Source organism: Eschscholzia californica, unplaced genomic scaffold, assembly GCF_041429995.1.
Source record: "Eschscholzia californica isolate CP2 unplaced genomic scaffold, dmEscCali1.0.p SCAF_3, whole genome shotgun sequence".
Taxonomy (NCBI): Eukaryota; Viridiplantae; Streptophyta; class Magnoliopsida; order Ranunculales; family Papaveraceae; genus Eschscholzia; species Eschscholzia californica.
Window position 1 is genome coordinate 29,771,068 of NW_028238420.1, and position 72,089 is coordinate 29,843,156.

The 72,089-nt window shown below is 39.9% G+C and overlaps 2 protein-coding genes and 1 pseudogene across 5 annotated transcripts; 2 read left to right on the forward strand and 1 right to left on the reverse strand.

Moving 5' to 3' along the window:
* Positions 1 to 14,119: 14,119 nt before the first annotated feature.
* On the reverse strand, positions 14,120 to 15,376 carry LOC147549426 (uncharacterized). Its single transcript, XM_086668297.1, has one exon. It carries the CDS (start codon positions 15,374 to 15,376, stop codon positions 14,120 to 14,122), a length of 1,257 nt encoding a protein of 418 aa, XP_086524423.1.
* A 6,051-nt stretch (positions 15,377 to 21,427) lies between these two features.
* On the forward strand, positions 21,428 to 26,100 carry LOC147549427 (scarecrow-like protein 21 pseudogene; annotated as a pseudogene). 3 transcript variants are annotated; one of them, XR_015238161.1, is made up of 4 exons: positions 21,546 to 21,723; positions 22,199 to 22,270; positions 23,338 to 23,540; positions 23,954 to 26,100. The product of XR_015238161.1 is annotated as a scarecrow-like protein 21 pseudogene, transcript variant X3 (transcript). The 3 variants fall into 3 exon arrangements; XR_015238159.1 differs by lacking the exon at positions 23,338 to 23,540 and having other exon boundaries at positions 21,428 to 21,723; XR_015238160.1 differs by lacking the exon at positions 23,338 to 23,540 and having other exon boundaries at positions 21,436 to 21,723; positions 23,908 to 26,100.
* Positions 26,101 to 29,128: 3,028 nt separating this feature from the next.
* Positions 29,129 to 30,261, forward strand: LOC147549428 (uncharacterized). The gene has a single exon (XM_086668298.1). The coding sequence runs from the start codon at positions 29,129 to 29,131 to the stop codon at positions 30,230 to 30,232; it is 1,104 nt and encodes a 367-aa protein (XP_086524424.1). The 3' UTR covers positions 30,233 to 30,261.
* The last annotated feature ends 41,828 nt before the right edge of the window (positions 30,262 to 72,089 follow it).

Consider the following 72,089-nt stretch of genomic DNA (forward strand, 5'->3'; position numbering starts at 1 on the left):
TAGTGTTAGACATTATATATTTAAGATTCCGCTTAGAACACTAGGAGACACCATTATCCAAAAGTGGCGTCATAGCCTCTTGCACGTAGCTAATTTTGGCTAAGTTTCGGACTAAGTCTATACTTATTTAGATAAATAGATAAGTCTTGAAAGAGTTTTAGACATCAATTTGTTTAGTTTTCAATTAGATTCAATAGTTATTCAAATTGATTTCAAGATTGAAGATTGAAAAAAGTTTTAAAAAAGTTCGATTTTGAAAAGAGTTTCAAAAGAGATGGTGATTTTCATGAATTTTAGATGTTTTTGAAAATTAAATTTGGATTTTTGGAAGGTTTCTAAACAGTAGGAACAACAACAAAAACAAAAGGAATTTTTTCTTTTATAAGTTTCCTAATCTGGCCAGGACACGTGCGTCTCAGACAGGGAGTCTGAGACGTGCAAAACTCGGATTTTTCGGACGCGTCAAGGAAATCCGAGTCCGTCTCGGACAAGTCCGAGACGGTTCCACGCACGGACTTCTCCAGACGTCTCTGGAACATCTGTAGCGTCTCGGTCTTGGTGACCAATACGACATAGAGCAGAGCCATTTTTGGCCCATGCCAAGGCACCTCGTTGTCCATGGGCCTTGATTGAGAGGGTTTTGGGCGTTGACCAAGGCTTATCCCGGACCATTTCGAGAACGGTCTAGGACCGTGGGACCAGATTTTCGGGCCTTGACATGAGTGAGAGTTTTTCGTCTAAAAGCTGATTTTTCTCTTGGTTCAACCCAAATTTTTCCGAAATTGTCGTGACACCCGAAGGCCCAAAACAGGTTTTTCTTAAAAGATAATTTTGGAAATCATAAAAGTCAAACCAAATTTTTCCGAAATTGACTCGAGCCATCAACTGAACCTAACAGAGTTTTTCTTAAATTGATTCTATAATTCATTAAAGATAAAACTGAAACGCACCATTAGTCAAATTCTTCGAATGTAGACTTCAGGTCCTTATTGACATAGAGATGTCAACAAAGTATCTCCCAGATTAATCATGCATATATAATTGATTATTTTGAATATTATATGAATGTATGTGATGTAAATGCAGAAACTAGTATGGCCATAGAAAGCTATTTCTTTCATTATTGTTTTAAGCACAAATGTTTGCACGCTGTAATAATTTTAGTGTCAAGTTTATACGATCTGCGTATCGTTCGAGTCATGTAATTAGAGTTTAGGGTTATGATCCTGATTCGAGTGAGAGAATTTAATGGAGGTTCGAGGATGGAGATCCAGACGAACTAAGGCGAAAACAAGAAGAATCTTAAGAAGATTAAATCTTTTAGGGTAGGGGTCATGCTAGGATTCATATGTGCTTGAATTATTTTCTCGCACGCACTTACTTATTTATTTACGTTTATGTCGTGGATGGTTAGTTTAAAGTTCACTATAATGCATGTTAGACAAAACGTAAATAGTCCATAAACGAAATTTTGAGAAAATTGTCAACCCAGACTAAGACACCCGTTGAGCCCTCGATCATCAATGGGGGGTCTGCCTACGCAGGGTGCCATCTTTTATCCTGGACAATGCGGGTGGACCTATGGCAGAGGTCTCCGCTTCTAAATGGTTCTACTCAACGAGATCAGCAAAAGAGTTTTGGATTCTCAAGGCAAAATGATGGATTTGGCATTTATAAATGCAATCCATCAACCAAGAGTCATAAGGGTATGATCAGTGAAGGAGTTCACTCTCCCAAAACAGTGGGGTTAAGAGCAGGACCCTAGTTCGTTTAACCTCGAAGAAATGGGGTGTTGGAATCACGTTATTCAATTAAGGGACAATTTTATATTGAATAATGTCGAAAAACAGAATTTTTCTATGTAATAACAAGTTTTAACTTTGCAATTCTTTCATGTAGTTTTAAAATGACAAAAGAAAGCACATTCAACATTCGTTCACTCATCGACAAGGAGAAGTAGAATGAGAATAACTTCCTTGGATAGGAAAGGAATCTGGGAATTATTCTCAGAGTTGAAAACAAGTTGAACGTCCTAGACACTCCAATTTCGATATTGGATGCTACTTCAACTGTTGAGCAAAAAGAGCATGAAAAGGTTGTTCGGAAGAGGGCAGAACCAGTAACATGCCTGATGTTGGCAACCATGAACCTACTCTTCAGGAGCACTTCATTGACATGGATGCCTACATCACGATTCGACAACTTAGGTATTGTTTTAAAAGAAGTCGAGGTAAGAGGTTTGAGACCTCAAGGGCAATACTGGACAGTCGCCTCGAGAAAAGAAAACTGGTAGGGTCTCATGCTCGCCAAATGATTAGACATTCCAAAATTGGCAAAGTTGAATTTTCCATATAGAGAGTCGACTACTAACATTATCTTTCACTCCCTTCATAGTGGTTTCAATCAGTTTAAGATGAACTACAATATGAATGGATGGGATAAAACCTTGGAGGAGTTGCATGCGATGCTTCAGACAACCGAACATAATGCAGCAATTGTGGAACCAAAAAAAAGAGGTTCTTATGGTTCAGAAGGACAAGGGGTTTAAGAAGGCTGGCAAACAGCAGAAGAAAAAACCAGTGTCCAAAGGAAAAGGCAAACGAGCTGCCAAGGCCAAGACTAAAGGTTCTCCTTTTGATGCTAAGTGTTTCTACTGCGATGGCACATGCCATTAGAAAAGAAACTGCCCTAAGTTCCTGGAGGACAAGAAGAACGAAATAGTAATTTTTGATTCAGGTTTACACATTGGCTGTTAATTTAACAATTACTGAAAATTCTCATTCCAGTATTAGATACATAATGCTCTTATCATTATGAATGTGTCATAGAGTCTGAGAAAGGTATGGCCATGTAAATGGTTTACAGGGTAAGAAATTAGCAAATCTGTCAAAATTTCCTTCATGGGTTATCCAGAAGGAACTGGGGCTCTTCCACAAACAATCAGAGAACAAAGTAGTTGTTGCTCGTGATGGTGTCTTCTTTATAATTGTCATTATTCAAGGAAGATAAAGGGAGAAATAGATTGAATAGTTCGATGAAGAGCAAGAAACTGTTAACATCAGTAAATTACGGTTCCTAGAAGGAGGAATAAATTCCAATAGCAAGGAATAAAAGGTATAGTTAGACGAACTCTAAATACCCACCTCACAAGAAAAATTAGATTCGCAAGAAGAGGAGAACTTTCAAGTAGTTGAAAGTGTCTCAAACGGAATTATCTCAAAGAGTTGACAGTATTCCACTTGTTATTCACAAACCCCTTTTAGGTCATAATAGCTTATCTATCTAGCTCCGAGATTGAGGTTTTGCTGACAAAAGACAATAAGTCGTAGACCTGGAGCTATGACGGAAGCTAACTCTGAAATTATCTTGGAGTCAATAGATCAGAAATGGGATTCATATCTCATCAAGTTTGGAACTTGAAAATTTAGTCAATAGAGTAAAACCTATTGAATGCAAATTAGTTTTCCAAAGGAGAAAACTGAGAAGGATGGAAACATTAATATTTCCCAAGATAGACAAGGAGATAAAGACCACAAATTCATAAATATGAGACTATGAACGAGATCTTTACATTTGTCGTTAAGATTAAGTCCATAACATCAAACTAACACATTGAGGTCAAAAACCATCTTCTTTAATGAACTTCTGGAATAAGATGTGTACTGGACACAGTCTAAGAGGTTATTGGCTCTTAAGGTTAGTAAAATATGCAAGCTTTCGAAATCCATCGATGGATTGAAGCAGGCAAGTAAGAGTTGGAATCTTTGATTCAACAAAGTAATCAAAGATTTTTTGATTCCTAAAGAATGAAAAATCATTGAACCTCGAGAATTTCAAGAAGGTTAGTGGGACCGACTCGCTTGGTCCGCTATGTAGAAAACATACTAAAATTGAGAAACAACATCATGATGTTGAAAAACAGTTTAGAACTGACTCGATAAAGGGCCACACACAAGGATGGAATGCTTTTGGGCATCTAAGATCTATAAGGATAGATCGAAAGGATAATAGGGTCAAATCAAGAAACTTACAGAGATAAGATTCTTAAAACATGTCCAATGTGAAAGACTCTATAAAAGAAATTCAACTCAAGTCTCATGACACGGAGCTCAGCAGGACTCAGAGTACGGTAGGCCCTGATGATCAAGCACGCATGAGAAAGATGCTTATGATTTGAGCAAAAGATCGGTCATGTTAGACATGATCAACATTCGCCAAATACGTCTCAAATACTTGGAGTATGATGAGTCGTCACCATTCAAATCCAGATAAGAGATTCTGGACCACAACTAAAGAACATCCTGAAGAACTTAGGAATTATTTAGATGAGTTCTTGGTACAAAGTGGGAAGTGAAAAGGTCATAAATGTCATATGTTGCAAACTTCCAGACATGGAAGAAAAGTAGGCTGGAAAGAGTTCCAAGCAGGATACTGTTGCAAACTCTACAAATGAAAGAATATAACTTAAGACTTCGGAAACATTAATTCTAGTACAGAGATACTAGAGATTATCAAAACAATTGAGGAAGCAACCTTCAATTAAATTGATAATCAACAAAGATTTACTCAGATTAGATCCGTTTTAACTAAAGTATCACCTAAAAGCAAGTATGAAAGGTCATACAAAGGGTCTAAGGCATAAGGTGTATTCTGAAAATGACCTTGACTAGTAAAATTGATTAAGTAAAGGAGTTTATGGAGGATACTCAAATTTACAAACTCTTGTTATCATAAATAACAGTTGTTTATTTCGTCGTCTAAATCTGGTTTAGTATTTAAACGACAATCCATTGATGATGAAATATTCCAAATAGGTTTGTCAGATGCGTGATCTGATGAATGAAACCATATTAAGTGAACTTGGAATTATTTCGTTATCATCTCCCTAGTCCAGGTCATTGCATGGACAACAATGACTTATGAAGAGTAGCACGTGAGATTGAAAAGATAGCGTTGTTTCATGGGTTACGGAAATAGGAGTATTCAAGTCATCTACGTGGTTGTATGATTGGGAATATACACTGGATAACCCACCGTTGGAGTACATCGAGAGTGATGAACGTCAAAAACCTCTCATTGACAAGATTCGATTCTTCAAAACATAGGTACTCCACTCATCTAATGTAAGGAACGTATGACTTCGGTTCCGTCAAACGTCGTGCCGTAAAAGGAGGTTTTAAAGGCGGACACTGGGAAAGACATAATAGACATGAAGCTAAGTGGGAGTGTAAGAATGATTGTGTCATCCTAATAAAATTAGGAAAAGTATCTCTGGGCCACTTTATGAGTAGAAACTGAAAATGCGTGGCTACACTCAAATGGATTAAGTGATTAATCATTTGAATTGACAATTGTACTCGTGATCAAGAAAGTCTAAAAGAGGTGACGTATCAGATGGGATACAAATTGATAAAGGAATCGAGCATTGCACTTGTTCTAAATACAAGTGGGAGACTGAAGGAGATGTTCTTCGACCAAAGTGGCAATGCGAGCAATTTCTTGGATAGGACAATTGGTGAAGAAGATCATCAAAGTCTGGGCGATTTAGGGATCGTAATGTTTACTTAGAAACCAACTATGATCGCCGAATCACAAGATAATTTGCGGCTAACTTCGTGTGGATCCTACATCAGGTTACACCAAAGAGTGTCGATTTGATCGAAAGATATGACTAGAGGGATGAGATATATAAGTACGGATTAGATCCAGAAATATGTCTAAAAGGCCAGACAAAAGCTAAGGCAAAGATAATAGGAAGGTCAGCACTAAAGGAGTGTAGGGTCAGGCACTTAAAGCCCTTTAGTGGGCCGGCCAAGGGATGGTCGACCCCACACTAATAGGGATGGCCAGACTTAGCCAATTAGGGCATAGGGTGGCCGACCATAACATAATAGGAGTTTCTATTATGAAACCTCAAGTCTGTTTCTATTATGGAAGTTAGGAATCCTAATTAGGGTTGGACTCTGACTTTGGGAATTCTATATAAGGGCCTTATTAGAACAACGATGGAGTTGAAAATTCTTAGAGGGATTTCTAGCTTTATTACATCAAGTAAAGAGAGAAAGAGATATAGTTTTCAATTATCTATCTAGTCTAAAGAAGAAGGTGTTCTTCGTCTAACAACCAGAATTTAGAGGAGCTCTTGGTCTTCGAGAAAGCAATCATATTAGTCTGTGGGATTTAGCGATTAAGATAATTCACTAAACTTCTTAGTTCATATTTGGCTTATGCATGAGATCCTGGGGATACTAGTGTTAGAGATTAGATGTCTAAGATTTTGCTTAGAACAAAAGGAGACACCATAACCCAAAACTGATATGTTGGAGGTACGGTGGTGGTGGTTGAGATATGGTGGTGGTTATTGAAGGGATGTGGTGGTGGTATGGAGGTGAAGGTATGGTAGTGGAGGATAAGGCGTGGATTTAGTAATCATGAAGGTATGGTGGTACAATGGTGGTGGTGGAAGTTCGAAGGTGGTGGTTAAGGTGTGTGGTGGTAGTTTAGTTGTGGTCAAGGGCGGAGCCAGGATTTGAAATCACACCTGGCTAGCCTAAATTTTTTATAAAGCAAACGATGGAAAAGAAAAAAAATTCATACAACTATTGTTAGGAAGACGCGATTTTTAATGTACTAACAAAGTTAGAATTAGTGAACTATGTTGACCAACTGGCATCTACCCTAATGTTTTTTCTGCAAATGCTAGTCGATAATGCATTTCTTGACAATAATGATTTAAATTTGCAGAGATTATCGCTAATGTAACTTTGTCATCTTTATAATTCCATGATGATTGTATTATAACTTTATTCATAAGATGCTTATTGTTTTAATTAAGTCGTAAAAGAATCAATATCGCGATAACAAATAAAGCCAAACTTTACGATAAAACTAAAATTAAAAGTGCACATAATTGATCTCCACACATCTTTGTACAGGATTTATTACGACTTTTTAGTAGTCTTAATAGATCTTAGTGAATCTTACAAATGTAAATATGTATGAGTAATTGATAATTATATTCGTTTATAATCAAACAAGAAAAAACCTAAGAAAATATAAAATTAGTTAGAAGTTTAAAGGAAAAACCTAAAAAAGTTAACTAAACGTAGAAAGTCACATGTCCTTGTGAGAAAGTTGACATTGAGACTCTATGAGCACATGTACATAGTCCAACAGAATTCAAGTGACTAATGAGTGCACTCAAGAGAAAGGAAAAAAAAATTAAATAAAGTGCTTGGAGGGGATTTGAAGCATGGATCTCATGTCTGTGGGGTAAATTCCTTCTCTATACCTTGTGTGTCAATACCTTGTGAGGTATTTAACAAAATCCATCTCTGTTGCAGTCAGGGATAGTCCCCACATACATCCGGTCTTGGTTGTGGTGGTAGAAAGTGGATAAAATAAAATTCATGCATATGTTGCACATTAGTTGCTTTATTTTAAAGTCAATAACTAAAAATCTAGACTTTAAAAGAAAGTCAAATTTTAACCTAAATGAAGGCGAAAATTTTCGAAGTATCAAATAAATTTTTTCACTTTTTTATTTTTTCATTTTTATTTTTTATTTTTTTTGGTTGGACCACTTTCCTACTTAAATAAGTAAAAAAATAATTTCTCTTAGGACACTCAGATAAAATAAGTTATGAATATGTGAAACAGTGAAAGGGTATATTCCAATATTCCAAGTAAAAAAATAACTTCTCTTAGGACACTCAGATAAAATAAGTTATGAATATGTGAAACAGTGAAAGGGTATATTCCAATATTCCAATGTATGAGGGCCACAACCATTCGTAGGACATTACCTAGTTCCCACAACTTGAGAAAGAACAAGGATTCGGTCCCACCCTAGTTTTAGTGTTTCAACTATTGGTTGGATGATGATTAACCTAATACGGTAACCCACTTAGATTCATTGGATTAGTTAAACAATTTGCCCACTAAAAGTGAGTTTGGAGTTAGGTTTCAACTGGATTTACCAGAATAAACTATAATCAAAATAAAACCCACATCCTTGAGTAAGTATAAAGATTTTGTTTTGAGTGATTTCAGACATGTACTTGTTTTTTTTTCAGTTGAAAGCAGACATGTACTTGTTAGAATGGTGGAGTTCAAGTTATAGATATTTAATAATACATATATGTACTAAACTATCGTGCTATCTGACAATATAGCATGGCCCCCATTATATATCTATATCAAATGTATCTATATCGAATGTATCTATATCGAATGGCACCTCACCAAATCAAGATAACTAGAAAAAAATTCAGTTACCGGTACTTCGGTAAAGAGAGATCAACATTGTTAAGTACAGAGAGATCATCATTGTTATATATGTATGTAAAAAGGAAGAAATCGAATATTACAGTAGAATGTACTTTAACACAGCAAAATCATGGTTTTTGTTTAATCTGAATAAAAAATTGATGATTTTTTTCCTTCTTTTTCTTTTTTATAATATTTCAACTTATTCATTTTATTTTCGGAATAAAATTTTCACTCGAGCAAATATACTTTTTTTTTATAAAACTAACATAGCACTAAACATTTTTTAAGGGTTAATTTCTAGTTGGCCCCCCATTTTGGGACAAATACTAGTTTCAGCCCCTTAACTAACCATTCGGTTAGATATACACATGCAACTGTTAGACATCCACCACAAAAGAAGTTTTTTAGCAACGACATTTGACCATCACTAATGTGGCAAAATTGTCTGCAACAATTTGTACCGACGGCGCGGAAAGCACCATAGGGATTGTTTTACCTTGCTTTGGAATGATGGTTTGAAGATCGTCAGTAATACTTAAATGTTAATTGCGGATTTTGTTAAAAATAATGTTATGAGGAAAAACGATTCAATTTTGATGTGTTATTTACCTATGATTTCGAAACCGGTGCTAAACCAAAACTGAAAGAACAAACATTTGAATGCCGAAATGTGAACATAGTTCACACCAAATTCACCTGATCTATGAGATGAATAAATATATTAGATTGCACTCATATATTAAATTAGCCGCTTAGAGTAGTCAGACGACGCTAATAAGTAGAAAATATAAACTTAAACTCAACTTCTATGTTTCAGAGTCATCTTTTGAACCTCCTCAGTCATATATTTAGCTTCTAAATATGTTCCCAGTAATGTGTTACCTAAGCTTGAACTCCATTCCCATACACGACAATAACCTCCGAAGGGTACAATCTACATAGGAAAAAAATCTTGAACATGGATCATTTAGCTATACCAACTGCTGAACCAAATATTGTTACCCTTGACTAGTCAATAAGTCAACTAATTGACTCAAGCGACACATGCTGCAACCCTGAATAAGCACGAACGCGACTTCGATAAAATCAATAGAAGGGTGGACCCAAAAGAGCTTTGCTACTTGAGCCTTGGAACGGGAGCCTGACACAAATTTTCTAGACACCTTTATCTCTTTCATGACTTAAAAATCAGTAGGAGGGTGGATCCAAGTCAGTTCAACACCTTGTGCTATTTTACTTGAGAGAATGCTATCTACGCGGAAGCCTAGATAACACCGAATATTCGCTTGCCATATCAAGAAGATACGATTATAAGACCATGATAAGAAACATTCTATTAACGACTCGACCATTAGGCCTCCATCAAGCCGATGTCTAACTAGTGTAAAATCATAGCCTGGGATTTACTAATGCCATGCAAACATATATAAATGACATGGGTTTGCTCTAAAAAGGGATCTGATCCCGAACTTATCTGCCGTTGACTCTTAACCGACATCATCGCGCTAAGGGATGGGGAGTCACTTCAGCAACCCTAAGATATTCGTTACGACAACTCTAAAAATATCAACATTTGAACATTCGAACCCGTCGTCACTATGTCTAGAAATTGAAACCTAGTGGAAGCGGCAACTTGCCTGAGGGAGGCAAAGGGGATAAATGCAATTATAATGGTTCAAATGTCAGTGCCAGCTGAATGCCTCTTAAGCTCAGGGTGATCGCTAAGGCTAATAGCAGAGCCCGACATGAAATTTTCTCTTGTGGAGATACCAGGACATAGATTCACATGATCGAGGCTGAGCAAAATCCTGCCATTGATGATGTGATGGCAGGGGGAAGCAAGCCCCATTATGAAAAATCAAGATATTGTAGGGCCTAACCATGTGTAATCGAACGTAGAAGTAGCAGAGACAGAAGAACGTTGTACCCCGAAAATCATAAACTTTTCTCTTTTTTCTTTTCTCTCTCTCTCTCTCTATCTATTCCCCTCTTTTTCTTCCCTTCTCTACGGCCCGGAGAAAGGGAGGGCGTCGTAGCCGAAACTTAAAGAGAGATAGAGAATAAAAAAAAGGGAGAGAGAGAAAAAGAGAGAAAAAAAGAGAAAGAAAATAGAGAGATAACAAGAGAAAGGTATGAGAGAGATGCCCTTCGGTCAAGATGACAATGCGCTCAATTTGTCGGATAGGTCAAATGATGAAGATGATCAAGTCTGGTCATTTTAGGGATTGTAATGTAATTTAACTAACCAACTATGATCAATGAGTGACTCAGATGATTCACGACTAACCACTATCGAATCCTACAACAGGTTATATCAAAGGTGTCGACTTAATCTAAAGATATGACAAGAGGAACTAGGGATAAAAAGGTAAGGATTAGATCCACCAAAAAATATCCAAATTGCCTGGGAAAGGGTCGGAAAAATATTATAAGAGATGGAGCAAAAGTGCCAAAAGCTGGTCCGCCATGGTATGGGCCATGTTAAGGTCGACCTTACAAAGGCCCCGACCAAAGCATGGCCCACCAAACTGAAGAGTACTAGATGAGACAAAATTCCATCTGAATTCTACTTAGATTGAGACTCTGAGTCTTTTTATTTTTGTGGCCCTTCTGGAATCCTGATTTGGTTAGGATTCTGACTCTAAAAATCTCTATGTAACGACCTGACTACAACAAAAATTAGTGTAGAATTGTCTCAAGAGACTTTCCTTCTCATACTACATAAAGCAGAAGCTAAAAATAAAGAAAAGTTCCCGACTATCTATCTAGTCTAAAGTAGAGGCAGTTCTTCGTCTTCACTACCAAGGAATAATCTAACTAACTTAAAAGGCAAAGATCGAGTCGGTTGCTCGTGTATCTCAAGTAAAAGAGTTGCACAAGTGGAGCTCTTGATATTCGGGAAAGGTTATCAATTGAGTCAGTAGAAAGCAATTGAAGTATAGTTTTATCCTAACTAGTTCATCTTTAGTTTTTTGCATGAGACCCGGACAACATAATGTTAGAGTGTAGACGTTTGAGATTCCTCTTAGAACATTAAGGGACACTATATTCCAACAAGGTAGAGAGGAAAAGAGAGAGAAAGCAAAAACAAGAGAGGAAAAGATGAAGATGAGAAGAGGTAGAGGAGAAAAAGAATTCCGGCAAGAGTAGCCGACAGAGAGCCGGACGACGACCTTCTGTTGACGACATGAGAAGAAGGATGTGTTCGGTGATTGTTTTTTTTTTTTCCACCTTATAAGATTTTTTACACCATAAACATATCTTCTTTCTTCAAAACATCAAACACGAGAAAACAATAGTTCAAGAGGGAGGTTATGTTGTTGGGCTTTAGGCCCCTTTAGTTATTAGTTTCGCTTAGGCGGTATCGTGCTTACCACATATTGAAGATTGTCAATGCCTTGTAACGACTAACGCCGATTGTAGTTGATTTTTCAAACAAAAAGAGGGGGTTGTTGGACCCATTTGTTTTATTATTCAAGAGGGGGCAGATTGACTCTTTTGATCAACCTACACACGAAGAGAAGGAAAAAAATTGAGGAGATTGATGAGAGACAGCAAGAGATAGGGAGATATTTACTAAGAGTAGATTAAAAGAATTTCTTATTATTCTTTGTCCTATCTTTTTCTCTTTCTTTGACTCTCTCTCTCTAAACTAAAAAAATGAACTATGGACAATTAATAAAGGTGGGTGTTTGGAGGAAATAAAGAAATTAGCAGGGGTACAAAGTTTTGGGTGGAAACAAAATATTTTTAGAATTTGTTATTTCTTCCAAACACTTCAACCTTTCAGCTTCTTTTTCCTCCACCAAATATTTGGTGAGAAATAAAACCTTCAACTGGCAGGCGATTTCTCTAGCACTGAAGAGCACTCGAGTAAAGGATTTGTGAGGTTTCCAGTTGGTATTGAGGCATTGACATTATGAGAAACTTTTGTCTCAGCTGCTTCCATTCCCACTGCTTTCAGTCTGTCTCTTCTTTGTGTTGATTCCTCCATTGAATCTATTAGTCATAAACAACTTAAACAAGACCTTATCAGGGAACCTGTGCCTAAACCAAAAAAGAGATAATTTCACCCAAACGTCATAGATTTGGGTTAAAGAAACCCTAAAAATGGTTAAAACCGAAGGAGAAGGAAAGTAGTGATAACAAAGATATTAGATTAAAAACGACAAGGAGCTTGAAATTTCAGAAATTTGAACAATCGGATTTTAGGTTAAGTCTCTAAAGGACAAATCTTTTTGATAATAAAGCTAGATTTTTCAACATCATAAACAAGTGAATCGTTATGTGAAACAAAACCTAGTCCTCATTCATTCAAATTCAAAACCCTATAATGTTTAGAACTAAGTAAAATGATTGATTCGAATTAGGGCAAATATTTGAAAAACTCACTTAGGTTAAACGGCAAGTACTTACTGCATGAGAGAGAAGGTGACGAATTCCTCTTGATTTGGTTGATCCAGATGAAGAGACAAAAAGTGGAGAGAGAGATTTTTCGCCGACCGGCGACTCTCTGCCTGCAACGTGGAAGCTGTGTTTGGCAAACTTTCTTTTCTTTTTCATCCTTCAAAATTTTGCACCCCGCATGCTTTTTTTGTTTCCCCAAATCCCCACCTTAATAAATCAACTTTAATAAATTTTTAACTGGTATGGTTAGTTAGGAGCCCAAATTTAGAGTAGGTTACACGACATTTTTATAGCACAGGTATAATGTCGGACCACTCTGAATCTCGGCCGAGTGACATTGCCTCTCTCTAAATCTCGTATGGCTAGAATTCAACCGCCAGAGTGGCGGGACGTAAGGTCATTTTTCACATTCTTATGCATCAATGTTTGATGTTACAAGAAGAGAGTCACTAAAAGAAAAGAAAACACATGTTGGGAGGCTTCTTTCTAGAAAAGGGGTTTTGAGATAAAGAAAAGGTGGGATTGTGGGACATTAAGATGCCCAAACATGCTTTCAACAAAAAAAAAAAAAAAAAAAAGATGCCCAAACATGAAGAAAAGAGATCTCTTCTTTTCTTCATTTTCCTCTTTTTCTTTCTTTCTTTCTTTTGTGTCATCTAGTTTTGTTTTCTTTTGTCATCTATATGGTAGTCTATGATGACTATAAACAAATATATAATGAGACTTCAAATTTAAAAGAAACTGAGTATTTCTTAGGTCAGTCTCTATCTCATTAATTAATTAATTACAACCCCATTAAATATTTGAATATTTAAAGCTTACCATAGTATGTCGAAATTTGATTATTTTAATAGAGTTTATTGTTATATGACTTTGCTAATCTAAATTGCAATTAGATTATGCTTATCTACCAGAAGCTCTAAACTAGAACCTTTTATATATAATTACTTTGTCTTTGTAGTAGCTCAGATGCCCTAGATATAATAGTGTCTAGGCTTCCTATTTCGGAAGATTTATCGTTCTTTTTAGATAGTCTTTTCTTCTTAACTTCCTATATGGAACGTCATGTTGGATTATTCCCACATGTTTTGATTATTTTTCTATATTTTGTACTCGATAACGTAAAAATAAAACAAAAGGCCATATAAGTTTTTATTTTAAAGGGTGAAATAAGTTAGAATATGTCAATTTTGTGATGTTTTTACTGTATTGCTTTCTCTTTCTAAATTTCTATTGAAGTGATACCTATCAGTATGATATGGATATTTTGGTATGATGTAGATTCGATCTACATGTGATTATTGATAGATTAATTCTGAATTTTAATAGACACAAATCCAGTTAGAAAGGAGCTATAAACTTCCATTTTCATACGAAATTTAGTGATTTTCTTTCTTTTTTTTTTTTTTTTTTGTTGAAAAGAAAAACCAAGACAAAGGAATTATAGCTCCAGATCGCATCTCATGCTGGCTAGGGATCTCCACGTTCTACTGACCTTGTGCTTTCTACCCCACTTCGCTATCGCGTCTGCCAGGACATTCGTTTTCCTCGGGCCAAATTGAAACTGGATATGCTCGAAATGGTTCAGGCGAGCCTTGATCTTTTCTAAATGGTGTATTGACTGCCAATTGATGTTGTTACTGCCGGTCTGGATCTTTGTGATCAAATTTTTGTTGTCGCTTTCTATAATGATGTGGTTAAGGTGAGACTCCTCCGCCCACATGACGGCGTACAGTATAGCTACACTTTCACATTCTTCCGCTGTCTGTCCCCTGATGCTGTCTGCTCTAGCCAACAAGAATTCGCCTGTAGCATCGCGGATAATAAATCCAATACCTGCTGGGACTGATAGGGATTTGAAAGAGGCGTCCACATTAATTTTGAGGAAGGGTGGTGGAGGTGGCAGCCATTTAGGCTTGACTGCGTTGCTTTTCGCTATCATTTGTACTGGTAGGTGTGTGACATAACCTTGAATCTGTTGAATAAGGTGCGCGGGATTGATAGCTTTCTTACCGAAACATGTCTCGCATCTAGCTTTCCAAATAAGCCACATGATTTTTGCGAGGTTTGTCGTCGTTTCGTCATCCAGCGTGGACCAACTCGTGATCCACTCAGTCACCGAAACAATTCCGTCAGTTCTTATGTTGAAATTGAACCAAATAACCCTTGCAAAATTGCACTGAAGAAGGACATGGGTTGCTGTTTCCCGTTCATTGCAGAAGGAGCAGCCGAAGTTGTTTCCAATGAAAGGCCCTATTTTGTCTTTCACCGGGAGGCTGTTGGTGCAGCATTTCCATAGGAAGAGTTTGATTCTAGGTATCGTTCTAATATTCCAAATGAAGGCCCATTCCATTGTGTCGGATATACGAGGACCCAATCTCAAATATCTGTACATAGAATTTATAGTGAATTGACCAGAGTCAGTGAGGGTCCATACCTGTTCATCTTCCGCTGTCGGATGAAGGTTTATGCTAAGAATAGCGTTGCGTGTATCGACATCAAAGTATCTTTGGAGAAGATCCGTTTGCCAAGAGTTATTGTCGATTAATTGGGCCACCATGATGAGCTGACAGTTATTGTGGTTTGGAAGGGGCGGCGCATGATTAGGAATCCAAAAATCCTGCCAAATATTGATTTTGGTACCTTTATTCACATCCCAGAATATGAGTGGCGAGAGCTTACCAATGGGTTCTGCCATGGATTTCCAGATCCAAGACTGGTTTTGTTTTGGGGGAAGAGGTGTTTCCGATTTAGGGAAGTATTTAGCTTTTAGGAGCTGTGCCCAGGGCGCTTGAGGAGTTTTGAGGAGGCGCCATCCCAGTTTACATAAGAAAGCTTCGTTGTCAAGAGCAGGCATTCTAAGACCTAGACCTCCGAATTTGCGAGGACTACAAATTGCATTCCAGTTAATTGTGTGAATGGTTTTTGATTTTCCCCACCAGAATGACCGTTGAATGGTCTCTATGCGTTTGCTGATGCCTTTTGGAATGGCAAAGCATTGCATCTGATATCGGGGAACCGCCGCGGTAATAGACGAGATGACTACTGTGCGGCCTGCTTGAGAGAGGAGGTTTGTTTGCCACTTCGACAGCTTATTCTGAATTTGAGCCAACAACGGCTCGAAAGTCTGATTCTTCTTGGCCCCTATGAACAGTTGGGTACCCAGATACTTGTCTAAGTTTGAGGCTTGATGGACTTTGAGAGATTTAGTAATGATACGTTTAAATTTGGGGTGGGTGTTTTTTGAGAAGAAGATAGTAGATTTGTTGTAGTTGATGATTTGACCTGATTCCGACCCAAAAACTGCAAGGATGTTGATAAGATTAGTGATGTTGTCTAGGGTATTCCTACCAAAGATGATGCAATCGTCGGCAAACAGCAGGTGATTGATTGTGAATGTGGACCTCGGCGTGGAGAAACCAATGAATTTTTGGGGACTGTCCGGGGAGTCCAGCAGGCGACTCAGGCCTTCCATAGCTAAGGCGAACAGGAAGGGCGAGAGAGGGTCTCCTTGACGTAAACCTCTGGTCACATTGAAAGACGGGCCCGGTCTACCATTAATCAGAACCGCCATCGAGGAAGAAGAGATACAGGCATGAATCATACGGATCCACATCATGTCATACCCCAAGTTAACCATAATGTCCTCCAGATAGTGCCATTCCACCCGATCGAAAGCTTTAGACATGTCCAATTTTAAGCCAAAGAAGCCTTTCGATCCCCGTTTATTTTTGAAAGAGTGGATTATTTCTTGGCTGATGATGATATTATCCGTTATTTGTCTCCCTGGGACATAAGCGGCTTGGAAGGGGGAGATGATGTTCGGGAGTGTGGATTTCAGACGGTTAGCTAGTATTTTGGTGATTATTTTGTATGTGGTGTTTAGAAGGCTGATGGGTCTGAAGTCAGCTGTGGTTTGGGGAGCTTTGGTTTTCGGAATGAGGCAAATATGAGTATGATTGGTGGAGGGGGGGAGACTGGCGGTGAGGAAAAAAGTTTTGATCATCTGGGTGACATCAGTCTTGACTGTATCCCAGTTGGATTGGTAGAAGAATGGGGGGAACCCGTCCGGCCCTGGTGCGGCCTCGGGCTTTAGAGAGAAAGTAGATGCTCGGATCTCCTCTTCTTTAGGGACCTGAATGAGGAAAGTGTTTTGCGAGCTGGATATTTGGTTGAAGAACAGAGATTTGATAATGCTGGTGGTGGTGGATGATGATGTGGTGGAGATATTTTTCAAGTTGGACGAGAAGAGATTGGAAATTTCCGGAATATCCGAGCACCACGAGTTGTCTTCTCTTTTGATGGAAGAAATGTGATTTTTCCGATTTCTAGTAATTGCTTTGGCATGAAAGAATTTTGTGTTTCTGTCACCCAGCTGGATGTGTGCCACTCTGGATTTTTCCTTCCAGATGCTCTCCTGAAGGTTATAGGCCTCCTCCAGCTGAGTATTGAGTTGAAGGAGATACTCCGGATTGGTCGAGGATTGGATAAGGGTGGTGAGTTGTTTGATGTTCTTTTCAATATGCCCAAAGACGTTTTTATTCCATTTGGCCAGTTTGATGGCTAGGAGGTTAAGCTTTTGTTGGATCAAGTAGTTGGTTGGGGACCAGTTTTCCATGATGAAATTTTGGCAATCTGGATGGGACATCCAAGTTCGAAGAAATTTGAAGGGTTTGGCACTCAGGTGAGAAGGGGGGTGTGTGGAAAGTAATAGAGGAAGGTGATCGGATCCCACCCCGGGAAGGTGAGTGATGCGTGAAGACGGATACATGGAAAGCCACTCCAAATTTGCAAGCGCTCTATCAAGACGCTCTTGGATCAGAGATCCATGGAATTGCCTATTGGACCAAGTGAATTGATTGCCGCTGAACCCCAAGTCGTGAAGGCCCATTGCGTGAATAATTGATACTATTTTTCTGGCCAAATGAGGGATTGGTTTCGGGGGGCCGCTTTTATCGGAGGGATATAAGATGGTATTCAGATCCCCAATCACTAGCCAAGGAGATCGTTGATCCGAGGAAATATTCTGAAGGGCTTCCCAAGGTTTGAGTTTGTCTTTATAATAGGGACACCCATAAAAACCCGTGAGCAATAAATGATCATTTTGATCTTCCAAGTTTAAAGACACATGGATCATGTTTTGAGAAACCTGAAGCACCGTGAGGTCAATATCTGACTTCCAGAAAAGGGCAAGCCCCCCCGCTTTGTTAATAGGTTCAACTGTGACCTTTTTGTAGGTTTTGTGGAGATTGAGCACTTTGTCGATATTCATGTTCAGGCACTTTGTTTCTGAAAGAAAAAGAACGTCTGGATTGTGCTCTTTTAGTAGCGTCCAAAGGTGTTTCCTGTTAAGGAAACTACCACACCCCCGGACGTTCCAGGCCATAATGGCCAACGGGCTCGGGTTCGGGGTGAGAGTCGAAGTTAAAGACTGGTCTCGTCCGAAGGTCAGGCTTGCAGAAGCCATCCCAACACGCACACAGGCCCAAAACAGAAAAACTAAAAAGCTAAAGACACCAGCGCTTAAAACCAAAAAGAAATAACTAAAGACGGCCCAGAAACAGCCAACAGCATAAAAGAGGGCCCGCTAATAACTAACAGCGCCCCCGCCGAACAAAACCCCGAAACAGGGGACTACCCACAACCTGGTACACTAGCAAGAGTAGCAAAAAGGTGGGGACCGAGCCACCACACTACCACCCAGGTGGACAAAACCAACTCTTGCGGGTGTACCAGGAGACTACAACAACTAAAAGACCAAAAAGCAAAGAGACTAACAAGCAAAAGCAAGAACAAGAACAGGACTAGACAGGTGGTATCGAGGCTCCGTCCGCCTCATGAGCAGTGGTTAGATCAAGGGATTGGTACAGCACATTGGATTCCGCAAGGAGACTACGGGATTCTGCATCATCCACCAACCTGGCCCGAAGCCTAGGGGATTGAGTGGATTCGTCGGATGAGCTGATAGACAGATGGGAAGAGCCAGGTCTGACTCTCTTGCCCCTGGCATTGATCCGCAGGCTAATAAGGTGGGTGCCTCTAACAGGAGATGGTGGGGGTGCTCTTAAAATTGGTTCTTCCTCCCTGAAATTGTTTGGTTCCACTTCATCATCCTCCATGGGCTCGTAACTTGAGTCGTCTCCATCGTCTGAACGAGGGATCGGAGCTAGTGCAGGACAAGGACCGATAGGGTGTTCAATGATTCTACAGGTTTGGCAGATTGCCCCTGGGAATTTTTGATAACTGATATTGATAGAACAATCCCTATCAGCAAACATGAAATTGATGACCGCCAGCAGAGGGGTTCTCACATCATAGAGGAAGTGAACTTTGATGACTTTATTGTTGATGAAACCTAAACTACGAGGTTTGATCTCAATAATTTTGCCCATCCTCTCAAAGATTACATCCAGATCTTCTTTATTTTGAATGGCCAACGGAAGTTTGTAGAGGGTACACCACATGGGTTCAAAGAACAAATCATCCACCTCCTCCTCAAGAGGAATTTCCACTTGTTTGAGCACAAGTAGTCTTCCCCTCAGGATCCAGGGACGACCTGCATTAAGGGTGTTGAGGACAAACAGGCTTTTAGGTTTAATGAGGAACGTATTAACCGGCCCCTCCACCAGAGAATAGTGACAGTCTCGGAAGAACACCGAGAGAGGAAAGAGCATCCTCCTAATTTGAGCAAGAGGAGTGCTTTCCGGATAACACCATCGAGCCACCCAACCCTCCTGTGTTTCTTGAAGTTCATGGTTAATAGAAGGTTTTTGGTACCTCAGAGAAAGGTGACCTCGAGGGGAGATAGCGAAGTGGGTGGCCATAAGGGTAAGGAGAGGTTGAGTAATGGAAGGTCTGTAGAGAGAAGAAGATGGATATGAACAGAAGATTTGTGGGATGGAGTTTGTGGGGGTGAAAGGGGTGAGGAGGGGTATAATAAGGGTCACGAAGCAGAGAGTCCAAAATAGGGGATGATCACCATGCATGCTCACGTATTGGCCGGAGCCTAACCACCCGTTTCACCTACTCGTCGGACAAGACGAGTGACATCTCGAAAGACAGAAAGACACAGAGAAGAAGAGAAGACAGAGCAGACTCAAAGACCACAATCGAAAACCGAAACGACAAAAGAAAGACGACCACAAGCAGAAAGAGAAAGAGAGAGCAGTTAAGACTGAGAATACGAAGAGTTTCCGGGTGACTTACCTTGGAATTCAAACTGTGGCGTGAATGATAATTCCTCGAGTGGATCCCTTCACCTGCATTGAATGAACTTCGAGTTGATGCTCCACCAACGAGCGTGATGCCTTATTTGGGGCCACACTCCTGCATGCAAGCAATAATGAGGTGGGTGGGAGTGACGCCGGCGATGATTGGGTAGAGATATAATCAATCCGACTGCGAACTTGATTATCCTTGCCTAATTAATTGTTATTTGAGTTCCTAGGGAGATATTGAGTGATTTTCAAGGAAGCTAGCTGCTCGGAGGTAGAGGGATTAGGGTTCTAGAGTTTGGGTGTGATCGGCAACGAGAGTGGAAAGGAGAAAAGGGCTGACGTCATCCGGGAGCCTCTCTCTCCTCAAAAAACTCTCTTTAGGTTGAGAAAAAATTACTTGTTAACATGTAATCCTCGAAAATGTCTTGGATATGGGTCGAAGTCTAATCCGATTTGTGCCGCAAAACCCATCTTATTCAGTTACTTTTGTCTAAGTTTTATTAAGTGGTGTTATCAATATAAATGGGTATCTTATTTTCGATTTTGGAGAGAGACATACTAGGAGCCAAGATTTCATATTAAGGAGGGACAGTCTATAGTTTACACTAATAAAAGTATCGAAAAAAGACCATTAAAAAAGAGACATACATTGTCCCATTTCTAGAGCTAATTGAGTGTTCCTAGTACCAACTACTTCGATTCAAAATACCCATAAGGAGAGAGTTAGAGGTGGCTGAATGGCTAGGTTTTAGTGAGCTACATATTGTAAAATTTTTGAGAACTCTCTGTAATTTTGTTCTTCATTCATAGTGAAAATCAGTGCTCCATTATTCGTCATGGAGTAGGTCTGACCAACCAAATCACTTAAATATTTATTTTGTGTTTATGTGATTGTTTACTTCCGTCGTTTGCTTGTTTTTTGTCCTAACAGTAATTGCTCATTCGGAAAATACTATTACTAATCCAAAAGTATGCATTTTAAATTAAGTAAAGTTGTAAGGATTCATCGTATCCGGAAGACATTGCTTCAGACATTTCACGCACTGATGGTTAAGATGACGACCTACTCTGAAGAGAAATCGACTTATTCTAGACCATTAGTTATATATTTATAGGACTCATGGTGTATTAATATAAGTGGCGAATCACCTTTTTTTTTTTTTTTTTAACGAATTAGCCTTTTTCTTTCACGTTTAGTAGAAAGCGAAAATGTTTGGACTTCCTCCGTATTTCAATAAAAAGAGAGCCAAACCATACGTTTCTCAGTTTCATATATCTGTGGAGTCTTTATTTTTCCATTGGACTATCAATCAACATAAATTCCCTATAACGTCTAGACTTTGTGCTTAATTGAGACCCCATTTATAATGATAGTTATTCTTTTAGTTGTTTGATGCTCATGATTTTCCCCTCAAATGAACTTCATAACTAGAGATCTTCTTGAAATCATTTAGATATAAAAATATGTCTATAGTTAAAAAAAAAAAAAGTTGAAGTAAATATGTCTTAAAAGATAATTTCTCTCCAACTCCAACACTATGATATCATAGAATATTACCCTAGCTAGGGGTCTAAGTGTAGTTCAAGCAAACATTAGGGATATTTTGTAGTTAGACTCTTTATTACTATTATTATTTAACATTCCTCTCTAGATCAATTATCATTCCTCTCTCTCCCTTTCTTGTCTCTCAAGACCCAAGACTCAAGTCCCAAAGTACAAAGACTCCAAAGTCCAAACTGATGATGCCGCTATTCCTCTGATAACTATTTCAGTTTCTCAACTGAAATTTTCTCTTCCAACCTAAAATACTCTAAAATCTAACAAAAGGTATGACATCTAATTCTGCATTTATTCTTCTCCAAATTCCTTTTTTTAGAAGTTTCTGTTTCTGTTTTGTTTAGATTCTCTCTGTTTTATTCCTCAATTTTGTGACCATCTGTCTTTTATTTGAGCTTGAATAAACAACAACAAGAAGAAGGTTTGAGGTGTAATTTTTGTTTTGATTCCTTCAATTTGGTTCAAGTTTGATGGGGTTTTCTATAGAGAATTTCATGATTTAGAAAGTGGGTAGGTGAGGGATTTGTGAAAAATGTTGTCTTTTGCATCTGAGAAGGAAATAAACTCTGAAATTTACTTATTTATGGACTTTGGTTGTGAATTATGAATATTTTAGGTTACCCATTTTAGTTTTGAACTCAGAATTTTGAGGTTCACTTTATGTTTTGTTTTTTTCCTTTTCACTTTTTTTTTATCTGTTAGTTTGGAGTTGTGTTGTTTAATGATATGGTTTATGTATTTTCAGGTAGTTGATTTGAATTTGGGACTTTAGCTTCATATATTGCTTCCTAATTTCATTTCCATCATTTGTTGACTGGTAAGAACTTATTTACATGGTTGATATTGGGGATTTGTTGGTTGCTTTGGTGTTATTTTGATGTCTCATGAACTACTATTTGAAGATTTTTGCTTTGCATTTAAGATTGGATTTTCTTCACAAATTGTTTATTTTGTCAAATCTGCATTTAGTTTTTGGTTGATGTGTTTTGGGAACCCAAGTAGTAGGGCTACGGGTTTGTTTCGTTGGACGGGGAGGGAGAGGAGGGTTGTTCGATCCCGGATGAGTCACTCACTCTGTGAGAATCCTTTGTAATTTTTATACATGTAAGCTTTTAATTCTTTGCTTCATCTTCTCAACTTTCTCTCCCTTCTACCTTAAGCTGAGGGAAACAAATAAAGTAGTTAACTTGAGCTAAGCTGACCGGACTCAGCTAAAGACGGTCTACGGGCAGGTTTGAGTTACTCGGAAGTCTAACTACTTAGGTAGTAATGTGGAGTTCTAATTGTGTTCCCTTGGAGAAGTCTTTCCGTTTGCCAGGTTTTCCTTTGTATAATGGTTTCACCCTTTAGCCTCAGTTCTTTAGGATTTTTCTGCTTCTCTTTCTGTAGCAATATCTTCGTCTTTTCTTCACCAAGATCTGTCATAGGTCAAAATAAGAAGCGGTAGTCGCCTAGTTGGATGGTGATCAGTCGCCTGACTGCCGTTTTACACCTGCCATTATAGATTTGAGAGGGGCGAAATGGTGTTGAATGCCATTCTTAATCTACTCAGTTTTGGAGAAGTTTTCTCTACTTTGCCTCTGAAATTCTTCTCGTCAATGTGGAAATGGTTCATAGTATTATCTATTTTACTGTTTTGTAAGGGACTTCTGTTTTGAACACAGTTAGTTACATTATGTTAAGAAGTACTTTATAAGACGGATACGTATAAGCATGTCAATTTTCGGTCCACAACCCTGTATTATACTGTGGTACCTCTTTTCAGGAGGTTTAAAAACTGTCTACTTTAATACCTAAAAATATATCAGGTTTTGATTTGGAAAAAGAAAAGATCTAGCACTGCTAAGTGCTAACTGAGCAATATGGCATTTTTTTTCCTTCTAGTCTACAAAAAAGAGCGAAAGATAGTGGATTTCAGGTTCGACGGTGTCCAGATGGTATCATCCATTCGGTGAACGTACTGATCAGATCGATGGCCTCCTCTCTGAGAAAAAAAATCATGTTTGGTTTGGGAGTTTGATCCATTTTGGTGACGTTCGTTAACAGACTTGCATTAAAGCTCTGTTCCTGTTAGTTTGGACTTCTTGGTTAATCATCTTAACTTTCTGATCTATTATTCATAGCTTGATCTTTTTCTAGATTACTAGGATTAGACTGATGTTTTCTATTTATTAGCTTATCAGGATCATCCGATTGCATTTAGGGGCTGAATAGTCTCTTTCATTGATTGCATTCAATGGCGTAGAAATGGATGATTCTCACTTTTCTAGCATTTTCATTCTCATAAAATTTCTACTTTTGTTTTCTATTTGCAGCTCCGTTTTCATGTTTGCTTGTTTCGTTATTCTTTTTCTCAACAACTACATTTATTTTTAAGAATTTTTCATTTTCATCTCTTGCATTTTTCACGATTGGAGTGTTTTCTCATCTTACTTACTTATCTTCGCATATCAGATTATAGAGCCTCGTCTAACTTTCATTAATTCTCCAAATTTTGAAGAAATGTGGAGCTTAGAGATTGCTATGGACTTACTCTCACTGGAGTCTCATGACTGTTAAATCAATTCGTCGGACAGTTGATAAAGCATACAGCAAGTACTTTTTATGATGCACCATAAATATACAAAAGAGTACAAACTTCTGTTATGCTTCAACAAATGAGTTCGAAGTTAGGATCTGAGAGTGGTTTCTCTACAAAAGATCATCAATATTACCGATTTCCGCTTACTGTTTCAAGTCAAGTAAAGGGTTATTCTTCAATGCATGCTTCTCAAAATCATGGAGATTCAGCTAAGTCCCAAAGTTTATACTATCAAACTGCTAAAGAGTTGGATTCTCGTTGCTCACCTCAGAACATACAGACCTCAGATGGACGCCATTTCAGTGATGGCAGCAGCCAAATTATAAACCGCTCATCTCATACTTCTAATGAACAATACTGCACATTAGAATCATCTTCGGCAACAGGTAGTTATCCTGTCTATAATACCCCATCTAGTATGAGCTTTTCTTCCAATTGTAGCCCTGTATCACAGCAAGAATCACATACCTACCCACCCGAACCACATTATTCTCAATCTCCTTCTGATACCAATGGATCTCCAATAAGTTTATCCTGCATAACCGATAATGAGAATATGTGGAGCAAAATAAGAGAATTAAAAACTGCTATGTTGGGGCCGGATTCAGATATTGCCGATATTTCTGATTGCACATTCCAGGATGGAATTGACCAATCTTCGTTGGAAATCGAGTACTGGAATGAGATTGTTGAAATGCTTCCGAAAAGGGATTTGAAAGATGTTCTCATTTTATGTGCAAAAGCTATGTCTGATAATGACTTATTAACAGCAAACCAATTGATAGGGGAGTTAAAGAATATGGTGTCTGTATCTGGAGAGCCGATCCAACGATTAGGAGCTTATATCTTAGAAGGGCTAATCGCAAGATTGGCCTCTACAGGAAGTTGCATTTACAAAGCTCTGAGATGCAAAGAACCGGCAAGTGCTGAACTTCTATCTTACATGCATATCTTATATGAAGTTTGCCCGTATTTCAAATTCGGATATATGTCGGCAAATGGAGCAATTGCGGAGGCTGTGAAAGATGAAAATCGTATTCACATTATCGATTTCCAAATTGCTCAGGGCAGCCAATGGATCACTCTTATGCAGGCTCTTGCAGCTCGACCCGGTGGGTCCCCATATATCCGTATTACAGGTATTGATGATACAAATTCTGCTTATGCTCGTGGAGGAGGACTTCAAATTGTGGGTCAGAGACTATCAAGACTTGCCGAGTCTTGTAAGATTCCTTTTGAGTTTCATGCGGCATCCGTTACTGGTATTGATATTCAACTTAGTGATCTTGGGGTTCGTCCTGGGGAAGCGATTGCTGTGAATTTTGCATATGTATTGCACCATATGCCAGATGAGAGTGTTAGCACTCAAAATCACAGAGATCGACTTTTGAGATTGATTAAAAGCCTTTCTCCAAAAGTGGTAACTTTAGTAGAACAAGAATCTAACACAAATACCGCACCATTTTATCAGAGGTTTCTTGAAACTTTGAGTTATTATACTGCTATGTTTGAATCGATTGATGTGACACTACCAAGAGATCACAAGGAACGAATCAATGTCGAACAACATTGCTTAGCACGGGATGTAGTTAATATTCTAGCATGCGAAGGGCCTGAAAGAGTAGAACGACACGAACTTCTTGGAAAGTGGAAACTACGGTTAGGAATGGCTGGATTTACTCCATACCCATTGAGCTCAGTGGTGAATTCTACTATCAAGACTTTATTAGAGAAGTACTGCGAGAACTATAAACTTGAAGAGAGAGATAATTGTCTTTATCTTGGTTGGAAAGAAAGGAACTTGGTTACTTCTTCTGCCTGGCGATAAACAGCATCGAAGAGGTATATACTTGATATTGTAACTTAGATTCCGGTTAAGCAGTAGCTTATAGCGCATGATCATTTAGTTACTGAAATCATGTATTTATAACCCACAGTAGATCTTTCTCCAAAGATGTTAATCTCAATCTCCTAGTTTGTGGATTTTAGTATAGTCTTCGATAATAGTAAAGGAAATGTACAATGAAAATAATTTTGAAGTATGAAAATTGCTTTTCCTTGAGAAAGAAGTTGGTTAATGTTTTTTCTCTGTAGACACCAGTTTTGAAGACTCGACGGTGAGACTGCAGGACTTAAACAGGAAAACTTAAAGGAGTTATGTGCTATTGAATTTGGAAAGACACAGATAATATGTATATATAATCATGTAAGTAATTAGGTAAATGTGCCACTGACCGTGCACACTGTGCATTAACTCAAACAAGGCCTCTATCCATGCCCTTGGGAGTTGTGCCTTTTGCACTTCGCATCACCCATGTCGTCCCATCGTTGGAAATTGTTGTGTTGTCTTGTCTTGGATATCCATTGGAACGAGCCTAGTAGACTCTTTCACTTGAGAACTAAATGGAACGCACCATCCACTCCCAGCAAATATATATTCTTGGGAACGACCACTAACTCATCAAGACACACGCTTAACCATGAATTTCATTCATATAACGATTCTCTTTAACCTGAGGTTGTATAGACTTGTGTCATTCGCGAACACATGTGAATGTCCCACTGCAAAAGTTTCAAGACATATCATACAACACCAAATAACTTACCACATCATATTTCTACAGACTCATCGTCTTCTCACATCTCTGTTGACGGGAACTTAGTCCCAACTATTTTAAGATATAAACACTGTATAATGCAACAAGACATGGAACACACCATGCACTACTACCATACTCTTAGGAATGACAACTGACTTCATCAAAGTACACACTTAACCTTTCAACAAAAAAAAAAAAAGGTACACACTTAACCATGAATTTCATGTAGTTGATTCTCTTTAACCCGAGCATATTTTTAGGCTCGTGTCTCTCGCGAACACATCCAAATGCCCCACTCCGTAAGTTCCAATTCATGTCATACAACACCAAATAATTTACCACCCATGTCTGCGAACTCGGCGTCTTCTCCTATCCCCGTTGATGGGAACTTAGTTCCAACTATTTCAAGATATAAACGATGCGTAATGTCACCACGACAACACCATTCTGAATCCCATAACGTGAGCCTCATTGTAAATTGTCGGCTTGAACTCTGTCCCGGCTACCATAAGTCTCAACTGGTATTGTGAATATGTTCTTAAACAAGAATTCACTCACAAACAATCCATAAGCTTCGGTGTTGGTCGTGGTCTAAGTCATGCAACATACCAAAAACCGTTGTGCCAGCCTATAGTGTCCCTATCATTTTTTGGGGTGCCTTTAGCACCAAGCCTTTTTATCCCTTTTTCCTAAACCCTATTTCCCCCACTTACTTTCCCCTCCTCACTAGGCAGCACGGGGTGAGTTAAAGTTGGTGGGAAAGTGATGGTGGGATAGTGAAGGTGCTAGAGAGAGAAAGAGCCAAAAAGAAGGAAGGAAGGATTGGAGCTTGGTGATTGTTTTCTTTGTTTTTCTTGGTGTGGAGCTTGGTTTGCTTTGGATCTAAGGTAGATTTCTACTCCTCTAGGGCTTGAATAGCCATTTTTATAGAAAACCTAGACAAATTATATAACACTACAAACCATAGATTTTAGTATTACTTCAACATAGATTAGGGTTCTTGACATAAATATATATGCTAGAAGTAGTAGATCTATATTTGTACAAACTCATTTTTGGTCACTTTGAATCTCATCTATGTGTTAGATTTTGAGGATATTTGCTATAATGACATACTTGATGAACCATACAACCTTCATTTACATTTTCATGCTAGATTCATGTATTACAATGATATTTTAGGCTAAACCTCTTTATTTGCCATGATTTTAGTATATAGCTCTTATAATTATATGTCTCTCACTATTGGACAATACTCTTTATATAGATACATGAACATGCCCTAGAACTCAACATGATATGAGAATTTTAGGCTATTATCATCATTGATTCATTACTTGCAAAATTACAAATATGAAACTTGCATGTCGTAACATACTAACGAATATGATTTTGATTTGTGTATGTGGTGGTGTGATGTTATTATATGTGTGTGATGTGATGGAGTTGGTGGAGAGTTGTGAGAGTTTTGTGGTTGGTTCGACCCTCTCTACCGGATGCGATATTGGTATGGAGCGTATGGGGTCGGCGCTAACACAATGGATGACCTTGTGGACCACACTCTCATACAACGTGGATACCAACTTGTCATATTACTTTTGGTTGTTTATTACAAATGGTGTGATATTATGTATGTGTGACGTGATGGAGTTGGTGAAGGGTTGTAAGAGTTTTGTGGTTGGTTCGACCCTCACTACCGGATGTGATATAGGTATGGAGCGTATGGGGTCGGCGCTAACACAATGGATGACCTTGTGGACCACACTCTTACATAAGGTGGACACCAACTCGTCATGTCGCTTTTTGTTGTTTGTTACTTATGTGGTACACTTTATTTCTAATGGTCACAACTCGGATACACTTGGACATCTTTACATGATATGTGGTTGTCTATTTGTTTTGGTAGATCTTGAAACTGTCTATTGAGGCTTTAGAGGTTTCGAAATCTACTTGTTGGGGTCTGACCCAACCTTTTATTTTTCAGGACAAGGAAATCGGGAAGTGCCACCTGCTTGAGTCATAGTTAGCCTTGGAGGAGTTTCTTTAGTGGTTTTCTTTCTTTCTTTAGGTAGTTATTTGGAGTTGTATCTCCTAAACACTTGGTGTTATTTATGTTTTATCTTGTCCGACATTTGTGTCGATGATTTAGAGACATCCTGTGAGTTTTGAGAAACTTGATAAAGTTTCATTAGTTTGATTTATTGTTACTTTTTGAGCTTCATGTTCGATACTATTTGTCTCCTTGATGAGTATATCGTATATGTTTACTGTTCTGCGGAGAAATGCTTTAAGTTTAGGTTTTCATGGCGGCCGACTTGGAAATCTGGATTTGGGGTGTTACAAAGTGGTATCAGAGCTCTAGGTTCATAAATCCTAGGGATTGTGTCTAGGGCTATTAGACAGTTAGAAGCAGTAGTGGCACTTTAATCTTTTCTTGGTTGTTGTGCGTGACATTAATTTAGTTTATCTCCTTATTCTTCTCTTCATTAGATTCATGGACGGAGATGGAGTTATTGGTAGGGGACGTCGTAGTGCTCGCATCCGAGGTCGAGGTACAGGCCAAGGTACAGGCCGAGGTGTAGGCACGGGGACAGGCCGAGGTGCAGGCAAGGCGATAGGTCGAGGAGTCCTTGCCGAGGAAAGAGGATCAACAGGAACTGTGGGTACAACGGCGCAGGCTGATAGCAGTGCAACTCCAGTTCAAAATCCGAATGGAGGGGAAACGGTGACCATTGACGCGACTGCATTGCAAGATTTGATTAACATTGCAGCGGAGGCTAAAATGCGGGAGCGAGATCGGGTTCAGGTTCCAACACGGGAAACAGGAGGTCTTGTGGTACCGGTGGTGAATCAGAGACCACCGACTGAGATGACTTGGGTGCAACATTATCACCATTTCACGAAGATGGGGCCACCTGTATTTGATGGAACCGCGGGACCTTTAGGAGCACATGCATGGTGCCAGAAGATGGATAAGATTTTGAAGAATCTCGAGTGCTCAGATGTGTATAAGCAGAGAATGGCAGTGTTTCAGTTGGAAGGAAATGCCGCTTCTTGGTGGGATACAGAGGCTCGGTTAGTAGATCCTATGGCTATGACATGGACACAGTTTAAGGATGTATTCAAGGCAAATTACTTTCCATATTCAACACAACAAAAATTATCAAGAGAATTTCAAAATTTGAAGCAGGGAGAGAATCAGACAGTCTTAGAGTATGAGCAGGAGTTTCATCGACTGTCATTGTTTGCAACTCACTTGATCCCTACTGAACAATATAAGATTGAGAGGTTTGTGAATGGGTTGCTCCCTAACATTGCGAGACAAATCATTGGGCAACCTAGTTTTGACACTTATCAGAAAGTGGTGACATGTGCTAAGGCACAAGATGATTACATTCAAGAGATGAGGAAGCAGAGGAGTGTCAAGGGAGAGATGGGACATACCCAGAAATGGAGTGGTAATAACAACAAGAGCGGTGGTAAGAATCGAAGTGACCGCTATCATGGACAGCGTGATGGCAAGAGGCCTCGTACAGATCGGGATGATAGAGCAGTGGTAGTAACTGGTGGACAACTAGAACCACTGAATGGCAACTAGGGAAGACAGAGAGCTTTCCAGGGAACTTGCTACACTTGTCATGGGCAGGGTCATAAAGCAGTTGATTGTCCTAAGAAGACTGAGACTTGAACTGGTAATCAAGGGCGACAACATGATCATAATCAACAAGGGAGGTTGCAGGGACGGGGTCAGCAGCTGCAGCTGAATGCCGTAGTTTCTAGGGATGTTGGAGCACCTGCTGAGGTGGTTGAAGGTACATTTCTTATTCATAGTAATCTGGGAAGAGTATTATTTGATCCTGGTGCTATGGGTACATTTATTTCTACTTCTTTTGTACGCACTTTGCCTATTGTGTTAGATCAATGTGTGAGCCCTTTTGTTGTATCGTCACCTTGGGGTGGGTCTTAACATCCCCAAACTTAGATTTTGCTAGTCCTCGAGCAAAACAGAAAAATAAAATAAGCCCAGTTCACCACTTTCGTAGGGAATCACGATTGCACCTAGCTCGTGCAACAAGCCGTTAAACCTCTAGGTTACCCTAGAGGACGAGTTTTGTCTCGTGAGGGTTTGCAGTGAATATACCCACAAAATTCAAAAATTTTAAAAATGCAGAAGGGTCTAAATATGACATGGACTAAAAATGTTAAGCCGATAGAAATTTTCGAAAGTTAATAGAAATGAAATCCAGGTCGGCCAAACCATACAAACGCTAAAAATCCCTTCACTAGTAATCAAGACCTAAAGTGCACGTGACCAGCCAATATGAGTATCATTTCGGTTCTGAAAAGACAAGACCTCGATTACTGTCTCAATACATTTCGCCTCGACTGTTGCCTCACGGTCATACACTCAAAAATTAAAGTCACTCCGAACTGGTTCACTCAATGTGTTAGTATGAATATAAAGGAAAACTCAACACATGAAAAAGACGGACTAAAATTTTGTGGACGACTAATCTCAAAGAAGGAAACAACCACTAATACAGGATGGGGAAGCTTACCAACTCTTCTCACCTGATCAACTGTCTAACAATGCTTCCTAGAGGTCGATAGACACTAATGAGGATATGACTAGAACTCCTGAGAACTTGACGTCTTCAAATCTTCAAGAACTAATTCAAGGGATAAACACTTAAACTAAACAAACACTTTTTTTTTTTCTATTTCTATTTTCTTTTCTTTTCTTTTCTCTTTTGTTTTTTTTTTTTTTTTTTTTTTCATACGACTCATAATACAAATACTACTTTCTTCACATTATTCTTTCCTTGGTAATATTCTCTTCATTTTGCTTCATGCCTTATTCTCAGGGTTCTAAATGATGGATGAGGTTCCTATCTTCCTCTAGTTGACACTGCTTTCAAGTTTCTCAGACTACAAGAGAAAGGTTCGCTTCCTGATGACATCCCTAGTGGTTGTAAAATGTGAACTCAAGAGATCAACTGAGCTCTAATGAATATTGCGAGGTTGAGTAGCTCTTCACTCTACTCAGAATTATCTCAGAAGAGATCACTCAAAACAACAAGAAAGTCTCAGAATCTCACATAGGTTAAGTCTCCACTAATGATCGATTAAGTTCTCTCAGAAAAGTCAACTCTTCACCTATCTAACACTCACATGGCTAGTGCACAGACAACTTCAAGACTCGAAATTCGTGGAAAAACCTTTAGCAAAAGCATGGTACAACCAACTAGACTCTATAACTATTAACAAGCAAAAATAACTTGACTCACATTTTCAATCCAAAAATTTAAAATTTTGAACCCTTTTGAATTTTTGAAATAAGGACTTCACAAAAAATTCATTCCCCTATCCCCAAACTTAAACTGAACATTGTCCTCAATTTTCTTAAGACTATGCAAAAATAATAGGGTGAAGGGAGAGATATTACCCGGTTCAGCGTCCTCTGCATGGGTTGCCTCCCAGAAAGCGCTAAGTTTAACGTCTTCAGCCAGACGAAACAGATGATTCAAAAAAAAAAAAAAAAAATAGAAAAGATTTAACCTACTGGATTACAGATATGTGATTAATTGTAAACCAATATTCGATACATCTGTGGGTCCACCCAGAACACAAATTTTTCAGTAAACGATAGTCTCACATTTTTGTGAATTGCAGAGAGTGCATGTGAGATTATCAAAGAAGAGGGGCAATCCCCAAACTTAGTGGATGCACAGTCCACTAAGTAACTATAAATACTAGGACCAATGACTAAAAAGTCATCAAAAGGATCGACATAACAATGAAGGGCCAATATATCCGTCGAAGGCAGAAAGTCATCTGCAAGCTTAGTGGATAAAATATCCACTATTTCCATAGACGTTCTCGAGGAGACATCTGAAGTGTCCCAAAAGGGATCAACAACCGAGTCTGAGACCATGTGAAAGGTCAAACTAGACTCTAAGGGTAAGGCAATATGCTCGAGAACCAAGTCAAGGTCCATGGTTCCCTTAGGTAAACAGTCTGACAAACTATCTAACATGTCTCTAACGTCATCAATGTCCTCAAAGACATCTGAAGCCTCCCAGTTATTCATAATGTCATGCCTTCCTAAGATTTCATCTAAGACTGACTCCTTACAAGTGTCAAATGTCGGAAAGTTCAGAATAGTGTCATTCCCAAACTTGCTCATAGAGCCATCATCTTGAATATCAATGTCTAGTGTAGCCCTATCATGGTGAGGCGACATAGGTGGAGGAAGCAAGACAACAAGGTCATCAGACCTTTCAGGCTCTAGGATAGTATCAGTAAATTCATCGACATTTAACTTAGTACTAGGGTTAGACGTATTAACCTCGTCATCGTACCTAGTATCTTCCTAAGTTTGGGGTGGCGAAACCCCTTCCTCGTCGGCGAACAACTGTGACTTAAGCATTTTTACCTGTTGAGTCAAGGACTCAATCTCCTGCTGCGTTTGAGACGCAAATTGTGACATCATCTCGATAAGACGACTCTCGGACTCTGATCGAGATCTATCTTCAAGAGTTTCCTCATAATAAGGCTCACTAGTGTAATTAAATGAAGACTCTTGATAAAAACTCTCACCGTACATATTAGGATCATACCTGCCTCTAAAGTCATTGGTCTCAGAATAGTGTGGACTATAAGGTCACTCATATATATTTGGTGTCGGACCATATCCATCACTATTTGGACCATCTCTATACATTTGTCGGTGTTCTCCTAATGTCATACGAGATCGATCAGGTTCTGGTCTACTCCACTCACTAGTCGGACCGTTTCTAGACATTTGTTGATAATCTTCAAATGTGATACCGGGTCGGTTAGGCTCGTTTCTACACATTTGTTGGTATTCTCCTAGGGTCATACCAGTTCGGTTAGGCTCAACTAGCCTATTCCCCTTGTTAATTCGTTGATAATCTCTTAGAGTCGTACCAGGTCGGTTAAGGCAGTCTTTACGCAACTGTTGGTATTCTCTTAAGGTTATATCAGTTCGATTGATGACGGGTCCCTTTAGATCAAGGTCATCATCATCAACAGGGTACATCCAACCATTAGAAAAATGTGCCATGATGGTCAGGCACGATCACAAGATGAGAATTGACACTTATGTAACTAAATTTGACTCCTTTCTTTTGGTCTCTTTTTTTTTTTTTTTTTTTTTTTTTAACACGAAAACCGAGGAAGCACTACGAAGATCTTATAAAAAGTACCCACTAACAGGGGATTCGTGGGTGATTAGAGAAAGTTACCTCCCGTTCGAGACGGGCGACGACCTTTGCAGACGACTCGGGCCACTCTCCCCGCGAGTGTTCGAACCCGAGGCTTCGTTTTGGTTTTTTCGGTTACAATTTATAAAAGCCCTCCAATTTAGGGTCAAAACAAAAGAAAGTACTAAAAAGTCTAAGTCTCTCTCTCACCAAAATAAATACAAAAATATAAAAATAAAAACAGTAAATTTCTTCTTTTGAGGTCCTCCTCCTTGTTGCGCCTCCTCTTCAGCTCTTTAGTGTTCTGCACACCAAAAACAGAGAAGCAAGTCAAAGTATCCAAAATTCAAAACTTACCAAAAATAAAAACTTTCCAAAATTAGAATAAATTTAAAACAACATCCCCGGCAGCGGCGCCAAAAACTTGATGGGGCTAGAAAGGTTACCCTAAATAGGTCTACACCCGCAAGTGCACGGGTGTCAAGTTGTAATATTTCCGGAAAGACCGGTTCGTTCCTCAGAGACTACGTGAAACCTATTCTAAGACTTGGAAATAACACGGTTTTTGGTTTTTAAAAGTGGTTTTGGTGATAAAATAAAATGAATAAAACATTAAAATAAAATTACGGAAATGAAAATGAACTCAAATGGGGATATGATCTAAGGTTTTAGAATCCACACAATAAAATCACTATTTTAGAACAAATATTTAAAATGATTAATTCTCCTTTTTATAACTCAGAATTTCGGATAATGAACTATCCTAACTCCTGAATATGTTTTCGATAAGATCGGTTTTTTTAACTCATGAAATTGTAATTGTCTTCTTTTAAAAAATGAATTTCTAAACTACTATCTATCAATCAATAAGTATGCACCGTCAAAGGATTTAACCTTAGCACGATACATCAAACCTAAAAGCATAGATAGTGAAAAGATAATTGACTTGACAAATTAAAACAATTTAAACATTAAATCACATTCAAGGAATTAATCAAATAACTTATGTTTTTAAAAGCTCGAATATGGTTTCATCATCAACCCTAGCTTGAGAGATTAGCTATTCATGAAACAAGATTAAGCGAGTAAAACGAATAAGAGAGTAAAATGGAGGAAGAATAAGACTTTCTCACTGATTTTCTTCCGACAGCCAAACGTTCCCCTAGGGAAAATATTTTTCCAGCAGTGTGGGAAAATTATTTTCCAGTAATATTTCATAGCCAAACGTGGTATTCTTCTCCAACAGAATATCTCTCTCTACTGTTTATTTCAATCTAGACATTCAAAACTTTGAATATTCACACTACTCAACTCCCTGTCTCTCTCACAAAGAAGAAAATTGAATAATTGAAGATGAATAATTATATTAAATGAATAATTATAAAACAATCATCTTTCTCTACAAATCACTTTCACTCTCTGTTTCTGTCTCACTTTCTCTCACCCTCTGTTTCTATTATTTCTCTCACAAAAATAAAGAAAGCAGTAGAAGATCATGGTGATTCAGATATATCTCTCTTAATTTCAGTCTATTTCCTCTCAATCTCTATTCTGTTTTCTTTCTCTCACTAAAATAAAAACAGAAGAAGGAGATGAAGATGATGATGATGGTAATAACTCTTTGTTTTCCTTCTTTTTCTTTCTCTGATTTTTCTAATTTAGTTGAGCATTTTGACCCCCAAAGATGAGATGATCCTCTAGCTCTCTCTCTGTGATAACTATATAGAAAAGAAAACAGCCACCGTCCTCTCTCTAGATAATATCTTATCTTAATCTCTTCTCTGTCTTCTTTTCATTAATTTCAATCCTCAAAATATCTCTCCTCTGTTTCTATCCTAGTAAAATCAAAGAACAGCTCACACTTTCCTTTCTTCTCTATGATTCCATAACTTCTCATTACCATTCTCTCGGTTTTCCAACTTTCTCTTTAATTCGAATTCTTTCCATATCTTCTCTGTGATTGACTGCCCATCACATACTCGCTCTAGATTATGTAAACAGCCGAATCCTTCCTCAATGAATCTACCATATGGGTAGCAATCCTCTCAATCGAATCATTTCCTTTTTGTTTACCTTAATCTCCAGCCGTGTGGATCTCTCAATTTCCATTTATGGCTGTCACTAGTGCTAATTTGACGGCTTTTTCCCACGGTTCAATTCATGGCTGTCACTAGTGTTAATTTGAATTGGTCAATGGTACTATTCCTCCCGTGATTTAATTAGCTGGCATGAAGGAGAAATTCTGTGTAGTAGAAGCAACTTTGGTACCGTGTGTTTTCACGTTGATTGGTCGATCTCGTCCTAAAGTCTTTGAACACCGTCCGATCTTAAGGGCTATTTTAATAAATTGCTTCAGGTAACACCATATTTATAATTGGTCTAAAATTCCCGGATGACTCCCGATCTGCCCAACAGTGTACCAATATTTTAACTTCCCATCCTGGATGTGCGCCAAGTGTCACAAAGTCAACGGATTTTGAACCTGACTTTGACCTGTCCTTGTTTTCACAACGGGACTCCGATTTGACCTCTGTTTTCACCCACGGGCTCGTCTTGGACTATACTTTTCACATGAGCACTAATATTGACCAGATTACCCTTGTCATTAAAATGACCAAAATGCCCCTCAAGTATGTCTATCACGATGTTTTCGCATCGAACTCCGTAAATAAGACCTGAGAAAGAAAATCAAACAAATCATCAGAGTAACCGCTCGAACTGGACTAACTAACCCGAGTTAAGAGATTCAGATGGGACATTTTCATGTCTCATCATCTATAGTGATAGACCATATTTGTCGGGGGTGCATTATTAAGTTAGGTGAACGAGAGTTTGCTTCAGACCTCTTTGTACTTCAGTTAGTTTACTATGATGTCATCCTAGGCATGGATTGGCTTGCTTCATATCATGCACTTGTGGACTGTTTTGCCAAAACGGTCACATTTTCTCTTCCGAGTGAAGAGGTGTTGGTTGTGTCTGGACTTACGAGACAGATGAGGGAGATGCACTTGGGTAACGTGGAACTGATAGAGCATCCGGTGATGGGTAAGACGCTAGAGATGATTGATGTGGCATGTGAGTACCATGGGGTGTTCATCGATATACCAGGGTTGCCACCACGCAGAGAGGTTGACTTCTGCATAGAGTTGGAACCGGGTACTGCACCGATAGCTAAAACTCATTACCGAATGGCTCCAGTTGAACTACGTGAGCTCAAGGACCAGATTCAACAGTTACTTGACTTGGGTTTCATACGCCAGAGTAGCTCCCCGTGGGGTGCGCCTGTTCTTTTTGTTAAAAAGAAAGACGGGTCGATGAGGTTGTGTATTGATTATAGGGAGTTGAATAAGGTTACTGTGAGGAATAAGTACCCTTTACCGAGGATCGATGACTTATTCGATCATTTGAGAGGATCCAAGTGGTTTTCGAAGATTGACTTGAGATCAGGGTATCATCAGTTACGGGTTAGAGAAGAAGACATTCCTAAGACTGCATTTGTGACACGTTATGGTTCTTATGAGTTTTTGGTTATGCCTTTAGGTTTGACTAATGCTCCAACAGTTTTCATGGATTTGATGAATCGGGTATTTCGAGATTTCTTAGATAAGTTTGTCATCATTTGTATGCTAAGTTCGAGAAGTGTGAATTTTGGCAAGAAGAAGTAAAGTTCTTGGGTCATGTTATTTCTAGCATCGGAGTATCAGTCGACCCTTCTAAGGTCGAGGCAGTGCTTAATTGGAAGCAACCCACATCTGCGACGGAGGTTCGTAGTTTTCTGGGATTGGCTGGATATTACAGGCGGTTTATCAAGGGGTTCTCGAGTATTGCAGGTCCTTGACGAACCTAACTAAGAAGGAAGTTCCGTTTCGATGGTCTACAGAGTGTGACTTGGCATTTCAAGAACTAAAGACGAGATTGACTACTGCACCAGTTTTGACCATTCCTGAGGGTGGTGTTCGGTTAGTGATTTACACTGATGCTTCAATTCAGGGTTTGGGTTGTGTTCTTATGCAGAGTGATAAGGTGGTTGCCTATGCTTCGAGGCAGTTGAGACCGCATGAGCGGAATTATCCAACTCATGACTTGGAGTTGGCAGCTATAGTGTTTGCTTTGAAGATTTGGAGACATTATTTGTACGGTGAAAAGTTTGATCTCTTTACCGACCATAAGAGTCTCAAGTATCTATTCTCGCAAAAGGAGTTGAATATGCGCCAACGTCGATGGTTAGAGTTGATGAAAGACTATGACTTCTCGCTACAATACCACCTGGGTAAGGCTAATGTAGTAGCTGATGAATTAAGTCGACAACCAAGGGGTATCATAGCCGCATTGATGATGAATCAGTGGAAGATGTTGGAGGATGTGACAACATATGACATTGATATGGTTGGGTCAGGAGTTGACTCGTTATTTATGGGTAGTATGGTTGTTAGACCATCCTTACTGAACCGTATTGTGGATGCACAAGTTAACGATGAGTGGTGCCAGAAACAGGTTTCGTTAATGCAAGAAACTGAAACTGAGGTCAGTACAGGACAGGACGGAGGATGGAGATTCCGAGGGAGGTTAATTGTACCGGCAGATCCGATCTTGAGACGGGATATATTAGACGAGGCACATCGGAGTAAGTACACTGTTCATCCTGGTGGTAACAAGATGTACAAAGACTTGAAGAGGCAATATTGGTGGTCCGGAATGAAGAAAAATGTTGCTGAACATGTGAGGAAGTGTGAGGTGTGTCAGATGGTGAAAGCAGAAAATCGACACCCATTGGGACTTCTAGAACCGTTGCCTATTCCAGAGTGGAAATGGGAGAACATATCGATGGACTTCATCACAGGTTTACCGCGTTCGAGTCGAGGCTTTGATGCCATTTGGGTGATAGTTGATAGGCTGACTAAGTCGGCTCACTTCTTACCAGTGAAGACGACAGATAGTGGAGATCGACTGACATAATTTTACATTAAGGAGATTGTCAGGTTGCATGGAGTTCGAGTGTCTATTGTGTCAGATAGAGATTCATCCTTTACTTCTCGGTTCTGGAAGAGTTTTCAAGCTTCTATGGGAACATCATTACACTTTAGTACAGCCTTTCACCCTCAGACGGATGGGCAGACAGAGAGAGTCAACAAAGTACTCGAGGATATGTTACGGTGCTCGATACTAGATCTTGGTGGTAGTTGGCAAGATCACTTGCCCTTGGTAGAGTTCGCATATAATAATAGTTACCAATCTAGCATTGGCATGGCTCCTTTCGAGGCACTATATGGGAGGCCTTGTCGATCACCATTATGTTGGACAGAGGCAGGAGATGCTAAACTAGAAGGACCAGAGGTAATTCGGGATACTTCTGAAAAGATTGCCTTAATTCGGAGTAGGCTCAAAGCAGCTCAGAGCCGTCAGAAGAGTTATGCTGACAAACGACGTAGGGATTTGGAGTTTATCGTTGTAGAGGAGGTGTTATTGAAGGTGTCACCTATGAAAGGTGTTTTACGGTTTGGTAAGAAAGGAAAATTGGCTCCGAGGTACATTAGACCTTTCACAATAGTTGAGAAGGTAGGCAAAGTAGCTTATCGTCTTGATTTGCCTGCAAGCTTGGCAAGAGTGCACAACGTATTCCATATATCGATGCTTCAGAAGCATGTAAGAGATGAAGATCAACATTCAGTTATTGGCTACGATGACTTAGAACTCCAACCAGATGCAGCATATGAGGAGGAACCCGCTCGCATCGTTGATCGTAGAGAGCATGTCCTTCGCCGGAAGACTATTCCCATGGTCAAAGTTCAGTGGAATCATCACAATGATAAAGAAGTTACTTGGGAGCGCGAGGATGATATGCAACTTCGTTTTCCTCATCTTTTCCTCTCATCAGGTACGTTAAATTTCGAGGACGAAATTTTCTTTTAGGAGGGGAGATTGTAGTGTCCCTATCATTTTTTGGGGTGCCTTTAGCACCAAGCCTTTTTATCCCTTTTTCCTAAACCCTATTTCCCCCACTTACTTTCCCCTCCTCACTAGGCAGCACGGGGTGAGTTAAAGTTGGTGGGAAAGTGATGGTGGGATAGTGAAGGTGCTAGAGAGAGAAAGAGCCAAAAAGAAGGAAGGAAGGATTGGAGCTTGGTGATTGTTTTCTTTGTTTTTCTTGGTGTGGAGCTTGGTTTGCTTTGGATCTAAGGTAGATTTCTACTCCTCTAGGGCTTGAATAGCCATTTTTATAGAAAACCTAGACAAATTATATAACACTACAAACCCTAGATTTTAGTATTACTTCAACATAGATTAGGGTTCTTGACATAAATATATATGCTAGAAGTAGTAGATCTATATTTGTACAAACTCATTTTTGATCACTTTGAATCTATATATGTGTTAGATTTTGAGGATATTTGCTATAATGACATACTTGATGAACCATACAACCTTCATTTACATTTTCATGCTAGATTCATGTATTACAATGATATTTTAGGCTAAACCTCTTTATTTGCCATGATTTTAGTATATAGCTCTTATAATTATATGTCTCTCACTATTGGACAATACTCTTTATATAGATACATGAACATGCCCTAGAACTCAACATGATATGAGAATTTTAGGTTATTATCATCATTGATTCATTACTTGCAAAATTACAAATATGAAACTTGCATGTCGTAACATACTAACGAATATGATTTTGATTTGTGTATGTGGTGGTGTGATGTTATTATATGTGTGTGATGTGATGGAGTTGGTAGAGAGTTGTGAGAGTTTTGTGGTTGGTTCGACCCTCTCTACCGGATGTGATATTTGTATGGAGCGTATGGGGTCGGCGCTAACACAATGGATGACCTTGTGGACCACACTCTCATACAACGTGGATACCAACTTGTCATATTGCTTTTGGTTGTTTATTACAAATGGTGTGATATTATGTATGTGTGACGTGATGGAGTTGGTGAAGGGTTGTAAGAGTTTTGTGGTTGGTTCGACCCTCTCTACCGGATGTGATATAGGTATGGAGCGTATGGGGTCGGCGCTAACACAATGGACGACCTTGTGGACCACACTCTTACATAAGGTGGACACCAACTCGTCATGTCGCTTTTTGTTGTTTGTTACTTATGTGGTACACTTTATTTGTAATGGTCACAACTCGGATACTATACTTGGACATCTTTACATGATATGTGGTTGTCTATTTGTTTTGGTAGCTCTTGAAACTGTCTATTGAGGCTTTAGAGGTTTCGAAATCTAACTGTTGGGGTCTGACCCAACCTTTTATTTTTCAGGACAAGGAAATTGGGAAGTGCCACCTGCTTGAGTCATAGTTAGCCTTGGAGGAGTTTCTTTAGTGGTTTTCTTTCTTTCTTTAGGTAGTTATTTGGAGTTGTATCTCCTAAACACTTGGTGTTATTTATGTTTTATCTTGTCCGACATTTGTGTCGATGATTTAGAGACATCTTGTGAGTTTTGAGAAACTTGATAAAGTTTCATTAGTTTGATTTATTGTTACTTTTTGAGCTTCATGTTCGATACTATTTGTCTCCTTGATGAGTATATCGTATATGTTTACTGTTCTGCGGAGAAATGCTTTAAGTTTAGGTTTTCATGGCGGCCGACTTGGAAATCTGGATTTGGGGTGTTACACAGCCCGTCCATGTCTCATATCTCATGTGAATCTAGTTTCTTTGAACTTCATGTACTCATACCGTGTGAACTCTGTTGTGCACCATATACAAAATAAGCGCAATTGATCTAGCATCCAATTTCTCAATGATGTCTCATGACCATATACCTTGAGTATTTTTGTATCGGTCCTTTATAAGGAGCTTGAACTCAACAACCTCACAAGTCAGTCATACTTAAGAATTAGAGAGTATTCTAGAGCACCATGTTGAGACACCCTGCTCCAACACTTAAGATTTTCTTGGATCAACAAAGCTTCAGTTGATTGACAATCAAACAAGGCTAAAGTGTACCACTTATTGCCAACTTGGCTCACTTCAGCCCAATCTTGATGTTCATATCATAGGAGTCATCAGTATCTTATGAAGGCCGCCACAAAGCTTCAGTTGATTGACAATTGAACAAGGCAAAAGTGTACCACTTATTGCCAACTTGTCTCACTTCATCCCAATCTCGATGTTCATACTTCATATCATAGGAGTCAACAGTATCTTATGAACTCTGCCACAAAGCTCGCACACGACAACTCATATTGATGTTGACTCCGTTAGTGGAACACATCTTTCCTCTCTAAGGAATACGACATATGATGTACCTTTATGCGCACGAGGCCACACTAAAATCTTGCCACTAAGCTTGCACATGAGCCTTAATGCCATTTCTAGTCCATCTCATCTTAGAACATGTCCTCCATATCACCAGGAACAACTATCTTTGTAGCTCCCTTCACAAGGCTTTTTCCTTCCATCGGAACTAATGTCTCCTTGTGCACCATGCATCCCTCGACAAAGGTCCCAATACGATTGTTCGCTTCAGAGACATGTCATCTTAGATGCATTCAACTCTGAAGACTTTATCTTTAAAATCAAAACACTCGGCGTAGTTGTTCTTACACACCACATGATACCATGCACAGTAATGCTGAACAACTAAGCTCTTCGAGTCTCTCTTCAAGAATTGATTGTTGGGTTATGAAGTCTCTTAATGTTTTAAGTGGAATCTCAGACATCTACACGTCTAACATTGGGTTGCCCGAATCTCATGCCAAAACTAATAATGAACTAGAAGAGATAGAAAATATACCTCATATCGTTCTCCTTCGGACTTACTTGATTGCTTTCTCTCGAAGATCCTGAGCTCCAATTGTGCAGCTCCTCTATTTGAGGCCCCCGAGTAATCAATACGATATTCTACTCTTTAAGCTAGCTAGAACTTCATTGAGTAACGAAGACGAGAAGTCCTTCCCAATTTGACTTGATCAATAACTTGGGAATTGATTTTTTATTATCTTTTTGATGCAGTAAGAGATGGAAAAATTATTGAAAATTTACCACACTTATTTATGTTATAATGAGGTCTGTATATAGAAGACTCCTACAACCAGATAAGGATTCAATAAAGACCACTAAAAAGGAACAGAATCAGAGTCCTACCCTAAGTGGATTCCTAGATGGGGAGTCTGTCCCCATCTGGGACTCCCTCTTGTCATGGCCAACAAAGGTAGCCCATATGATGGGCTTTGCCTAGCAAGCCCATGCACTATAGCCTGCCATTACGTGGCCGACCATAGCATGGCTTGGGCCATGTGCCCGACTACATATTTTGGTTCGAGCACTTGGTCTGGCCTATGTTATCCTTGCCTGGCTCTTACTCAGACCCTTTTGGATCCTTTCTGACAGGATCTAATCCACGTCATTAATTCCATTCCCTCAAGAAAAGACCAAAAGTCCGACGGGTCAACCCGTATCAAGTCAACAGGGAGGTTGAATTCGAAAGAGGTTTGGCACTCAAGCCCAGAACTGGGGGGTCAGTATGATCGTCCTAGGCGCCTAAGTCCTGCTTTGGCTCAAATACGACTAGGGAGGTCCGCGCAAGTGGGGTTGATACCTCAATCCTAAAACATGGAAAGGGGGGGGGGGGGGGGGGGTAGAAGCGTGTCTAATGCTTACTGACTTAGTCTGGAATCATATGAAAGATCTCAGTCAGTGAAGATCTTAAGTATTTATTAAGTCCCTGAAGGAGGAAACTTCTCTTAAAAGAATTTACAAACTTGGAAACGTAATCTATTAAGTATCCTCTAAAAAGGTAACTTTTAAGTATAAAACACACGAGATAATCTAAAAGGTAACCTATAAAAAGGTAACTTTTAAGTCCCTGACTAAATAGTAGTTTTAATCCAACATGGTAGATCCTAACCACCTCAGCAACACCGCCTATCAAGAACCGGTCAAAGCAACCTATAAAAGGTAATCAAAGATCGCCTCGAAGAAGGGACAACCAGAATAAGCAAACAAACTCCCTCAATCAAACAAGTAAGTCTCCAAGGGTCACTTAATATTCAATTATTTAACTGTAAGGGCAATCTGGTTGTCTAGAGTGTCATAGAGGTTTTCGAGTTTTCTTGCATGTTTCGCCCCCCGGATCGAGAGGAGCAAAGCAAGATTCAACGTTGTAGTCTCACTATTCTAACTGATTCCAGAAGACAAACTTGACATTAGCAAATTGGGGCTAGAAAGAGGGCTTACTCTAGCAAAATCACCATCGATTCCTCGTTGAATCAAATCCTACTTTACTTTAAAGTTTACTTTAAAAAGCTGTGATGTCTTATGGAGAAGACCCGAAAATTACGACCGGATCCGGTAAGCAAGAGTGGTCATATGCTATGAAGATTGTTCTCGAAATCAATAAGAAAATCCCATCATATAACTTATTGTCGATAGTAGGCATCCCAGAATCACGAGACCAAATATGAAAGAAGTAACATAAACCCAGTCCCTAAAAATAGTTTGGTTGTTGGGGAAAAGGACAAAATCACGACAAAAGAAAAATTGCCTCATGCCAAAGAAGCCGACATAACCCTCCTAATCCAGATTGGAGATTCCTCTTCCTAGGTCACTTACATCGGTAGCACACTAACCGAAGGAGAAAAGACAGAGTTGAGCGAGTTCCAGAAGGAGCACTAGCATATATTTGTTGGGTTATGGTGTCACCTAGTGTTCTAAGAGGAATCTCAAACATCTAAAATGTCTAAAACTAGTTTCCAAGATCACATGCAAGAACTGACAATGAACTAGAAACAGAAAGAAGATTACCTTAATCGCTTTCCCTCGAACTAGATTCAAATGCCTTTTTAGAAGATAAAGAACTTCAAATCGTAGCTCCTCTACTGGAGACACCGAGTAGGTTGACTTGAACTCCCTTCTTTAATATCAGTCAGGACCTTATTGAAGGCTACGAAGAAGAACTCCTTTCTTTTTTGACTAAATAGTTTATTCGGAATTTTTCTCTAAAACCCCCTCTCCACTTGATGTTTGTGGAGATTGATTTTCTCTTGAGAAAATTCCACACCTTTTCTGTTCAATAACTAGTCCTTATATTGAAAATCTTAGAGTCATAATCATATTCCAACTAGGATTCAATATGGACCACAAAAAAGATAGTAGTCAGAAACCCTTTCTGAATAAGATTCCCAAATGGGTTTATGTCCTATCTAGGACTCTTTATGTGGCCGGCCAGGGCAACCACTTTAGTGGGCTAGCCCTGTCAATCCACTCCATATGGTCGACCCATTCCCCTTTGGTTCAGGCCTTTTTCCGGGCCCGGTTCTTTCTATCTTTGTCCGGAATCTTTCTGAACCATTGAGTCTCCTTCTAAAATGAGGTGTGTAACTCCATGGTTCATAGCCCACAAAATTCCCATCAAAGCAGTCTGACTTTCACTTTCATCTACTGACCTTGTGGTGGTGATTTTGGATTCTCCCGCGACTTGGGTACCTACAAGAGTCATGAACCACGAAACCCAGATAAGCTTTAAGAGAGTTTGCCATGAATGAAGCATCATAATTTATTTTGATGTATGCTTGGGATGGTTGATGCCATTGGGTCGACTTATAGGGAAGAGTTGGGTATGCTTTGAGATTGGAGGTTTGAATATTGATGAATGTTTTTGTGTTGTGGACAAGATGTTCCATCTAAAAAGGTTGGTGACTTCTGAAGACGATACCACATATAAGCTTCCATAAGTGCCAAAGAGAAGTGGATATGAGTTCTAGAGGTGTGAGAGTGGAAGAATGGTCCTTATTTGATTCCATCTGGAGAAGTTTAGAGAACCAAGTAACAAAGTTTAAGGGATTATCTTGAAGTATTAGTAGCTCAGATATTTCTCTTAGGAAAGCCTTAGTGACTTGGCAATTATGCAAGAAATGCATTATTGTTTCTTCTTCTTGCAAGGATTAGTAGCTCAAGGATTATCTTGAAGGATTAGTAGCTCAGACATTTCTGTTAGGAAAGCCTTAGTGACTTGGTTTTCCAGAGAAGCAGATGATTCTAAACTTCCTTCTAGGTTTCTTATCTCGAGTGTAGTTCATCGGGTTTTCTTCAGAAGCCTCAAAAGTTGTTTCTCCTGAAACTTTGTGGAAGGTATGACGCAACTCTTGTCAGTACCCTTTGGTTGTTAAAAAATTGAGGTGTCTAGAATTCTCTGATGGATGTTATTATAATTCATTTTAATTTATAAGGATCAGATTTCCCGCGTGTCTCATTATTCTATTAACATCTTAAGTTTTTATTTTCTGTTTTTTCTCCCATCGGATTTATCTCAGGAGTTGAGACCATCAAATTCATACTTCCACTAAGTGATATGAAACTAGTCCATGAGGCTTTACAGGTAATCCAACTCTCCCCACAATATGACATTTGATACAATTTATGGGTTTCTCAGAAGCAATGATATCTAATGATAAATTTCTTTTGTCAGCACAGCCTTCTTAAAATCAATGACATCAAACAGTGCGAATCGTAGTGACTTGCTGCAAATGTAAAAGCTGATGATTTGCGGCAAATGTTTTCTGGCTATGACACAAGATATATCTTTCCTTCACATTTCTTGGACTTACAATACTCTTCTATCAATGTTCTTTTCTACTGAACCAAACATTTTTCTAAGGTCTATGTTATTATTGTCAAACTGGTTCATAGATTACATAATATGCTTACTCTTCCACACATGCCCCCTCATAAGCAGGTAGTACACTTCAGGTTCAATATTGCAGGGATTTGATTTTTGTCCCTATTCGGAATGTACAAGGATGTTGCGTTGTATCATTGTATGCAGTCTAGCATCGCTTGCGAGACACTGCAAGTCTTTGCTTCTTTAGCAAAACTACTAGAATGTACCCGATTAAGGTATGCATAACTCCAGTCTAAGTTGTTTTTCAATCTTTACCGCGTTATGTTTTTTTAGTTATTAAACTCCTTATTTCCTATCCAGACTCAAAATATCTTAATCAAACTAGTCGAGGATGACCAGTTCTTAGACCTTGTGACAATAAGTACAAAAGTTCACTCAGAGTGCAAGGAACCTTACAAGGTTAGGGTCATTAGACAGATAACACTTTTGATCTTTTCTGCACTTAATTGTATTCGTGAGCTTATCTAATAAACTGCTATCTTGTGTTGTAGTGTGCATAGAGCTGTTATGAAATCTAAAGGGCCGACAAGTGACGTCAACCAAATTGCACAAGTTTTCTTTCAAATTGACCTTTATACTTTTTATTGATCATGTATCATAATAACTTCTCGCTTATTTTGTTAAAAATGCTCTGATAATGTTTGTTGGCCTGAATCCCTTTGGTCAGCTTTGCATTATCATAAAACCAAGGCCTTATCGGAGTTGGGCCTTTATGCAACACACACAAGGTGAGTCCTTACAGATTTTTACTTCTGGCTAATGTCTTCTGTGGTATAAGTCTTTTTCAATTCCATTTTTTTTATACTTTATTGCTCATTACGCCAGATTTGTTCCTTGTTGCTTACATGTAGATGTTGCTAAGTGAATTTTGTAATGAATGGATTAGGATGTCTTACTCAAGACTTTGTAAATAGTTTTATACATTGTTTGATTTTACTGAAGTGTCATTGTTTTTCATGGAATTCTAATTATATCTTATATTTCTTATAACAGAAACAGTGGTAGAAGCAAACTCTCGTACAAGATTCTTTTTCTTAACATAATACGTTGACCTCCTAGATACATAGATATGGGTTAGTTTTGGATGGTTTACTAGATATGTTACGTTTATATTTTGGTTAACTCAATTTGTTGGTATATTTACTTCGATATATGTACGTATTTTTTCCTGATGAATAAATGGATGAAATAGGTCTTTGATGTTATTGTGTATGCATTTTAGTTTATATATTTATATGTATTAATAGATTCAGGTTGAACAGGGTCATCATCAATGAATGTCAATAGCTATCAAGATTTTAAAATGCAAGACTCTTTCCTACGAATACTTTGCTGATGCATAAAATGTCCAGACGTTGACTAACGTCTGAAGAGTCAAGATCAGACCAGAAGTCCACTCAAGCAACCCGGCTTAAGGTACAGGACAGCTGAACCCTCGGCGATCCGCCACACATTCCCGTAACTGGGAGGTCGGTTAGAGGAAACCAACCATGTGACGCCTTAGACATATACGGGTCACCCCTGGGGCCTCTAAAGGAATGAGGGGGGTCCATGTAGGTTCGGTTGATGCCTTACGCCCAAAATTGGGAAGGCAGAAGCGTACTAACAACCTATCGACTTAATCCCAAAATATCTACAGAGATTTCAGTCGGTTACGGATCTCGAAGTGGTTAAGCAAGTTTGGACTTCACGTGCTAAGGGAGGAAACTTCTCCCAGAAGATCTATCGCATTGGCATGATATCTATGAAAGATCCTTGAACTTAGAAACTTTCAGCTATCCTAGATCCGAGATAAACATAGAGGGAAAACTTCCCTCCACGGCAATCGTCGTCACCTCTTAAGCCTATAAAAAGGCCCCCACATCGTCCTTCAAAGGACACGATCTCTAAACCCTAGAAGATCACAGTTAACTCTGAGTTCTCAAAACTCGCCCCCAAAAGGATCGATCAAGATTCATTCTTTTACTGCAAAGAACACCCTGACTGTCTTCAGCGTCGGAGCGGTTTTCGAACCCTTTGCAGGTTTTCCCCCCTTTGGAACCGACGAAAAGGAGCTTGGAGATCAAGAGCTTGGATGACGAGAATCAGGAACTGGAGCAAGGAGCAGAGAGCAAGAGCAAGGAGACGAAGCACCAGAGCTGGAAGCAAGAACAAGCGCAGGAACTTATCTCAAATAACAGAATACACCATCATAACGGAGGTTGTCGTGCCCTAAAAACAACCCCGGTAGCTAAGGAACCGACCGAAGGTCCAAAGGAGTAGTCCTAGTAAACCTACAACCCAGGTAGCGAGAGCGACGACCAGGGGCCTAATGAGAAGTCCTAGCTAAACTAGTTGCGCTTAAGCCAACGAAAACAACCCTGTTAGCTAAGGAAATTACCAAGGGTTCTAAAGATAGCGCTGGTAGCTAAGGCAACGACCAGGGGTTCTAAAGATAGCCCTGGTAGCAAGGCAACGACCAGGGGTTCTAAAGATATCCCTGATAGCAAACGCAACGACCAGGGGTTCTAAATAGCCCTGGTAGCTAAGGCAACGACCAAGGGTTCTAAAGATAGCCCTGTTAGGCAAGGCAACGACCACGGGATCTAAAGATAGCCCTGATAGCCAACGCAACGACCAGGGGCCCTAAAAACATCCCTGGTAGCCAAGGCAACGACCGGGGGTCTCAAGGAGAAGTCCTAGCTAAACTAGTTGCGCTCATGCCAACGAAAACATCCCTAGTAGCTAAGGCAACGACCAGGGGTTTTAAAGATAGCCCTGATAGAGAAAGTCACGACCAGGGGCCCAAGGAGAAGTCCTAACTAAACTAGTTGCGCCCAAGTCAAGGAAAACAATCCTGGTAGCTAAGGCTACGACCAGGGGTTCTAAAGATAGCCCTGATAGCTAAGGCAACAAACCAGAGGCTCTAAAGATAGCCTTGGTAGCGAAAGCCAAGACCAGGCGCATAACCCAGACTCAGGAATTATTCAAAAGCATTTATACAGGGCTAATTTGGGCTTTATTTTGCAGAAGGAATTAGTAAGACTAGGTCATGATATAATAGGCCTAAATTGTTATTGTTCTTGCAGGGGTGATAATTCGGAGCATGCGTAGTAAGTTAAGAGAATATCATTAGTAAGCATAGGGTTAACCGTAACATATTTCTGTTTCGTAAGTTTTGTATGTGAATAAGAAAGCGGAAAAGAAGAACAAAAAAAAACTATTATAACTACACATCAGAAGAAGAAGGAGCAGTAGGAGGGTCATCGATGTCCAGTGAAGCCTTGACGATAACAGCAAGAAGACGACCACCTCCACTACGACGAACCAGAAACCCGATGGCTGAAAAGAGAGCAGGTTCAGAAGTGCTCGTAGTGCCGGCCAGCGAGTAAATAAGGGGTAGAGCGGTCTAGGCACGAGCAACGCAGAAAGGTTGTCTTCCTACAGCAAGTCTCGGGGACGAAGGACATCGACAAAACCCTCACCAGCCACTTCCATGCATAGGTGCTCAATGGAAGAATCATCATCAATGAGTGACATATAGAAAGCTACCCTTACATCACAACCGGGAAGAGTCCCACTGACCACTAAGAGAGCCATAACAAAGTACAGATTGATCATGTTACACTTTCAGGCGTATTTATAGATAAAAAAGGACCATGATGAAGGGACACAACTACCGGAGAGTCGCAGTAAATAGAAACGAATGGACAGTAGAAGGTCAACAAATTTGAACGCGGGAGAATAAGGAAATAATGCAAGATCAGGAAAGCGAAAAGGTAACCTCTTATTAATTCAGATAAGGACACCGAGATGGCTGTGGCCGTTCAGGTCTATTACAAAAGAAATTGCAACAAAAAAGGATGGATATAAAACCCACAAAAAGAAGAGACAGGGCAAGAAAAAAACAAAGAACACGAAGGACTAGAAGAACAGTCGCATGATTCGGTTGAAAAAGAGCTGAGAGATCATCGAGAACCACCTTTCAATGGACTGCCAAAGCAAGAAGACAACCAAGGAAGAAATAACCCTATTTCCAACACCGTCACCTTCTCTGCACCGCAGTTGGAGGCGGGACTGGTAATCAAACACCTCTGTGGAACTTGCCAATATGCCACATAGAGTTACCATGGCCATTATGGAGAAGTCCACCTTTTACCACGGTCATTATGTAAAAACACCCATCAAGCAGGTAACAAGTATGAATTCAAACAGAGGCCTCATCTCGGGTCTCTAATGGAAACAGGAGCTAAGAAGAAATATCGAAAAATATTAGTGGAGAAAAGGTTTCTGAGTATTGGAAAATCGAAGAGCCAAAATAAGCTATTTATAGTGGAAGAAGAAAGCTAAAAGACTCTCTTAACAGACGGAAGTAATTAAGGCAAGGAAGTGGAAGCACCTTGGGAACATCCAATGTCATAATGGTTAGGAGGTACTCACGACTCGAGACTGATCAAGTTGGAGAAGATATTGGCGGGATTCGAGAAAACACATTAGTCCACGTAGGTTCGGTCATTGCCTCACGCCCGGAATTGGAAAGGCAAAAGCGTACTAACAACCTACGGACTTAATCCCGAAATATCTACAAAGATTTCAGTCGGTTACGGATCTCGAAGTGTTTAAGCAAGTTTGGACTTCACGCGTCTAAGGGAGGAAACTTCTCCCAGAAGATCTATCGCATCGGCAGGATATCTATGCAAGATCCTTGAACTCAGGAACTTTCAGCTATCCTAGATCTGAGATAAACATAAAGGGAAAACTTTTCTCCACGGCAATCGCCGCCGCCTCTTAAGCTTATAAAAAGGCCCCCACATCGTCCGTCACAAGACACGATCTCTAGACCCTAGAAGATCACGGTTAACTCTAAGTTCTCATAACTCGCCCCCAAAAGGATTGATAAACATTCATTCTTTTACTGCAAAGAACGCCCTGACTGTCTTCAGCGTCGGAGCGGTTTTCGAACCCTTTGCAAGTTCTCCCCCCTTTGGAACCGACAAATAGGAGCTTGGAGGACGAGAATCAAGAGATGGAGCAAGGAACAGGAACAAGGATCAGAGAGCAGGAGCAAGGAGACGAAGCACCAGAGCTGGAAGCAGGAACAAGCGCAAGAATCTTATCTCAAATAAAAAAATACACCATCATAACGGAGATTGTCATGCATCAACTCCCTTTTCCATTCTGATATAACGAAAGACCATTTTTTGACATCAGCATATTTCAGTAGCTTAGGGACGTTCAACGGTTATAATTTTTTTAAATATATAATTTTTTGGTAAGCACAATTCCATCACAAATGAGTGTCTAACGGTCATTTTTTTTTTAACTTTAGTTATGCCAAAATCCGTAGTAGAAAGGTTTAACTAGTAGCTACGGAACAGAGCGTAGCAAAAGTTCATCCCTTTAGTGACGGCAATATCAGTTACAAAGCAAAGGTCGTAGCAATTATCTTCTGCTACGGAATTTAGGGTAATTGCTACGGCCTAGGTCCATAGCTAAAGGTCGTCTGTTTTTTAGTTATTGTGAGCATAAAGGGCAGAAAGATGATATGTTGGGGAAAATTCTAGATAGCTTACTGTTTAGTGGGAGAATGTCATGAGCTAATTTCCAGAGGAAAAACAGTATTCTTGGGGGGACTCTCAGTTTCCATAGTGGTTTCAAACACAGTAGTTAATGTCACCTTGGTTAGTTGTTTGGTTTTGGATAAGAAAGTTGTAATAAGAAGAAACAATATATTTTCCACACTGAGATAGTAGCCATTTTTGAGAGTCTTGTGTTGATGACAGGGAAATAGATAGAACTCTTTGCTGGATCTCAGAAGAGAAGAGAAGAGAGAGAGCTTGAGTATCCCATGATTTGTGATTGGAGATAAGTTGGGACACATAAACAACCCATGATTGTTTGTAGGTATACTTAGACAAGGAAGGCCTAGAATCCAAGGGTCTATCCATATGTTAACAGAAGTGTCATCCCCTATATCCCATGCAATATGAGCATCAATAAGATTTCGATTTTTACGAGTAGTCTTCCAAATCCAAGACGCATTAGAAGGAGTTCTTCTTGAAGAGTATTTATCTTTCAGAAATAGAACCCAAGGTTATTGAGGTTTAGTCTTGTAGATCCAATTGAGTTTACTTCTAAGTGCTTCATTATCTAAGTTAATATTTCTAAAGCCTAAACTGCTGATGTCAAAAAATTGCCTTCCGTTATATCAGCATGGAAAAGGGAGTCGATGCATCACAGTCTCCATTATGATGTATATTCTGTTATTTGAGATAAAAAAATTGCGCCAGTTCCTGCTTCCAGCTCGGGTGCTTCGTCTCCTCGTTCCAGCTCTCTGCTCCTTGCTCCAGCTCTTGATTCTCAGCCTCCAAGCTCCTGATCTCCAAACTTCCGACCTCCAAGCTCCTGTTCGTCGGTTCCCAAGGGGGGAAAACCTGCAAAGAGTTTGAAAATAGCTCCAATGCTCAAGACAGTCAAGGTGTTTTTTGCAGTAAAAGAATGAATGTTGATCGATCTTTTTGGGGGCGAGTTATGAAAACTCAGAGTTAACTGTGATCTTCTAGGTTTAGAGATCGTCTCCTTGAAGGACGATGTGGGGGGCCCTTTTATAGGCTTAAGAGGCGGCATCGATTTTCGTGGAGGGAAGTTTTCCCTTTATGTTTATCTCGGATGTAGGATAGGTGAAAGTTCCTAAGTTCAAGGATCTTACATAGATATCCTGCCGATACGATAGATCTTCTGGGAGAAGTTTCCTTCCTTAGACGAGTGAAGTCTAAAATTGCTTAAACACTTCGAGATTCGTAACCGATTGAAATCTCTGTAGAAATTTCGGGATTAAGTCGATAGGTTGTTAGTACGCTTCTGCCTTCCCAGTTTTGGGCATAAGGCATCGACCGAACCTACGTGGACTCACCTCATTCCTTTAGAGACCCCAGGGTTGATCCGTACATGCCGAGGGCATCACAGGCTGGTTTCCTTTAACCGACCTCCCAGTTAGGGAAGTGTGTGGCGGATCGCCGAGGGTTTAGCTGTCCTGTACCTTAAGTCGGGTTGACCCTGTGGACTTCAGGTCTAATCTTGACTCTTAAGACGTCAGTCAATAGTTTAGATGTTGCCCATAACTCCTGTAGGCTCTTCTGGTCCTTTAGCTATCTTCCTGGCGGTTATGGACTGCACGTTGGTGTCAAGCCCAAATCCGATTCCTCCTCTCTTTGTCGGTCTCTAGTTTTTATACTCAGGGAGCTACTACTTTTTACGAATGTATTTATCTAGCTCGCACTTCCTCACCATTTCTTCTATTAGGTTCTTAAGGTGTCGGCAGCTGTCGGTCATGATGATGCATAAAAATGTCCAGACGTTGACTAACGTCTAAAGAGTCAAGATCAGACCTCAAGTCTAACGGGCCAACCTGGCTTAAGGCAACAGGACCTTTGAATCCTTGACGATCCGCTACACTCCCCTAACTAGGTGGTCGGTTAGAAGAAACCAGCCTTATTACGCCCTCGGCATGGCCAGATCAGCCTTGGGGCCTCTAGAGGAATGAGGGAGGTCCGATAGGTTTGGTCGATGCCTCACGCCAAAACTGGCAGGAAGAAGCGCATTGACTTGCCGACTCAATCCCGAAATATCCTTAGAGATCTTAGTCCTTTACAGATCTGGAAGTGTTTAAGCAAGTTTGGACTCCACTCGTCTAAGGAAGGAAACTTCTCCCAAAAGATCTATCGTATCGGCAGGATATCTATGTAAGATCCTTGAACTTAGGAACTTTCACCTATCCTACATCCGAGATAAACATAAAGGGAAATTTTCCCTCAAACGGAAAAGACCGCCGCCTCTTAAGCCTATAAAAGGCCCCCACATCGTCTTCCAAAGGACAGCCGGTAATTACCCGACATCCCCCATCACCCGAAATCTTGGATCTGGAGGAGACTTCTGAATCTAAGAAAATATCTTAGAACATCGTCTTCTACCCCAAAACCCCTAGAATAAATACTCAGAGTTCCCATAACTCGCCCCCAAAAAAGGATCAATCAATATTCACTCTTTTACTGTAAAGAGCACCCTGACTGTCTTGAGCGTTAGAGCGGTTTTCGAACCCTTTGGAGGTTTTTCCCCCTTTTTTGGGACAGGAGACAGCTGGAATCAGAGCTAAAAGACAGGAGACCTAGGCTGGAGCAAGGAGCCAGAAGCGAGGAGCTGGAGCAAGGAGCCAGAAGCGAGGAGCAGGAGCGAAGAGCAGGAGCAACGTAGCAGAGAACTAGAGCTGGAAGCAGGACTACTCAGGGGAATCTCACCTCTCATAATAGAATATACCATCATAACGGAGGCTGTCATGCATCAACTCATTTTTTCATGCTGATATAACGGAAGGCAAATTTTTTACATCAGTAGGTCCCGTGACCGTATCCTCGGTGGAAAGCATACCACGTTGTTATGTCTTTAGGGGCGAACTGCTCTCTGTCGTCGTCGGGCCTGGGAAGCTCTACTCTTCCTTTTGATTTTAGTATATGTAAAATCCCCTCTCTGCCTTTTGTCAACGGGGGGTGTATGCAGTGAAGTCAGGTCTCGACCTCCTGCTCCGGTCTCCTTCCCTGAGAAGTCTTGCCTCCTCTCGCTCTTTCTTCCTTGATGGTTCTTCTTCGTATGGGATGTTGGCCACCTCCTTCATCCTTCGATAGTTCCCATCCTTTCTTATGAATTGTTGGACCGCTCCGCGAGTGTATCGCGCTCTTTGGTGCAGATATCCCTTGTGATGTCGTCCTACCTGAGGCATCGTTTCAGAGCAGCGAACGCTACCTTCCGCTCTAGGTTAGGGATCTGCACAATGAGGTTTCGGAACCTCTGCTACTAGATGGCGAGGGAGTCGTTCTTCTTTTGGACCACGTTAAATAGCTCGTCAGTATTTTTTTTATTGTTGTGCTGCCTCGAAAAGCGTCGCAAAAGACCTGGGCGAGCTGCTCGAAAGACTTGATTGAAACCGGTGCCAACGCTTGATACCAGGCTTGGGCCGGCCCTTTAAGTATGGTGGCAAAGACCACACACCATATGTTCTGGTTCGTGGTGTTGAGGTTCATTACTGCAGTGTAATTATTGATGAACACTCCTGTATCTTCCAATTCGTAGTAATGGTCAAGCGCTGGACACTTGAAATTCTTTGGTTTTCCTGACTCCAATATCTATCGCCTGGGAGGGAGCTGATGGATCACCGCTTTTCCCCATAGTTTCTCCCTTTATCTCTCTCGAGTCAGCTCCGCTACTTGATGTATGAGCACTTCGCATACCGTTAGATCGTCCGTGCACCCTTCACCGATTCTTTTGGCTTGAGGGACGTATGGTCGGTGATGATGCATAAAATATCCAGACGTTGACTAACGTCTGAAGAGTCAAAGATCAGACCAAAAGTCTCTCGGAACAGCTCGACTTAAGGCAGCATGACAGCTAAAACCCCTGATGATCCACCACACATTCCCACAACCGGGAGGTCGGCCAGAAGAACCAGCTTTTGACAAAACGCCCTTGGCATGGATAGATCAACCCTATGATTTCTAAAGGAATAAGGGGGGTCTCCACAGGTTCGGCCCATATCTTACGCCCAGAACTGGGAAGATATCAGCGCTACGCAAACTAATGACTTAATCTCGGACTTTCTAGAAAGATCTCAGTCGGTTACACATCTTGAAGTGTTTAAGCCTTGTTGGACTCCACGTATCTAAAGAAGGAAACTTCTCCTTTAGAGTCTATCACTCCGGCAAGATATCAACGAAGTATCCTTGAACTTAGGAACTTTCACTTATCAAATATCCGGGATAGACTCGAAGAGAAACCCTAGATACGCAAAAGAGGCAGCTTCTATTACGGCTTGACGGCCACCGCCTCACCACCGCTACTAAGGACAGTCGGTCTAACTTCGCCTATAAAAGGAAGGCCCCCCACATCGTCCTTTAAAGGACACGATCTCTGGGGAACAAACATACCATCTCTCCCAAAAATAAGATCTGTTCATACCAGAAGGATCGCCCCCAAAAACAGAGTTCTCATAACTCGCCCTCCAAAAGGATCAATCAATATTCATTATTTTACTGCAAAGAGTACCCTGATTGTCTTGAGCGTCGGAGCGGTTTTTGAACCCTTTGCAAGTTTTTCCCCCTTTGGGAACAGACGAACAGGAGCTGGAGCGAGGAATCAGGAGCTGGAGCAAGGAGCAAGAAGCAGAGAAGCAGTGCAGAGGAACGGAGCAAAGCAGAGACGCAGAGCTGAACAGAGGAATCTTCCCTCTCTAAACAGAATATACCATCATAACGGAGGTTGACATGCATCAACTCCCTTTTTCAAGCTGATTTAACCGGGAGCTAATTTTCGACATCAGCAGTCGGTTCGCATCCAGAGTTCTAGATTAGAACACGTTGCCTGGTGAGAAGAGTCTCCAGGCGTGCATCTTGGTTACTTCATTTCTTTCCTCCGACGCTGCATTTTTTCTGACCGTTTCGGCTTTGCGGAGGCTTTCTTGTAGTTGTTTCACCTACCTTTTTCCTTGTACTCGGTCTACCTTCAGCTGCTCAATTTCAGCCATGAGTTCGGCCACAATGGGAATCAAGTTCTAGGATCCCCGTGGGGTGTGTTCTTTTGAAGACATGTCTGCTTAAAGAGCTTAAAGAAACAATTAGTTGTTGAAAGGGTAGTGAAGAGAATTCGAGTTACCGAATTGATGATTTTACTGGGGTTCGCCCTCCTTCTATTGCCAAATGTCAATGTCAAAAAATGGCCTTCTGTTATATCAGCATGGAAAAGGGAGTTGATGCACGACAACTTCCGTTATGATGGTATGTTCTGATATTTGAGATAAGATTCCTACTCCTGCTTCCAGCTCTGGTGCTTCGTCTCCTCGCTCCAGGTCTCTGCTCCTTGCTCCAGCTCTTGATTCTCGTCCTCCAAGCTCCTGATCTCCAAACTTCCAATCTCCAAGCTCCTGATCTCCAAACTTCCAATCTCCAAGCTCTTGTTCGTAAGTTGCAAAGGGGGAAAACCTGCAAAGGGTTCGAAAACCGCTCCGACGCTCAAGACATTCAGGGTGTTCTTTGCAGTAAAAAAATGAATGTTGATCGATCCTTTTGGGGGCGAGTTATGAGAACTCAGAGTTAACTGTGAGCTTCTAGGGTTTAGAGATCGTGTCATGTGAAGGACGATGTGGGGGCCCTTTTATAGGCTTAAAAGGCGGCGGTGATTGCCGTGGAGGGAAGTTTTCCCTTTATGTTTATCCCGGATCTAGGATATTTGGAAGTTCTTAAGTTTAAGGATCTTTCATAGATATCTTGTCGATGCGATAGATCTTCTGGGAGAAGTTTCCTCCCTTCGACGCGTGAAGCCCAAACTTGCTTAAACACTTCGAGATCCGTGACCGACTGGAATCTCTGTAGACATTTCGGGATGAAGTCGGTAGGTTGTTAGTACGCCTCTGCCTTCCCAATTCTGGGCGTAAGGCATCGACCGAACCTACGTGGACCCCCCTCATTCCTTTAGAAACCCCAAGGCTGATCCGTACAGGTCGAGGGCGTCATAGGGCTGGTTTCCTCTGGCCGGCCTCCCAGTTAAGGAAGTGTGTGGCGGATAGCCGAAGGTTCAGCTGTCCTGTACCTTAAATCGGGTTGACCCAGTGGGCTTCAGGTGTGATCTTGACTCTTCAGACGTTAGTCAATGTCTGGACATTTTATGCATCATCATAAACCACCTGACTTTTTTGGTTTATATATAGAGGACCAGTGTTTAAAATGTATTTTTCTTTTTGAGGAGGTATTTCCCCACCAGAAATCTCTTTGAAGAGATGTCATGACTTTTTTGATCTTACAAGGAATATCAAAGATAGCCATCTAGTATCCTGGGGCAGCAGCTAAGGATGCTTTCATAAGTTCACCTTTACCTGCCTGGGAGAGAATGTTGCTTTGCCATTTACTGAGTTTTTGTTTCAGCTTAAGGGGGAGAAAAGAAGCTACTTTAGTTCTGCCAATGAAGATATTGGGTACCTAAGTAAGGATCTTTTTTGTTTATCTGCCTTACTTTAGCATTCTGACAACCATCCTGCAATGTCTGTGATGAGCATTAGAGCTAAAGAAGATTCCACTCTTCTGAAAGTTTATCATTTGATTAGAGGTAGTGCCAAATAAATTTAACAGGCTTAGCAAGTTCTTGACAGAGGGGATGTCCATCTTTAGGAAGAGGAGACAGTCATCTGCAAAGAACAGGTGAGTGATGATGGGAGAGGAGGTAGAGGACTTGAATCCTTGAATATTTCCTTCTGCCTGAGCTTGGTGGAGTAACCTACTAAGAGCTTCCATGCAAATAATGAATAAGTAAGGAGAGAAAGGGTCTACCTGCCTCAACCCTCTTGAAGGGAAGAAAGAATTTCCTGGTTGACCATGGAGAAAGATTGAGGAGGAGGTGGTGGAGATGCATTGATGAATAAGAGAGCAGAATCCTTTAGAGAAACACAAATTAGCTAAGATACTTAATAGGAAATTCCATTCTATCCTGTCAAATGCCTTAGACATATCAAGCTTAAGACCGATATATTTTTTATTTCCTTTCATGTTCTTCATGGAATGAACAATTTCTGATGCAATGATTATGTTGTTTGTGGGCTGTCTACCAGGGATAAAAGCACTCTGGTGAGGGCTAATAATGTTATCCAAATGAGGTTTCAGTCTGTTAGCTAGTAATTTAGAAATGATCTTCTAAGTTGTATTGCATAGGCTTATGGGACAAAAATCATCAAGAGTTGTTGGGGTTTTAGTTTTTGGAATTAGAGCCACATAGGTTTGATTGGGAATGGATGGCATAGTTTTCTTTGTAAAAATGTCTTGCACCATAGCAACAATGTCATCTGAAATCACTTTCCAGTTTTGATGGAAGAATGAGGGGGAGTAACCATCTGGGCCAGGAGCTTTATCAGCTGTTAAATGGTGAACAACCTGAGCTATCTCATCAGTAGAAGAGATGGCCTCAATGAGATAATTTGAGTGTGAGCAGATAACTAGTTGAAATAGGAAGAGGATAGTATCTGAAGGTGTGGGGGAAGTGGTTGTGAGGAGGTTGGAGAAATAGTGGATTGAGGGTCTACAATCCAATCACCCTTGGCATCCTGGAGGCTTTTGATTGCATTGTTTCTGTTCCTGAATGAAGCCAAAGTAGGAAAGAATTTTGTATTTCTATCCCCTAGAGTGATAATATTGTCTCTGGATTTCCTTTTCCAATAGGACTCTTGCTCATCTAGAAGATCATTGAGATGATGATGAAGAAGGATATTGTAATGGTTTTTGTCCTTATAGATCTCCATTTGAGTTGTAATGTTTTTTATTATTTGCAACAATCAATTGTAATGTTGGATATTCCATTTACTTAGGAGAGGTTGCAGCTGTAGAAATTTATTTTGAACCAAAGTGGATGGGGAATCAGTAGTATGATTTTGCCAATATCTACTAATTAGGGAAAAGCATTCAGGGTCTCTGATCCAATCTGGGTTATATTTAAACAATTTCTTTCTTTTATGTTGGTGTCAAGTTGTATTCAACAAGATTGGATGATGGTCTGAGCCTAGTCTAGGGAGATTTGTGACAATGGAATCGGGGAATTAATCCAGCCAGGATGCTGAGGCCAGAGCTGTATCCAGCAATTGTTGAACAAGATCATTAGAATTTTTCTTATTAGTCCAAGTGAAAGAAAATCCCTGATAAGGAATTTCCAGAAGATTTAAGTCTAGAAGGCTAGATGTTAGCTGGTTGAGTTGAGCCAAGGTGAGTCTATTGCCTCCTAACTTCTCATGGGAGGGTGCAAGATGAGATTAAGGTCTCCAATGACCAGATAGGAGGATTGGGAATCCAGATCTCTATCACAAATGAGCTTAAAATGGTTCAAAGGTCCTTTTCCAGAGTACTATTAGGCTCCCCATAAATGAAAATCAAGGTTAGCTGATCTTTGGATTGGGAAGTGGTGACAGTAATATGAATCCAAGATTGATTTTGCTGAACCAATTAGATATTCAGAGTGTCTCCGAAGGCTAACTAAGCCACCTCCAAGCCCAACAGGGGGCTGAAGAATGATGTTATCATAACCATTTAGATTTAAGATTTGAGCCATATATGTATTATTTTGTTTTGTTTCCATAAGAAAAAGAAAGTCTGGTCTATGTATATTAACCAGTTGACTCAGGTTGTATTTGGTAACCTTAGAATCCAATCCTTGACAGTTCCAACTAAGGACAGATAAGGGGTAATTTGAGATTATGTCCATGTTGATGCAACCATAAAAAGGAAGAATGAAAAGGAGAAGAAGTAAACTAGGCAAATAATTGAGGGTGAACTTTGTTACCTGGGAGTTGGCAGCAGGTGGTTTGCTATTATGTCCTGGATTGGTTTTAAGTGAGGAGCTGGCAGCTTGTAGTTCTGTGTTTGGAGCCTGACTGTGCTGGTTGCTTTGAAAGGCTGCATTTGAGTTTTCGGAGGCTGATAGGTTAATCCTAGTATTTGTTGAATTCTTGATTGACAACTTGTTTTGATTCATCCTGTATTTCTTTGGTTTCCTTTGCTCCTTTGATTTTCGAGAGTCCTTATCAGATGTTCCAAATATTTGTTTAAAGTTGACATGTTTGGACAAAGTAGCAGGAATGTCTGGGAGGAAATCTTTATCAGCATCAGGAGGGTGAATTGAGGAACGAAAACCAGTGGAAATAGGCTCAAGCCCATACTCCGAAGCACGAAAATGATTAATGGCATCCAAGATTTTATCCTGTCTAAATTTCTTCCAGAAATAGTCTAAACCCTCAAGAGTGGAGTCAGTGTCTTCGAAGTAAGTAGCACGTACCAAACCTTCTTCAACCACTTGTTTCCTCTTCTTTGTAGGAACAACTAGGTGCGGTGCTGAGGGGTTAGGAACTGAAGCTTTCCCTTTTTCTTGAGAGTTCCGCATGGAGGGTTGTTGGTGGGGGTTCTTGAATATGTACTCCTGGGAGAGGTTTTAACTGTGGATGGGTTTGTTCTTTTGTCTGGGTTTGAGGAATTACCTTCTTCAGAAACTGCTTTGTCCAAGAAGGACCAGCCTGGGATGGAGAGCTTTTTAGGTGATTCTAGTGGTGTGGATAATAGGAGGAGGGAGATAGTTATGTATGACTGGGGTGCCTGAAGATTTGATATTTGGGCCTCATTTGCCTTGGTTGGGAAGGTTAGTGGTATGATTTGGTGAGATGGAAGATCGCAAAGAGGCTAAAGTGGCTGGTAAGGGGGTGCTTATAGTAGTAACCATGGAGGAGTTGTATATCAAGTTTGATTCAAGGGTCTGGCAAGGGTGGGGTGGATGATCGATGATTCTGCAATAAAGGCAGGTTGTTTTAAGGTAAGGATAGAACCTATACTCAATTCTAACAATATCCCCTTCAAGCTGGACTGTTGTGCATGAGGGGCATGGTCTGGTTACATTCCATACAATGTCAACCCTGACTTTGTTATTTGGGAGGGAGCTCCATTTACTTGGGTTGAAACAAAGGACATGACCTAGAGGACTGGAAATGATTTTAAGATCTGATTCAGAGTGTAGAAAAGGAGGGATTTGGGACATTACTACTGAGAAGATTACATGGTTGAGATTTGTAGTTTCTGGGTTAGTGTCTATGTCCATTTTATGAAGGATAAGAAGATAGTCGAGGATGATGTATGGTTTTTTAATGAGAACCTTATCTTTGTCTTCTTCAACTTGGAAAGTGAAGATGAAACAGTTCAAATGATTGAGAATAGGTTCTACCATGTATGCAAATGAAACTTCCCATTTTATTTTAAGTTTGTTCTCAACTAATTAACCTATCGAGTTGTTATCTCTATTGAAAAGTACTACATACAGGATGTCGTATGTGATATGACTGACATGGAAAGTACTGAAGGAGATATCCTTCAACTAAGGATGCAATGCGATCAATTTGTCAGATATGACAATTGATGGGAAGATCATCAAGTCCGGTTGATTTAGGGGTCGTAGTGTTTAGCTAGAACCAACTACGATTGTCGAATTACGAAGTAATTCCCGGCTAACTTCGACCGGATCCTACAACGGGTTATACAAAGAGTGTCAATTTGATCGGAGGACATGACTAGAGGGATGAGATAATAATAATGGGTGTGTCCCATAAATATATCTCATAGGCCTAAAGAAAGTTTAGGCAAAGATAATACAAAAGGCCCGGAAAAGGGGTTTTGGTCCTAGAGCCAAAACGGGATTTTTTGCGCTCGGATTGGGCTGATTTTTTGAGGGTCGGTTCCTCTATTAAGGAACATAAGATCTGCCAATTTTGGCTGGGATTGGACATCACCACCTCAAGGAATTGAGAAAATATCAACTAATTACTATTTTCGACAATTTCCATAATCTTATTCTAAAGGGTCTTTTAGGAAACCAAATTTGAGTGGGACTCTCATTAGGGTTCTATATAATGACCTTTAGGGCAGAGAATAAGGTGTGGAATTTCTCTCATAGCTTTCTTACTCTACAACATCAAGTAGAGAGGAGAAAGTGAGCTAATTCTCAACTATCTATCTAGTCAAAGAAGAAGTAGTTCTTCATCCAACCACCATTGGTGTTCTAGCTAGCAACAAGGTGGGAGATAAAGTTCATTGCTCGGTGTCCCAAGTAGAGGAGCTACAATTTGAGCTTTTGGTCTTCTCAAAAGCGATTGGAAAGGTTCGAGGGAAAAACTAGTGATTAAGGTAATCATCAAACTAGTTTTATTTACTTAGCATTATTAGCTTATGCATGTGATCCTGGAGATACTAATGTTAGACATGAGATGTTTGAGATTCCGCTAACAACATTAGTAGACGGTAAATCCCAACAGTGGCTTCAAAGCCTCTTGCACTTAGCTAATTTAGTCTAAGTTTCGGACCAATCTATGCTTGATTAGATAGATAGTAATGTTTAAAAGTGTTTTAAACATAAGAATTTGATTGATTTTGAATGTGATTCAAGAATTTTTGAAATTTATTTCAAAATTATTCTTGAAAAAGTTTCAAAAACCTATATTTTGATCCATATTTGTTTGATTTAGAGTTGTTTTTGAGTTTTAGGAAACTTTAAAAACAACATTTGGTTTTTTAGAAGTGTTCTAAAATTGGAAATAGCAAATATGATTCGCAAAAGAAAAAAAAATTTGGAAATTAGGAGTTTTTAGAAACTCCTAAAATCCGGCCAGGATGCTTGGGAAGCTTCCTGGCCGGACCAGAAGCTTCTGGGGCCGCGTCTGGGAGACGCGCCCAGCACAGCTATGGAGGACGCGTCTAGCACGTGTCTGTGAGACGCATCCAAACGCATCTCTGGACGCGACCAACAGCTTCCTAGATGCGATGGTTGCGTCCAGAGCACTCGACCAAACGTGTCTTAGAGTCCTGGGATATCTCGATATATTCCGAGACACCCCATCTCGGTTCGGTCTTGCACCAGACGCGTCTGGAGCAAGGACCATCGTCCTGGCTCGCGTCCAGGACGCAACCAAGCCGAGAGAGAGTCGGACCAGGACATGTTTGCCCTTTGGGCCGTGCCATGTCTGGACCTTGTCGGAGCCCTTAATGGGCTTGGGTCGAGACTTGACTTGGACTTTGTGAAGACTTGTCCCGGGCTTTTTCGAGGCTTTTTCAGACTATAAAAGGGACCATCATTCGAGTTGGAGTTTTATCCAAATTTTCTTCCGATTCCAAACCAAATATTTTCGAAATAAACCTGGGCTATTCTTGGGCCCAAACGGAATTTTTCTTAAAAGTTGATTTTGAAAATCAAAAGAATCAAAACCAAAACGCACCATTAGTCTAACTTTTTAGACTTAAGGTCCGTACATGACATGTAGATGCCGACAAGAGTATCTCCCGGATACGTGCATATATAATTGTTAGCCTTGAAATATTATATGATTGCATGTGATGTGAATGCGGAAACTAGTATGGTCATAGAAAGTGTTTCTTTATTCTTGTTTTTAAGCACGGATGGGTGCATAATTTGTAATAATTTTAATTCCAAGTTTACACGATCTGCGAATCGTTTGAGTCTTGTAATTAGAGTTTAGGGTTTATGAGGCCATTGAAGAAGCTCAAGGATGAGACCCAAAGGCGAGTGGGAGAAATCAATAGAGATTCAAAGATGGCGATCTAGACGAACCAAAAGGAGAAACAAGAAGCAAACCAAAGGAGATTAGATCTTCTAGGTTAAGGGCCATACTAGGATCCGTATGTGCTTGATTTACTTTCTCGCGCGCATTTACTTATTTACGTTTTATGTCGCGGATGGTTAGGCAAAAATAGTTCACTATAAACGAATGCTAAGACAAAACGTAAAGTCCCTAAAAGTGATTTTGAGTGTTGTGCCTATCCAGATTAAGACACTCGTTGCGCCCTTGTTCGTGATGGTGGGTCGGCCTTCGTAGAGTACCATCTCTACCTCGGGACAATGCAGGTAGGCCTATGGCAGAGGCCTACACGTCTAAATGGTTCCACTAAACGAGATCAGCAAAAGAGTGTTGGATACTCGAGGCAAAAGGATGGATTTAACATAAAACATGTAATCCATCAACCGAGAGTCAGAGTGTATGACCAGTGAAGTAGTTCACTCACCTAAATCGATGGGAATTAAGGATAGGTACCTAGTCCGCTTAATCCTTGAGAGATAGGATCTCGGAATCACATTATTCAATCAGGGACAATTTTTCTTGGAAAATGTGGTAAAAACCATAGTCTTTTTGCGTTAAATATCGAATGTAATACTTAGTAAAATCCTTTTTCTATTTTATGTAGTTTTACAATGGCAAAAGATAGTCTTTCAACCTATGTTCAATCCTCAATGAGGATAAATTGAACATGGACAACTTCCACGATTCGGATGAAAGATTGAGAAGTGTTCTCAGATCTACAAACAAAGAAAGCGTACTAGATACCCCAATTCCAAGGATAACTGTGACCCAGGCCCAAAGCCGCTGCTTTGGGCCTCACTCGATGAAGGGCCCCAAAATCCAAATTCCTTAAAAGCGCTTCCAAGTAAAAAAGAAAGGCCAGTCAAACTTCCTAAGCCCACTGAGAGCCATTCCCGAACCCACTTAGTATTTACGGTACTTGTGGATGAAAATTTAGTTACAACTAACTGTGGGGCCCTTAAAAGAAAATTAAAAACCTATTCCAACTTAGAAATAAAAACCTATTATAACTCTTTCTTTTTGTTGAGAAAAACCTATTATAACTTGGTCTAACATTTTTCAAAAAAGAACTCGATCTCACTTTATATTTCTACAACCATAAATGATTTTCTGATCATAATATTTTCTCCTCCATTCTTTCTAAATTTTTTGCTTCTCTCCTATAAACTATATATATGTTTTGTTTCGAGTGGATTGTGTCCAATTCAAATCTCTAAAGTTCTCTCTCAACTCCACCAAGAGATAATAGCTCTCTTCTTTCCCCCGCCCCCTGATTGTTTACTCCTTATTCAATTTTTTGAGTTCGTTATATTTGATGTCATCTCTCTTTAAATAGAATCCATTTTGTGGTATCATTGAACAAGTTATGGACTACAAACACATAATTAGTATTTTGCATCTTAAAAGACAAGAAAAATGTTTTCGAAACATATTTAGGTCACCCCTATATGTCAATGGATCTTCTCATATAGTATATAATTCAGGTTTATATGTTTTAGTCATGTATGTTAATTTACTTGTTTAGGCAAACAATTAATTTTTATAACTAGTGTAAAAAGGGCCTCAAACTTTCCTTTGCTTTAGGCCTCCAAACCATTTGGGCCGGCCCTGCTGCGACCTCAAAAGTTGAGGAACGGAAGCAGGCCAAAAGTATCCGGATGAAATCGTTTTTAGTAACATGTCTTATGTTAGCCACCATGGAGCCTAATCTTCAAAAGAGATTCAGGAAAAAGGATGCGCACACAATCATCCGACGGTTGACGGACATGACCCGAAACAAATCGTGATTGAGGAAGTATGGGACTTCCAAGGCAATCAGGATGGGCATTGGAATGTCTGAATCAAAGAAAGAATTTCAACTCATTCATAGGAACAAAGGGAAGAAATGAATTTACAATTCCAACCAAGGTATCTATGTTATCGAAGTTAACTTAGCAAATATAGCTGATTCCCCCTCCTAGGTATTTGATACCGGATGTGGTGCTCATATCATTGCTGATATGCAAGAGCTTAAGGGAGTCAGGTATTTGTCTAAAAGGGAGCTGGTCATACGAGTACCGAATAGAGCAACAGTTGCTGGGAAAGCTGTAGGAACCTATAGTCTACCTTTAGAAAATGGTCTAGTTTTAGAACTTCATAATTGCTATTATGTACCTTCTATTTCTTGAAACATTATCTCTGTCTCAGTGTTGGACAAAGAGGGATATCACCTATTAATAAAAAAACCGGCGTTGTTCTTTATATAAAGGTGAAATGTTTTATACCAGTGCTAGGTTATACAACGGTCTCTATATGACGAATATTGAGAACGAAGTCTTTAACGTAGAAACTGAAAATCTACGATCAGATGATTCAAATCCAAGTTACCTTTGGCATTGTCGTTTGGGTCACATTAATATGACATGTATGAACAAGCTTCATAAGCATGGACTTCTAGGATCGTATGACTTGGAATCATACAACACGTGTGAATCGTGTTTAATGGGTAAAATTACAAGGTCTTCCTTTAAAAGAAAGGGAGACCGAGCCATAGAACCATTGGAACGCATACATACGGACGTGTGTGGACCGATGAGTACTTTCGCGAGAGGTAACTTTAGCTACTTCACTCGTATGGTTACATATACTTGATGAAACATAAATCCGAATCGTTTGACATGTTCAAGCAATTTCAGAACGAAGTAGAGAATCAACTTGGCAAAAAAATAAAAGTCATCCGATCTGATCGTGGTGGTGAATATTTGAGCCAAGATTAATGCTCATCTTAGGAGTTATGGAATAGTTTCTCAACTCACTTCGTCTGAAACACCCCATATGAATGGTGTTTCCGAAAGGAGAAATCGAACCTTGCTAGACATGGTTAGATCTATGATGAGTTTAGCCAATCTTCCAAATACGTTCTGGGGATATGCTCTGGAAACGGCTGCTTTCACACTTAACAGAGCTCCGTCAAAAGCTGTAGAAAGGACGTCATATGAGTTATCGTTTGGAAAGGTTCCAAAGTTGTCTTTTCTCAAAGTCTGGGGATGTGAAGTTTATGTAAATCGTTTACAAGGAGATAAACTCTCACCCAAATCAGACAAATGTCTCTTTGTGGGATATCCAAATGAGACAAGGGTTTACTACTTCTACCACGAATCAGAACAAAGTGTTTGTTACTCGTGATGGTGTCTTCCTTGAAAAGGAATTTATTTCCAAGAAGACAAGTGTGAGAAATGTAGACATCGATGAAATTCGACATGAGCAATAAATAAACAAGGATATGGAGATATCAAGAGGTTAAGCGGCTCCTATCTATCCACAAGAAATCGAAGAGGATAATGAGGTCGAGTTAGAGGAACTCGTGGAACCTCTTGCACAAGACGAATCAAATTCGCAGGAGACATCTCAAGTAGTTGAGAACACTCCAAAAGTTGCTCAAGCCCCTCGTAGGTCTCAAAGGCTCAAGGAGTTATCTCAGAAAATAGACGTCCTACTGTTAGAAGATAATGAGCTAAGTACCTATAATCAATCTATGACGAGCCCCGACTCTGAAAATTGGCTAAAGGCCATGAGATCGGAAATGGATTCCATGTCAGAAAATCAAGTGTGGGACTTGATCGATTTTCCCGATGGAGCAAAACCAATCGGATGCAAATGGGTTTTCAAAATGAAAACTGACAAGGATGGAAACGTTAGCGTTTTCAAAGCTAGACTTGTGGCAAAAGGATACAAACAGATTCATGGTACGGACTATGATGAAACCTTTTCCCCTGTCGCAATGTTTAAATCCATTCGGATCATTCTAGCAATTGCAGCTCATTATGATTATGAGATTTGGCAAATGGATGTCAAAATCGCCTTCCTAAACGAAAATCTGGAAGTGGATGTGTAAATGACACAACCTGAAAGTTTTGTAGATTCCAATACTGCTGGAAAGGTTTGCAAGCTCAAGAGATCCCTTTATGAACTGAAGCAAGCAAACAGAAGTTGGAATCTCCGATTCGACGAGGCAATCAAAGAGTTTGGTTTCCTTAAGAATATAGAAGAGTCTTGTGTTTACAAGAAGGTTAGTGGGAGCAACTTAATTTTTTTGGTCCTTTATGTCGACGACATATTAATCATATGAAACGACATTCCGATGCTGGAATCAGTCAAAGACTGGCTTCGGAAATGCTTTTCCATGAAAGACTTACGGGAGGCAGAATACATATTGGGAATCAAATCTATAGAGATAGATCGAGGAGGATGGTTGGACTAAGTCAAGAACCTTATATAGATAAGATTCTTCACAGGTTCAAAATGGAAGACTCTAAAAGAGGATTCCTTCCCATGTCACATGGCATCGCGCTAAGCAAGAATCAGTGTCCTAAGAGTCTTGATGAGCTAGCATACATGAAAGATATTCCTTATGCTTCGGCAATAGGATCGATCATGTACGCCATGATCTGCACCTGCACAGCCGTCTCATATGCCTCGAGCATGTGCAACCGTTACCAATCGAATCCAGGCGAAGCGCACTAGACCGCTATCAAGAATATTTTAAAGTACCTGAGAAGGACTAAGGATCACTTCCTGGTATATGGCGGGGAAGATAACCTCAAGATTGTAAGCCATCTGGATGCAAGCTTTCAAACAGATAAAGACGACTTCAAATCGGAATCTGGTTACGTCCTCTGTCTGAATGGAGGACCAATGAGTTGGAAGAGTTCTAAGCAGAGCACTGTTGCAGACTCTACTATTGACGCAGAATACCTAGCAACTTCGGAAGCAGCAAAGGAAGGAGTTTGGATTAAGAAGTTCGAATAAAACTTGGTGTCGTACCTAGCATAGAAGAGGGAATAGCTCTTTATTGTGACAACAATGGAGCAATCGCCCAAGACAAGGAACCAAGAGCACACCAGAAGTCCAAACATATCCAAAGGAAGTACCACGTGATTAGGGAAATCACAGAGAGAACAGATGTGGTCCTTTGCAAGGTCCATACGGATGACAATGTCGCAGATTCGTTAACTAAATCGTTACCTCAGCCCAAACACAACTCATACATGAGGGGCATTGGTATAAAGCGCATTGGGGAATGACAACAAATGTAATTTGGATTCATAAAGGGGTTTCTGTACCTAATTACTTACATTCGATAAATAAAATAAAAGGAGTTTTATTTTGTCCTTAAAATCTGGTTTAGTATTTTAAGAGACAGCCCATCGATAGAGAAGTACTCCTAGTAGGCTTGTCAGATACGTGATCTGATGAATGAAACCCTAATAAGTGAACTTGGAGTTTTTCATTATCAATTCCCTAGTCCAGGTCATTGCATGGACAACAATGACTCATGAAGACTAGCACGGGAGGTCGATGAGATTGCGCAGTTTTATGGGCTATAGGAATAGTGTATTCGATTCGACTACATGGGTGTGTAATAGAGATTATACGCTGGATAACCCTCAACATGAGAAGTACATCAAGAATGATGAAACGTCAAAATACTTATAAAGACAAAATTGGAGAGATTCCTCAAAACATGAGCGTTCAACTCATCTTATGTAAGGAATGTCCGACTTTAGTTCCATTAAACGTCGCGATGTAAAAGGAGTTTATAAAGGCGGATACTGGGAAGGACAGGATAGACATGAAGCTAACTGGGAGCGCAAGAATGGATTATGTCCTCCTAATTATATTAGGATATAGTGTCCTCGGGCCATTTGATGAGTAACAACTGAAAAATGCATGGTCGTGCTCAAATGGATTAAAAGTTAATCATTTGTCTTAACAGTTGTACTCGGGATCAAGAAAGTCTGAATGATGTGACGTAGCAGATGGGATACTAAGTGACATGGGAATCGAGCATTGCACTTGTTCTAAGTACAAGTGGGAGTCTGAAGCAGATGTCCTTCCACCAAGGATGCAATGTGATCCATTTGTCGGATAGGACAATTGATGAGAAGATCATCAAGTCCAGTTGATTTAGGGGTCGTAGTGTTTAGCTAAAAACCAACTACGATCGTCGAATTACGAAGTAATTCGCGGCTAACTTTGACCGGATCCTACAACGGGTAACACAAAGAGTGTCAATTTTATCAGAGGATATGACTAGAGGGATGAGATAATAATAATGGGAGTGTACCATAAATATATCTCATAGGTCTAAAGAAAGTTTAGGCAAAGATAATACAAAAGGCCCGGAAAAGGGGTTTTGGGCCTAGAGCCAAAAAGAGACTTTTTGGGCTCGGATTTGGATGATTTTTTGAGGGCCGGTTCCTCTAATAAGGAACATCAAATCTCAAAATTTTGGCTAGGTTTGGACGTTACCTCCTCAAGGAATTGAGAAAATATCAACTAGTTGCTATTTTCGACAATTTCCTTAATCTTATTCTAAAGGGTCTTTTAGGAAACCAAATTTGAGTGGGACTCTCATTAGGGTTCTAGATAATGACCTTTAGGGCAGAGAATAAGGTGTGAAATTTATCTCATAGCTTTCTTACTCTACAACATCAAGTAGAGAGGAGAAAGTGAGCTAATTCCCAACTATCTATCTAGTCAAAGAAGAAGTAGTTCTTCATCCAACCACCATTGGTGTTCTAGATAGAAACAAGGTGGGAGATCAAGATGATTGCTCAGTGTCCCAAGTACAGGAGGTACAAATTGATCTCTTGGTCTTCTCAAAAGCGATTGGAAAGGTTCGAGGAAAAAACTAGGGATTAAGGTAATCATCAAACTAGTTTTATTTACTTAGCATTATTAGCTTACGCATGTGATCCTGGAGATACTAATGTTAGACATGAGATGTCTGAGATTTCGCTAACAACATTAGTAGACGGTAAATCCTAACAAGTACTACAGCCTGGAATTCTCTTGTAATTAACAAAGTCACCCATAGCTGTTAGTTGAAGTTAACTAACAGTTAATATTTATGACCCTATTCCTAATTAATTAAAAGGCCACGTCTGTTTCACAAAGCGAGGAAATTATCCATGCCCTTTACTGAAGAAAAAAATCTTGTTTTATCATCACATCTTATTAACTTATTTTTCTGGGTATAAGAAAATTAAAATGATATGAAAAATTTACATTTTAGCAAAAGAAGGAATCGAAGATTCTTTCATTACGTAAGACCCTTCAACAACAACGGATTGGAAAATAATTTGTTAAAGTTAATGCGTTGAAGTCACCTGAGACGAAAGCAGTATATTTGTAAAAATTGAGACTCTTAAGATGTCACATTTAAGAAGAATACTGGAAAAATTAAAGCACATTGAGTAAGAGAGGTCTTTCCAGAAACTAGAATCTTAGGATCCACGTCAGACGGGAGAAGTATTTCTTCAAAACTATGGTTTTTCCAAACTAGGGGCTTATCGCCGCGGTTTGGAGAGATAAATATGGGCTTTAGGTCTATATAAAAAGATACACCATAGACCCTTTCT

What these genes read in the sequence shown, in the direction of transcription:
- LOC147549426 (XM_086668297.1), bottom strand. Translation starts at nt 15,376, where the DNA reads ATGGCAGAACCCATTGGTAAGCTCTCGCCACTCATATTCTGGGATGTG.
- LOC147549428 (XM_086668298.1), top strand. Translation starts at nt 29,129, where the DNA reads ATGGACGGAGATGGAGTTATTGGTAGGGGACGTCGTAGTGCTCGCATC.